Below are 67,435 nucleotides of genomic sequence, written 5' to 3'. Positions count from 1 at the left end.
GGCTTCAGTTAGCAGCAGTAGCGAAGGAATCGCTCGATCGGGTTCAGTTAACAGCCATCGATCGATCGCTCTGGTTCAGTAACGCGTAGCCTGTAGTGCAATCGCTCGGGTTCAGTTAGAGCCCAACGCCTCGCTCGGGTTCAGTTAGAGCCAACGCCTTGCACACACGCGCGTACGTGTACGAGAGAAACGCGCATCGCTCGGCCCCCAACCTCCCACCGTAACCGGGAACTCGCCGAAATTTTCCTCGCCCTCGCTTCTACCACGGTTTTTTCCGTCATGAACGGCCCAAAGAATGTCATGCAGCTGCGTCTCCGGCCCGCCCAGGATGAAAAGCCCATTTTCTGTCATGATTTTTTGTCATAGAAGTAGGAGCCCACCACATCTATGATGATACCGGGTTTTGTCACAATTATCGTCATAGAAGTGTCATATGTATGACAGAAAAAAAAATTCGTTTGGCCCAAGATGTCACGGATGTGTCTTTTTTTGTAGTGAGTTCTTAAGTAATATGATTAATTGAACTTTAATTTATCATGAACTTAGTACCTGATAGTTTTTGCATATCTATGTTGTAGATCAATAGCTCGCGTTTAGCTCCCTGTTTTATTTTTGATACGTTCCTAGAGAAAACTAAGTTGAAAGATGATCGTAGCAATGATGCGGACTGGGTCCGTGATCTGAGGATTATCCTCATTGCTGCACAGAAGAATTATGTCCTTGATGCACCGCTAGGTGACAGACCTATTGCAGGAGCATATGCCAACATTGTGAACGTTTCACAAGCTCGGCATGATGACTACTTGATAGTTTAGTGCACCATGCTTTACGGCTTAGAACCGGGACTTCAAAAATGTTTTAAATGCCACGGAGCATATAAGATGTTCCAAGAGCTGAAATTGGTATTTCAGACTCATACCCTAGTCGAGAGGTATGAGACCTCTGACAAGTACTTTGCCCATAAGATGGAGGAGAATAGCTCAACCAGTGAGCATGTGCTCAGAATGTGTGAGTACTACAATCGCTTGAATCAAGTGGGAGTTAATCTTCCAGATAAGATAGTGATTGATAGAGTTCCCTAGTCACTATCACCAAGTTACTGGAACTCCGTGATGAACTATAATATGCAAGGGATGACGAAAATGATTTCCGAGCTCTTCGCGATGCTAAAATCGGCGAAGGTAGAAATCAAGAAAGAGCATCAAGTGTTGGTGGTTAATAAGACCACTAGTTTCAAGAAAAGGGGCAAAGGAAAAAAAAAAGGAACTTCAAGAAAGAATGGCAAGCAAGTTGCCACTCCCGTGAAGAAACCCAAAGCTAGACCTAAGCCTGAAACTGAGTGCTTCTACTACAAAGGGAATGGTCACTGGAAGCGTAACTACCCCAAATACTTGGTGGATAAGAAGGATGGCAAAGTGAACAAAGGTATATTTGATATACATGTTATTGATGTGTACTTTACTAGTGTTCATAGTAACCCCAGGGTATTTGATACCAGTTTAGTTGCTATGATTAGTAACTCGAAACATGAGTTGCAAAATGAATAGAGACTAGTTAAGGGCGAGGTGACGATGTGTATTGGAAGTGATTCCAAGGTTGATAAGATCACCATCGCACACTCCCTCTACCTTCGGGATTAGTGTTGGACCTAAATAAATGTTATTTGGTGTTTGCGTTGAGCATGAATATGATTGGATCATGTTTATTGCGATACGGTTATTCATTTAAGTCAGAGAATAATTGTTGTTCTGTTTACATGAATAAAACCTTCTATGGTCTTACATCCAATGTAAATGGTTTATTGAATCTCAGTGATACACATATTCATAATATTGAAGCCAAAATATGCAAAGTTAATAATGATAGTGCAACTTATTTGTGGCACTGCCGTTTAGGTCATATTGGTGTAAAGCGCATGAAGAAACTCCATGCTGATGGACTTTTGGAATCACTTGATTATGAATCATTTGATGCTTGCGAACCATGCCTCATGGGCAAGATGACTAAGACTCCATTCTCCGGAACAATGGAGCAAGCAGCTGACTTATTGGAAATAATACATATTGATGTATGCGGTCCGATGAGTGTTGAGGCTCGCGGCGGGTATCGTTATTATCTGACCTTCACAGATGATTTGAGCAGATATGGGTATATCTACTTGATGAAACATAAGTCTGAAACATTTGAAAAGTTCAAAGAATTTCAGAGTGAAGTGGAAAATCATCGTAACAAGAAAATAAAGTTTCTACGATCTGATGATGGAGGTGAATATTTGAGTTATGAGTTTGCTCTTCATTTGAAACAATGTGGAATAGTTTCACAACTCACGCCATCCGGAACACCACAGTGTAATGGTGTGTCCGAATGTCATAACCGTACATTACTAGATATGGTGCGATCTATGATGTCTCTTACCGATTTACCACTATCGTTTTGGGGTTATGCATTAGAGACAGTTGCATTCACGTTAAATAGGGCACCATCTAAATCCATTGAGATGACACCGTATGAACTATGGTTTTGCAAGAAACCTAAGTTGTCGTTTCTTATAAGTTTGGGGTTGCAATGCTTATGTGAAAAAGTTTCAAACCGATAAGCTCGAATCTAAATTGGAGAAGTGCATCTTCATAGGATACCCAAAAGGAAACTGTTGGGTACACCTTCTATCACAGATCCGAAGGCAAGAGTGGATCCTTTCTAGAGAAGGAGTTTCTCTCGAAAGAAGTGAGTGGGGGGAAAGTAGAACTTGATGAGGTAGTTGTACCTTCTCTCGAGTTGGAGAGTAGTTCATCACAGAAATCAGTTCCAGTGATGCCTACACCAATGAGTGAGGAAGTTAATGATGATGATCATGAAACTTCAGATCAAGTTACTACCGAAACTCGTAGGTCAACCAGAGTACGTTCCACACCAGAGTGGTACGGTAATCCTGTTCTGGAAGTCATGTTACTAGACCATGACGAACCTGCGAACTATGAGGAAGCGATGATGAGCCCAGATTCCGCAAAATGGCTTGAGGCCATGAAATCTGAGATGGGATCCATGTATGAAGAACAAAGTGTGGACTTTGGTTGACTTGCCCGATGATCGGCAAGCCATTGAGAATAAATGGATCTTCAAGAGGAAGAAGGACGCTGATAGTAGTGTTACTATCTACAAAGCTCGAATTGTCGCAAAAAGGTTTTCGACAAGTTCAAGGTGTTGACTACGATGAGATTTTCTCACTCGTAGCGATGCTTAGGTTTGTCTGAATCATGTTAGCAATTGCCACATTTTATGAAATCTGGCAAATGGATGTGAAAACTGCATTCCTTAATGGATTTCTTAAAGAAGAGTTGTATATGATGCAACAAGAAGGTTTTGTCAATCCTAAAGGTGCTAACAAAGTGTGCAAACTCCAGCGATCCATCTATGGACTGGTGCAAGCATCTCAGAGTTGGAATATACACTTTGATGAATTGATCAAAGCATATAGTTTTATGCAGACTTGCGGCGAAGCCTGTATTTACAAGACAGTGAGTGGGAGTGATAATCCCCAAGTGCAAGGAATCATCGTAGCAATTCCCAATGGTGGAAGTGATAAGTATGGAGTGTCAAACCCACAAGGAGCTAAAGGTAAGATCAATATTCCTCAAGTCCTATCTGCCACTGATACGACTCTACGTACACCGAACGTTTGCTTCCAACTAGGAACGAGAAATAAAACTACGTTGTGGGTATGAAGAGGATAACTTTGCATGATATCGGAGAGCTAAAACACAAAAGTAGGTGTTGTTATCATAAATTTGGAATATATTACTAAATATTATAAATAGCGAGTGTGGAATAATGATGGGTTGGTGTGCGGAATTGTCCTAGGCAATTGTTAACAAGACCGGTAGTCATCATTGCAATTTCATATGAGGGAGAGGCATAAGCTAACATACTTTCTCTTCTTGGATCATATGCACTTATGATTGGAACTCTAGCAAGCATCCGCAACTACTAAAGATCATTAAGGTAAAACCTAACCATAGCATTAAAGCATCAAGTCCCCTTTATCCCATACGCAACAACCCCCTTAGTCGGGTTTATGCTTCTGTCACTCAAGCAACCCACTATAAGCGAATCATGAATGTATTGCAACACCCTACAGCAGAATCCCTCACGCTTGCGAGACACGGAGGGCACAATAGGACAGCACCAAAATAAAACATACAACTCGTACCAATCTAGATCACCAATCAACCCAAAGACAAAGGATATCTACTCCAAACATCATAGGATGGCAACATATCATTGGATCATAATATGTGGCATAAAGCACCATGTTCAAGTAGGGATTACAGTGGGGTGCGGGAGAGTGGACCGCGTAAAATAGATGAGGATGGTGATGATGATGGTGATGTTGATGAAGACGATCACTGCGGCGATCATTCCCCTCCCGATGGCACTCCGGCACACCGAGAGAGAGGAGGAGAGGTTCTCCCCCTTGTGCTTCCTCCTCCATGGCCTCCCCCCTAGATGGGGAGAGGTTCTCCCTCTGGTCCTTGGCCTTCATGGCGATGATGGCCCCTCCAGGATCCTCCTCCATGGCCTCCGGTGATGATGGCCCCCTCCGGCAAGGTGCCAGATAGGGCCTAGATTGATTTCTCGTGGCTACAGAGGCTTGCGGCGGCGGAACTTCCGATCTAGGTTATTTTCTGGAGGTTTCTGTATTTATAGGAGAGGATGGCGTCGAGAACAAGTCAGGGGGGTCCCCGAGGCGGCCACGAGATAGGGGGCGCGCCCCAGGGGGGTGGGCCCCCCCCCCACCCTCGTGGGGCCCACGGGACTCCCCTCCGGTAGATTTTTGTTCCAGTATTTTTTATATTTTCCAGAAAAATTCTCCGTTGATTTTTATCGCATTCCAAGAACTTTTATTTCTGCACAAAAACAACACCACGGCAGTTCTGCTGAAAACAACGTCAGTCCGGGTTAGTTCTAATCAAATCATACCAAAATCATATAAAACTATTGTAAACATGGCATGAATACTTCATAAATTATAGATACGTTGGAGACGTATCAGGAGCACTACAGCCTTTCTGATAAGTATATGTGAATGACATATTATTGATTGGAAATGATGTAGAATTTTCTGGAAAGCATAAAGGAGTGTTTGAAAGGAGTTTTTCAAAGAAAGACCTCGGTAAAGCTACTTACATTTTGAGCATCAAGATCTATAGAGATAGATCAAGACGCTTGATAAGTTATTTTTTCAATGAGTACATACCTTGACAAGATTTTGAAGTAGTTCGAAATGGACAGTCAAAGAAGGAGTTCTTACCTGTGTTGCAAGGTGTGAAGTTGAGAGACTCAAAACCCGACCACGGCAGAAAATAGAAAGAGAATGAAAAGTCATTCACTATGCCTCAGTCATAGGTTCTATAAAATATGCTATGCTGTGTACCAGACCTATTGTGTACCCACCATGAGTTTGGCAAGAGGGTACAATAGTGATCCAGGAGTGGATCACTGGACATCGGTCAAAATTATCCTTAGTGAAATAAGGATATGTTTCTCAGTTATGGAGGTGACAAAAATTTCGTCGTAAAGGGTTACATCGATGCAAGCTTTGACACTGATCCGGATGACTCTAAGTCTCAATCTAGATACATATTGGAAGTGGGAGCAATTAGCTAGGGTAGCTCCATGCAGAGCATTGTAGACATAGAAATTTGCAAAATACATACGGATCTGAATGTGGCAGACCCGCTGACTAAACTTCTCTCACAAGCAAAACATGATCACACCTTAGTACTCTTTGGGTGTTAATCACATGGCGATGTGAACTAGATTATTGACTCTAGTAAACCCTTTGGGTATTGGTCACATGGCGATGTGAACTATAGACTGCTAAATCACATGACGATGTGAACTATTGGTGTTAAATCACATGGCGATGTGAACTAGATTATTGACTCTAGTGCAAGTGGGAGACTGAAGGAAATATGCCCTAGAGGCAATAATAAAGTTTTATTTATATTTCCTTATATCATGATAAATTTTTATTATTTAACCAGAAACTTAGTACATGTGTGAATACATAGACAAACAAAGTGTCCCTAGTATGCCTCTACTTGACTAGCTCGTTAATCAAAGATGGTTAAGTTTCCTGACCATGGACATGTGTTGTCATTTGATGAACGGGATCACATCATTAGAGAATGATGTGATGGACAAGACCCATCTGTTAGCTTAGCATTATGATCGTATAGTTTTATTGCTATTGCTTTCTTCATGACTTATACATATTTCTCTCACTATGAGATTATGCAACTCCCGAATACCGGAGTTACACTTTGTGTGCTATCAAACGTCAAAACGTAACTGGGTGATTATAAAGATGCTCTACAGGTGTCTCCGATGGTGTTTGTTGAGTTGGCATAGATAGAGATTAGGATTTGTCACTCCGAGTACCGGAGAGGTATCTCTGGGCCCTCTCGGTAATGCACATCACTATAAGCCTTGCAAGCAATGTGACTAATGAGTTAGTTACGGGATGATGCATTACAGAACGAGTAAAGAGACTTGCCGGTAACGAGATTGAACTAGGTATGAGGATACCGACGATCGAATCTCGGGCAAGTAACATACCGATGACAAAGGGAATAACGTATATTGTTATGTTGTTTAACGGATAAAGATCTTCATAGAATATGTAGGAGCCAATATGAGCATCCAGGTTCCGCTATTGGTTATTAACCGGAGATGTGTCTCGATCATGTCTACATAGTTCTCGAACCCGTAGGGTCCGCGCGCTTAACGTTCGATGACGATTTGTATTATGAGTTATGTGATTTGATGACCGAAGTTTGTTCGGAGTCCCGGATGAGGTAAAGATTCATATATTGGAAGGCTATATTCGGACATCGGAATGGTTCCGAGTAATTCGGGTATTTTTTGAAGTACCGGAGAGTTACGGGGATTCGCCGGGGGAAGTTAATGGGCCTTATTGGGCTTTAGTAGAGAGAGGGAAGAAGGGCCACGAGGTGGCGCGCGCCTCCCCCTGCCCAAACCGAATTGGACAAGGGGTGGGGGGCGGCCCCCCCTTTCCTTCTCCCTCTCCCTCCTTTCCTTCTTTCCCACTCCGAAAAGGAAAGGGAATCCTACTAGGACTTGGGAGTGGATACGGCGGGGAAGGTGGGTGTAAGAAAGAGGAAGAAGATGAACTGCAGGAGGTTGAAGAAAGGACGGGAGCTACCCATCTGATTTTGATCCAACTAATGCAAATCCACGAATTCAACTAATGCAAAAAAAGTTTCATGCACCAGGATAGGTGCTCCCTTCATAAATATGCACATGACCACTCAGACTGAAAGCAATGGAGTAAAATCCAATAATACTACACCTACGTGATCCTTGGACACCTACATAACCTTCCAACAAATTCTCTTGCCCCACCCCCCCTGAATTTCATCGTGGTGGGGCCCATCCTCTCCCCCATCCCCAATCACAGCACGCACATCATCATTTACATAAATTCCTTACCTAACCTTTCGTAGGTGTAGCATTGCTCAATAAAATCTGCCATTATTGATCTAAGATTGCAGTATTTGGTGCCACAGCAAGACGTGAATGACCAATCTAGAGGTGGTGAGGCACACGTGGCACAAGAAGCAGCCTCTCCTTGCGGTGCACATCAAACCCGAATTCCTCCGTCATATCGACGCTAGAGGATCCCTCCGGTAGCTCCCAGTTGAAGTGGTAGACAAGGTTGGCCAGAATGATCTCGAAAGTGACGGCAGCGAAGCTTATACCCGGGCACATCCTTCGCCCAGACCCAAAAGGCAAGAAACGAAAGTCGTTTCCCTGCAAGTCGCAAGTGGCATCCATGGCTTCTTCCATGAACCGCTCGGGCACGAACTCCTCCGCGTCCTTCCAGCTGGCGGCGTCCCTGCCTATCGCCCACACGTTGATGATCACACGCGTCCCGGAGGGTATGGTATGGCCCTCTACACCGCAGTCCGCCACGGAGAGGTGGGGTATCATGAGAGGCCCTGACGGGTGCAGCCGCATCGCTTCCCTCATCGCGGCCTTGAGGTAGCTCATGCTTCCTAGGTCGTCCTCGGTCACCATCTCTTTTCCCTTGGTGGCGCACCCTCTCACCTCGGCTTGCAGCTTGGCCATTGCCTGTGGTTTCCGCATCAGCTCAGCCATGGCGTAGTCGAGTGCTATGTAAGTTGTGTCTGTCCCGGCTTCAAACATGTCCTGCAAAGATTTGAGCAATCAATTAGTTATTCGGAAAGACTAAAAATCTGACATCGGATTCTTAGACATGGCATCATGGCAAATTTAACGTTATCATGGCAATTTATATTGACGCGGGATGGTAATTTTAGCGTGCAAGCATGACAATTTTTATGGCAACAAATGAACTGGGGAGGATTTGCCATGCTCGCCAAATAAATTTACCATCCTCGACCAACACAATTTGCTATGAAAAAACCTTTGATTTGTCATAGCTAAAAATCTCACGTTCCCTGGATATCTGGGTCCTAGTTCTTTGGGAGTGAAACGTGTGCAATTTGCAAACCAATTAACGGAACTACTAGTACGTACCACTAGTATTGCCTTGATGTTATCTCTGGTCAGGCTGTACTCCTGTTGAACGGAGAGCAACACGTCGATGAAGTCCTCCTCCTCATCGTCATTCGCCATCTTGCTCGCGTGCTTGTCGATGAGGTCGTCCAGTACGTCGTCCCATCTTCTCTTCAGCTTCACGGCCTTGGCGGTCACCATGTCCAGCCTCGCCAAGATCGGAAAGTAGTCCGGCAGGTTGAACCCCCCTAAGAGCTTGCAGTGGATCTCCAACAGCTCCCGGAACATCTGGTTCCGGCCGGCCTCCCGGGGGAGCCTGCCCAGCACGGCCTGGCACACCACGTCGTTGGCGAAGTAGATGAAGAGCTCGCTCACGTCCACCGCCGTGCGCGCGGTATCGGCGGCCGCGGCCCGTAGCCTGGCCAGGACCAGCCGCACCTCCTGCTCGCGGGCGGCGCGGTTGGAGCGGACCTTCCTGGCGGCGAGGAGGTGGGTGGTGACGAGCTTCTTGGTCCGCCGCCAGTAGTCGCCGTAGGGGGCCAAGGCCACGTTGGTGGAGCCGTTGGAGAGGATGTCGCCCACGGCGGAGTGCGGCCGGGACGCGAAGAGGTGGTCGTGCGTGCGCAGGACGGCCTTGGCAGCGCGAGGGGACGACACGACGAGCGTGGGGACGGCGCCGAGGCGGAGGAGCATCACGTCGGGGCCGTGCTTCCTGGCGAGGTCGCGGAGGGAGACGTGGGGGAGGGACCCGACGAGGTGGAGGTGCCCGATCACGGGGAGCTTGAACGGAGGCGATGGGAGCTTGCTGCGCAGCTTCTCTGCTCCCGAACTCGACGCCGCCAGGTGCAGGGCGACGAGGAAGAAGAGTAGGAGGAGCCCTAGAGCCTGTGGTGTCGCGCTAGCACTTACAAGATCCATGGCTCTGCCTTGAACTGCATGTGTGCTTGTGTGCCAACTTCGTGTACTTGTATACACATAAAGTGCATGTGTGCCAACTGCCCACTCATGCTGGATCTTAATCCTACATGACTATGAGAACCACATTTGAGTACTAATCAAATCAAATTGAATCCGGCTTGTGTACGTCCCTTCGTCCCATCTTAATCTATCCGGACATGCTAGGTTGAAACTCATATCCGAGATGACTGTTTTTCGTTGCCAAATCCAAATCCATAATAAGTCCTCACCGCCGGAACGAAAGCAATGAAGCGTACAAACCAGTGCAAAAGTATGCCAAGGTACATAAGTTGCACTGTAGCGAACAGTACAAGAGCACCGTAGGTGTTGCGATGAGCTGCCCACTGCCCACCCACACAGTGCAGCGTACTACTCCCCCCTCCATAGTTACATGTCACCCTCATTAAACGTGATTAAACTTTGGCCCACCATTTCACTAATAACATATTAATTATATATTATGAAAAATATAGCATTTGTGATTGTATTTGAAGACAAATGATATATTCATTTTGTAACTTACCCCCGCCGTACCATAATATAAGAACATCTTATATTATGGGACAAAGGGAGTATAACACATGTTTTATTGATCAAATTGATGATCAAAGTCGAACTTTGGAATAAGTGAGCGCTATGTAAACAAAGACATATGAAATATTTTTCCTAAAGTCGGCACTCTAGCATACTATCAATAATCTATTTATAGTAGAAGTTGCACAGAGTATGCTACCGAGACACACATACCGACGGACAATGCACAAAGCCAAAATCACACATCACACACGTTTGGAGAAACATGTGCAAGATAAGGTCACTGGTGCTATCACATACCATACGAAAATCACGTGTTGTGTAACTTGTCAGGCACACAATTCGGCCTACCTAACCGTGTGATATCTAGGTGTGGAATAGTGTCGTCGTTGTTGTGAGCTGCCTACCCACGGTGCAATGTCCTATGCTACCCAAAGAAGACGTTGACATTACGATCGCCATTCTCGTAAGACTTGGCTTTTTAGATTCAATCTAATTCTTGTACTCCATAAACATCATATTAATAGAGACTCGTAGCAGGACTAGGGCTATTTTCCATCTCAAGGTCTTGAACCTCGGTAAAGACTGCGGCTTTGTAGTTTTTAGTGAAATCCCTCTGGGATCCTACATCCATCTCTATTGTCTTCCATGACTCGCAGCACGGCCATAAGATCGATGATAATTTCATCACAATATGATGGTAGTGTTGACAAGTTATCAGTGTAAACTTTGTGGGTCACAAGTGCTATGATTGGGCCACAACAACAATGTTACATGGAAAAAACGAGGTGAGATCACGGCTCAACGATACACCACACTGGGTTGAGCTTTATTTGTTGTATTAATTAATTGTGGTATGAACTATTTGTTGTCGGAACTAATTTTTGTTACGCAATATTGTGGTACATGAAAGGGTGCACAATATACATTGAAAACACTTCATCACTCCATATTTGAAACACAACATGATAGGAATCAACCACATTATTGCAATCGCTTGCAAAATTAAAAACATTACATCACTGCATAAAATAAAATTACATTGCTTATAGGCTACTGTTGCACATCAATTTATTGAGGCCTAGATGCAGTTTTTACTTCCATGAACCAAACTATTGCATATTGTAGTTTTTTCATTTGATGTTCATGTGTTCCAAGAGTTGTTTTTCAAACAAGGCAAAATACTTGCATTTTCACTGATTAAGGAAGAAGGTTTAGACAAACCCGTCAAACGGGGAAACAAAACAAGTACTCTCGCAGCATTACAGTACTCAAGTGTGTAGGCCCTGCCAAGGCCCAAAACATGGCGTCCTCCTTGATCTTTGAGATAATCACCATCGTTGGGGCACTGAGGTTGCGAAGGACTCTGGCATTCTGCTCTTTCCAAACTTCGCACATAACAAGCATCATCTAGGAGGAGATGGCCTTCCTGTGTTGGCCCCTGATCGTAACCATATCGACCCACCGGTCCTTCACCGAGGCCAGCAGGCGCCAATCCAAACTAATGATGTGTTAGAGCCCAAGCCAAGTAGTGACCTCCGACCAAATCTGTCGCGTGTATCTTCAGTGACAAACGAGGTGCACCGCAGACTCCTATACTTGCTTACATAGGGATCACAACCCGTAGTTTGGCCATTCCACCGGGAAGCAACCTATCGATCGTCCATACCCTATCCTAGATGACAAGCCAGGCGAGGAACTTGCACTTGGGGGGAGCCTCCACACCGTGGGAACCATGGTCGTGGAGGTCAGCCCAAAAAGTTGTGCCTTGTCCGTCGAGTACTCCCCATTGGTAGTGAATATCCATGTAATGGTGTCCTGAATTCCTTGGGTGAGATTAATATGAGTAAGCTTTTCCCAAAGGGTGACAAAGTCCTGGATGTGATCCATTGACAAGCCATGATGAGTCTCGATCTGGTGGACCCATGAGTTATCCAACATAGCCATGCTAACCGAGCGGTTCTTCTTGCGAGATCTTGGAGGCGATGTCTCTCGGCTTAATGCCCTATAGACAAGGAAAATCCCGAAATTTAGCATTGTTCCCATCTCCCACAGTAACTTTGGTAGTCGCCGCGAAAATATCACGATCATTGTTATTACAAGGTGATCCAAGACCAAAGCTAAGTCTTAGGGGGGTCACCCATTCATACCAGAACCAACGGATAGGAAGCGCAATGGCAAACTTCTCTGGGTTAAGAATACCCAGTCCACCGCAAGATTTTTGGCTTACAAACTAGCTCCCAATTGACTTTGCACTTGCCTTCAGACACCTTTTCACAACCTGCCCAAAGATAGGTGTGTCGCAAAGAATTTGTCTTCAGTTTAACCTTGACAAGCACGAGCGGCTTAAAATGATAAATTGCAATGGCTGTCAACGCCGCCTTGACAAGGACAATCCGGTCGGGGTGGCCACATGCTTGCCACACCAAGGTGCAAGCTTACCCGCAGCCTTGTCCTCAAGGTGCTAGAAATGAATGTGCTTCTATCTTTTAATCGACAGAGACACTACTAGAAAAAGGCTTACTAGTGGCGCACCAGTTTTGCCTACTAATGGCGCACTACTGGTGCGCCACTAGCACCACGCCACTAGTATTTTTTACTAATGGTGCACCGCTGGTGCGTCATTAGTATCTGGTATACTAATGGCGCACCAGGCAGTGCGCCATTAGTATAGGCCACGGTGCGCCATTAGTATGCCTCCCAGGGGGCCATATATACTCATGTGCTTTGCCATACTAATGGCGCACTGCGGGGTGATGCGCCATTAGTATCCTTTGGCATACTAATGGCGCACTGCTGGGTGATGCGCCATTAGTATCCTCTGGCATACTAATGGCGCATTGCGGTGTGATGCGCCATTAGTATCCTTTGGCATACTAATGGCGCACGTTGGTGTGATGCGCCATTAGTATGTATATTAGGGATTATTATTATTTTCTTTTCTGATTTTTGCACAGATTACAAAATATATTATTGGACAGAATATAAGCAGCACCACACAGCAACAGCAGATTCATCGAATACAATAGAAGATTAGTCTCCGGATACAATTCATCATATTAGTCTCCGAATTCAAAAGACCGAACAAAGATAGAACATTACAAGTCTCGAGACCGCGAGTAGCGAGTTTGTCTTCACATTACAAGTCGATATCGATCATCTAAACTACCATCACATAGAAGAGAGCTGCGGTCATCACGATGAGCATCATCGCGATGAAACTGGTCTTCATCCGGTTCCTCCAACGCTCCCTCCTCTCTCCCGCTAGATAGCGCGCGTATCTAGATTCCGCCTCCGCCCTAGTGGTGTACCCTTTGTAACTGTTACCGCTGAAACGGTGAACCTATCTCCGACACTCCTCCCAGTCGTCGTAGACTCCGGGAACCTTACCCTTGTACACGACATACGACGGCATCTCTATGCACTAGCCAAACAACAGACAATACATAAGCAATATATAAGTATGCAACAAAAGGATCGGAAGAGAAAAGCAAGACATTAATAGCACGATTCATGGTCCTACTAATAAATAGCATCGATTACATCTAAGTTGAACGACTGTCCAAACCAAAGAGGCATACAAGTTCATTAAAGTTTAATTACAACATGAGCTAATCAATGTTTCAGAACTACACATAGCATCACTACTTTCGACTCGACTCATGGGACCGGAGCGTGGATGAAGCCGCCGTCTGTCGTGATGGTCATGAAGTCGCGGGCGTTGTCAGCCTGCATTTGTAGCGTTGTGTCTATCTCACTGTTGGACGGTTGAAATTTGAGGTAGAACTGCCCCGAGGTACGAAGGACATCTTGATGGATGATTTCTGCAAACTCTGACTGGATGCGAAAGAATTATTGTCGGATGTCCGCGTCCTGGATTGCCGCCAAGCTTGAGGCCCAATCTTTGAGATTATTTGGTAGCAGAAGGTGATTATGGTCCCGTACGATCGCCCGCATGTGATGGAGGGCGTAGTAGGCATCCTTCTGACCGCCAGGCGGCTGCTTGACGCAGGGGAACGTCGTATTGTGGGTGAACACGTGTCTGCCGTACCTACGAGATGGCCTTTTAAAGGTGCCTCCAGATGCGGTGTAGCCGGGGAGAGCATCATCAAGAACTTTCTTGATATTTGTGTAGTCTATCTTGGAGTCACGGTCCGGGTCGAAATACGTGGCCATGGAATATTTCGGGCTTAAGAGGATGAGTGTGCAATGTGTGTCACTGCACAGAACACAGAATGTTAGAAAAAAAAGAACGATCAAAATCTAAGAAATCATATGTTACGGGGCGGTTAGGAGATGACTTACTCGGGAAAGTAAGGCACGAGGAAGTTATCCTTATCTGGGTTTGCCAGAATGACGCCTTCGAGGTGTGAACTCGCGACTTGCCGGTCCCCAGCGCTGCCCAAGATCTTGGCACGCATGTAGAAGGGGTCGACTATCACAATGTCCGGGGTCTTGTCTCTAATGATCCGCATCTCCATACTCAGCGAAAACAGCCGAACGAAGGTGTAGTGCAGCGGATGAAGGTTAAGCATAGCAAAGATGTCATCAAACCGCAGGACGATCGTACCCCCGACGGCGCTATCCACAAAGCCCTTGCCCTCTGGCACCTTGGCCACGAAAACCGGGTATGCCACATCATTCTCTCTGAGACGCCGCTTCTCCAAAGAAAGAACACTGTCATGGAGACTCCGCATAGCACTGGTTGCAGCATTGAGCATATTTGTCGGTAGTATCGGCCTACCCGCCACATGCACCCTCCTCGAGATATCCTTAGGTGAAGGTGGCCCGTCCTGAGCACGGATCGTACTCGGTGCCGGCTGGCTCGCACTGGCGCCCTTGTTAGTCTTTCGTTTCCGTCCCTTCTTCCTGATCTGCTGTAATGGGATTGAGTTCTGCTCACAGACCGCCTTCTTGAGGGTGTTGGGGCTGATAATATTTGACACCTCAGCTATCTGAGGCTCGATGAAGGCGGCAGCTGGAGGCGTCTCCTGAGAACTGAACGCCAGACGACGCCTGTTGCAATTGGGTTTCTCCGCCGTACCAGCTAGATCGCGGTCATCTTTTTCAGGGTTGGGTTCTTGAGAAGGAGGCCCGCAGAACTCGTCACCGTACCCATGTTCGGCAAAGTACTTATCGACGTTGGAAAATGTACCGCCGTCGTTGTCGTCGTCGTCCGGATCCTGTGCCATATGCATGTCCGGATCCTGTGCCATAGGGATGTCCGGCATGTCCGGTAGCATTGCGGCGTTCTTGCCATGGCTTGGCGCTGGCACGACTGGCGGTCTTGTCTGTGGGGTGGTGTCCCCCGCCCCCAAACGAATCTGGCTCTTCGGCCAAAGCAGGGGCCAGCTTACACAGGCGCTGAGGGTCATCACATCATCTTCGTCGGCCCCAGCGGGTCGAATCGGAGGTAACAACTCGTCGCAGCCTGGCAGCACCCGAACCAGTTCAACCCTATACAAGGTGGGTGGCATCGGATTACCGTGGAACACGCGGTTGCCCGGTTGAACGATTCTGCCCTTGGCGACATCGACCAACTCGCCGCCCATGAAGTGCAGGAGAGTGCAAGGAACATCGGTGGCGCCCTGCGAAAACATGTAGGGCGTCAAGGATGCCCAGTCAAAGGCAAGGAGATGAAGTCATCGGCCGAGAGGCTTAGTTACCGTGATGCCGTCGAGCTCGGCTAATGTCGAGGCACCGCCAACGGCGGGCGTGCGCGTGCAACTGACGGAGGGGCCGCTTGCTGGCGAGGTGCCGGCCGGCGTACACCCGGGTGCATTAAGCTCCAATGCCCGTGCCGGCGCCGGAGACACGAATACCGCCTCCGCCGGAGACACCAATGGCGCCGCCTGCGCGTTGTGCGAGTTGCTGGCCGTGAAGCTGGGAACCGGGGAGGCCCCTGTTGGCCGCCCGCAATCCACGTCGTCAGCCCCTGAATCAAGGTAGGCACAATGGCGGTGAGCGTCGTTCCCAGTTGTTGTTGCACTTGCTCTTGGACAATCTCCGGAATCCGCGCCACTTGTGCCTTGAGTTCTTGAACCTCGCGCGACTGGCTTTCCGAGCTGGTCTTTTTCTCCTTTCGCCCACCAGCGGTATAGTATGACGACCATTTTGTGGACAAGCCTTTGCCGGCCACACGACCAGCTGACGACGGCTTACTGAGCTTATCCTTGTTTTTCATTACGTTCAACGCCCTATTTAAAGGGGTGTCAAAAGGGGAGCTCTGAGACGACCCCGCGCTACTGCTTTCAGCCTCCTGCGGAAGGAATGTGAACCATTTAGAAATTTGGCTTCATTAATTAGAATGCAACCATATGGAGCTAATTACGCGGGGGTGTATTCCTTACCAGAACAAGCTCAAGCGCCCTGGTCTTCGGATCCGTGGTAAGCTCCTTTGTTACCGGGTCCTCCTTGTACCGGGCCCTGACAAAGTTCCTGGTCTGCTTGTCACGTAATTTCTCGAAGCGGGGCGGTAGGCCTTGCTCGGCACGCTCCGCGTCCTCCTTGTCCCATATAGGCTCCGCCACTCTGTAACCGCCGGGACCGAGTTGGTGGACCCCTAAGTTCAACTCCCGCATTTCTTTCCCCCACTGACTTGATTCGGAGGTTGCGCTGCTCTCGCACTTGATCTTGAACTCCTTGTAGTCATCTTCGCTCATCAAAGGATATTTCGCCTTGATCTTCTCATAACTATCACCTTTTTCAATCATTGCCTTCACCGTGCTTCTCCATGTAGACAGGGCCGTGCTCATCCTCGTGAGGGCGGCACTGTTCACTTTATTCCCTGAGAGGCGTGTGTTTGCAAACTCAGCGGGGAACTTGTATCGTTCGTGCAGCTTTGTGAAGAGGAGGCTGCGCAAATTCCCTCGGTCCTTATGCCTTAGGTTCTCGGTGTTGATCGAGACGGTGCTCCGGAGAATGCACCCGAGCTGAACCGAGTACCCCTTGACTACATGTTTGGGCGCCGTTGGATGCCCGTCGGAGTTCACTTCAGTAAATTCCTCCTTGACGGTGCCGAGCACGTTCGGGCGCCGGTCCTTCCGTTGCCTCTTCGGTTGGCTGCCATCTGTGCGTGCGCCGCCATCATCAGTGGTGGCATCCTCGGCGGCACCATCAGTGGTGTCATCCCCGACGCCACTAGGGGTTGTGTAGTCAGGATCGGTGTCTTCCGCGGCGGCGTCCTCATAGCAGTGAGGTTCTTCCTCCATCTCCTGGGACAGCTCCCAGAATTGCTTGCCGCCCGAACCGCCGACCTCATCGTTGTGGGCCATGTTTCGCTCTAAATAGGAAAAAAGTTTGGTCAAAAAGTTGGTTATTGTCAAGGAACAAGATCATGGTCTCATCATTTAGGGTTTGTCGACACCGAGGCATCCTAAAAGCTAAGCTTTTATCATTTAGGGTTTGTCGACGCCGAGGCACCCTAAAAGCCTAAGCGTACATCATTTAGGTTCTCATCGACACCGAGGGACCCTAAAAGCTAAGCTGGGAAGGAGAATTCTAAGTTGGGCTTAATCACTTGGCTCTATTGCCACCTATGGTTTAATGCAGCAAGAATAAAGGGGCAGTTGATCCTACTTAATTAAGTACTAAGATACCCCGGCCCATGCATTAGTCGCAAGTACCCCATATGTCCTATTTTTAGCAAAGTCATGCTAAAATTCACGAAAAATTTCAGCATGACCTTTGCTGAAAATAGGACATATGGAGTGCTCGAATTTGCCGGAACGGAAGTTAATCGACATTCCGGCAAACTCAAGGGCCTCTCGGGATACAGTTTTCACATACATGAAGTTCTCAGCATAAGCATAATTGTTCTGGAGATTGCACATATATTTTTTGACAGCAAAAATTCAGAAAATGCATTTTTGTCAGTAACACAGAAAACAAAAACCATCAAAAAAATTGGGCACATATTTGGGTACCTCTATACAAGGTGGTGTATACAAGGTGGTACATATTTGGGTACACAGAAAACAAATACAATTTGGGTACATAAGTGTTATACATTTCTCTGAATAGTATCCAAGGTGGTGTAGATCTCTAAGGAGCTGCATTAAAAGGGAAGGGCGTGCGGCAAGATGCCATCAAGCTCCCAGCAGCAATGGTCACAAGTGACAGGAGCTGTGCCTGCCACTAGAATGAGCACTTTTAATTTTTTGCTTCTTCTTTTTATGAGATAGAAGCACTTTCAGTCTCAGAAACAAAGATCACACATCTTTATAAAATCAACTTTACAGGAAGTATTCGTGTAAGGAAACATTAATAAGTATCTAAGTGTTTTCAGTTCATTTTATACAAAAGACAAACAACAGCCCTTTTCTTTTGCACCGGAAGAAAATGCTAGTACTATGTGATAAGCTTTAGAAAATGGAGTACTTATAGCAACTGTGCAGGCAATCAATCCAGGCTTCTCCTGGTGATCCAAAGCAACAAAGAATAGAAGAAAAGCACCAATATACCAGGGAATTGCAGCCAAGAAGAACCCTAGTAAGAACCTTCAAAACAAAACCAACCTAAAGTCTTTAATATGGATTGATTGTGCTTTCATTTTAAATTTGCAGGTAAGAACAATGAACTTATAGAAACTCCTTAATATGAATATTATACCGATGATAAAAGAAGTGAGACAAGAAGTGTCTGCAGCCTTGAGTAGATTCCCGGGACAAGGTTGTTCACCCTGCTCATATCAAATATTATGTTGTATTAGCAGCAAGTAGACAAGCCTCCATACATCAAGCCCTAGTTATCTTATGCCAGTAAATATAAAATAAACAAACTTAATAGGTGGTTTATTTTTACTCTGCTCTCACCCTTCCTATTGCGTAGTTACTATGTTCCCAATGTCAGTGAATTTGCAGTCTTCAAAGATCAGAAAGTTGATATCGTACGCAAATCACCAAGAGCTCTACTAGTTTCAGACTAGATTTACAGAAACTAACTGCCTTAAGATTGATAACAACAGAACCCACTAGCTGCCTTAAGCATCTCATCAAAAAAAAATAGGAGGGGATCCCGAACTACAAGTATGCTGATAACTAAAATCAAGCAGAAAACCTTGGATGGCTGCGGCGGCGGTTGCGGTCTGGCGGCAGGTGGGAGGAGACGGGGCGAAGGCGAGGGAGGGGGTGGGTGGGTGCGGCGAAGGCGAGGGAGGGGTGGGTGGGGGCGGCGGAGCCCGGGAGCTAGGTCGGCGTCGGTGCAGCGTCGTGCTTGCCGGAGGTAGCCATGGTGGGAGGAGGCAAGAAAACCTAGGGGGAAGGGGGGAGGGGAGGAGAGGGGAGGAATCACCTATGGGAGAACGGCAGGCTGCCGTAGGAGAACACCGACGTCAAGGAGGCTGCGGGTAGCGGCGCGTCGAGGAGGCGGCGCAGTGGGTCGAGGGATGGGGGGCGGCGGCGCGGGGGAGCTGCAGTGGTGGGGGGGCGGGGGTGGAGTCCGGCGGGGGTCGGGGCGGCGGGGTCGTGGGTCGGGGCAGCGCGCGGGTGGATCTTGGCGAGGGAGAGGGACAAAGGGGAACTGGCGAGGGAGAGGGAGGAATTAGCTATAGGGGGGAAACTTACTAATGGCGCACCACGAAGCGGTGCACCATTAGAATGTTTTTTTATATAGCAATGGCGCACCCACGATGGGTGCGCCATTAGTAAACTTTTTTTTATATAGCAATAGTGCACCAGCCAGAGGTGCGCCATTAGTAAACCTTTTTTATTATTATTTTTTATGAATATGAAACAGTAATAATTTTTTATAAAAACAGTAATAATATTTATGAATATGAAAAAATCATCAAATTTATTATTTGAAAATATAATCAAATATTTGGGGAGGGTGCGGGGGGTCGGCGGCGGCGGTGGAGCGGGGGGAGGGTGCGGGGGTCGGCGACGGCGGCCGGTGGAGCGGGGTAGAGGGTGCGGGGGGTGCTCGGCGGCGAGGGGGACCGGATCTGGCGAGGTGGGATAGCGATCGAGATGGAGGGGGATCGAGATCGAGTGTCCATGAAATTTAAAAATATTCATGAGTTCAAAAAGTGCCCATGAAATACAATCGAGAAATGAAGGCTACAATTTAAATACAATCGATCTTAGCTAGCTATCTGTTCACAATCTTCTTGCCCTTATTTTTCGTAAATGGAGTTCTTCTCTTGAACGGGCGTCCTTTAGGTAGGGTGGTCCTGCTTCTTCTTGTGGTGTATGCTGATACTTCATCGTCGTCGTCATGTTCCATCTTCGGGTCGCCGTACTTGTCGAAGTCTTGCTCATTGGCGACTCCATCCATTCCGATGATCTTTCTTTTGCCTCTCCTCACGACAACACGACTGGGCTTTGACGGGTCGGTAATGAAGAAGCATTGGTCCACTTGGGAAGCCAGTACCCATGGCTCATTTTTCGCGGTGACGTTCGCGCCTGCGGTCTTGGATTTGGCTTCGGGTATAACCATGGTGGTGAAATGCCGGTCTTCTTTTATGACGCTCTTGGCCCATCTGACACGGAACATCAGGACCTTCTCTCCAGCGTAGCTCAGCTCCCAGATCTCCTCGATCCTTCCGTAGTATCTGTCCTTGTCGATACCGGTGTAGGATTCCATCGTTACCCCGGAGTTCTGATAACCATCGCTCTTCATGTCCTTGTCCTCGGTGTAGAATGTGTAGCCGTTGATATCGTACGCCTCATACGTCATCAGGTTGTGCTCGGCGCCCTATGACAAGGCGAATATGAGTTGTTCTTCCGCAGAAGAATCCTCATGTAAAGGGTACGACAGAAGCTTCTGCTTGAACCAATGCGTGAAACATGAGTTGTGCTCTTTGATTATATCTCCGTCCGTCCTCTGTTGGCCTCGGTCATTGTACGTCTTCTCAATAAACGTTTTGTGCTCTACCACCCAAGGATCGACCACGTCTATGTGTTGTAGCGCGACTAGGTTTGCTCTTTCAAAGTCGGCGAGTCGACCATCGAAGTCGACATGCATTTCGCGGCGACCCTCACGGTGACCCCATCCAGCGAGCCTGCCGAGGTACCTGTTGATGGGCAGACCAACGGGGTTCTCGATGCCTAGATAATTCGTGCAGTAGGAGATGCACTCTTCGGTCAGAAAGCCCCTGGCTATGCTTTCCTCTGGACGTGACATGTTGCGAACGTATCCTTTGATGACACCATTCATCCTTTAGAACGGCATCATGCTGTGCAGGAACGTCGGCCCGAGTTGGATGATATCCTCCACGATATGGACCAGCAGATGCACCATAACGTCGAAGAATGCGGGCGGGAAGTACATCTCAAGCTCGCATAGTATCACCACGATCTCTTCCTGTAGCCTTCTGAGTTGCCTCACGCCAACCGACTTCCGAGAGATGACGTCGAAAAAGTTGCATAGGCCAAATAGCGTTTCACGGACGTGCGCGTCCATGATCCCACGGATTGCAACTGGAAGTATCTGCGTCATCAGCACGTGACAGTCGTGAGACTTCATCCCGCTGAACTTCTGCTTCGCTGAGTCTAGGTATCTGCTTAACTTCCCCGCGTAACCGTAAGGAAGTTTTACTCCTACGAGGCAGGTGAAAAACTGATCGATCTCCTCCTGACTTAGAGTGAATCACGCGGGAGGGAAGTCATTTCCGGTCTTCTTCGCCTTTTTGCCTTTGCGACGACTTTCCGTGTCCTGCTTCGCCTCATCATCATCATCATCATTAGCGTGAAGCTCCTCCCTGATGCCCATTTATTTCAAGTCTGCCCTTGCTTTCAGCCCATCTTTGGTCCTCTCTGGCATGTTGAGCAGGGTACCAAGCAGACTCTCGCACACGTTCTTCGTGATATGCATGACATCAAGGCTGTGAGGCACACGGTGGATCTTCCAGTACGGCAAGTCCCAGAAAACAGACCTTGTTTTCCATACCTTCAGCAGTGGCTCTGGCGCCTTAAGCTTTCGCTTCTTTCCCGGCTCTGGCGCCTTTTGCTTCTTTCCCGGCACTGGGCAATCTTTCCAATTTTTCAACAGCTCGTCTATTTCCTCGCCGCTCCTCGTACGCGGGCGTCTTCGGGGTTCGATTTCACCATCGAACAGATCCTTGCGTTTCCTCCACGGGTCATCGTCGCGAAGCCACCTTCGATGTCCCATGAACACGGTTTTCGAAGACCCGGGATCTCTATCTAGCTGGCGATACGTTGTGTCATCCATGCACCTGACGCATCCAGAAAATCTGTGGACCACCTGCCCCGCGAGATATCCGTAACCGAGATAGTCGTGCACCGTCGTGAGCAGTGCGGCTCTCATAGGGAAATATTCTTTCTCTGCGGCGTCCCACGTATTGGCTGGCGTTTTCCACAGCGTGTCTAGCTCCTCTTTCAGCAGCCCCAGATACAGATTGATGTCGTTCCCTGGTTGTTTCGGCCCTTCAATTAGCATACTCATGTGAATGTACTTCCTCTTCATGCACAACCAGGGGGGAAGGTTGTACATCCACACAAACACAGGCCAGGTGCTATGTGTGCTTCTCTGGCTGCCAAACGGATTGACTCCATCGGTGCTCGCGCCCAGCACGATGTTCCTTGGATCGTTCCCAAATTCTGGGTGTTCGAAGTTCAACGCTTGCCACTGGCTCCCATCCTTAGGGTGACTCAGCATCTTGTCCTTTTTAATTATCTCCGGATCATTTGCGTCATCTTCTCACTTCTTCTCCTCCCTATCCGCGTGCCAACGCAGGAGCTTTGCTACCTTAGGGTCCGCGAAATACCGCTGCAGACGAGGAGTGATCGGAAAGTACCACACCACTTTTCGAGGAGCTTTCTTCCTCTTCTTGTATCGAGTGACGCCGCACACCGGACATATGGTAGACTCCGCGTGCTCGTCCTGATAAATGATGCAATTGTTCATGCACACATGGTATTTCACGTGCGGTAAATCCAGAGGACACACGATTTTCTTCGCCTCCTCGAAACTGGTCGGGCACTTGTTCCCCTTGGGAAGACGTTCGTGCCAGAATGACATGTTCTCGTCGAAGCAGGCGTCGGTCATTTTGTGTTTTACCTTCATCTCCAGAGCCATGAGCGTTACTTTCAGGCGGGTATCCTCGGGCCTGCATCCTTCATACAATGGAGTAACCGCGTCTATCTCCAGTTGATCCAGCTTGGCTTTCTCTCGGGCGGCAGCTCTTGCGTTATCCGTCTGCTTGAGAAGCAGCTCTTGAATATGAGGGTCCTGCACCCAGCCCATCGATGGTCCATCGTCGTCTGCTTCGCCGGTGGATCATGCCCTTCGTCTGCTCCCGCATCTTCCTCATCATCATGTCCGGCATCTTCTACATGATGACTGTGTACAGCATCACCGTCGTGATCATGTCCTGGAGATTCTTCGTCTTCTCGCCCGCCCGAGCCGCGGTGGTTGTCTTGCTGCCCATCCTCATTTCTTGCCCGACCCCCATGGACGACTTCATAGTCATCTTCATCACCTTGCCACCGATAGCCATCCATGAAACCACGCAAGAGCAGGTGGTCCCGCACCTGCCCGGAATCCGGGTCCGTAATAAGGCTCTTCAGATTGCATCTTCGACACGGACATCTTATCTCCGTCTCGTTCTTTTCAAGCATCTCGGCCTTCGCGGAGCTCAAAAACCTATTCACGATGCCTTCGGTCATCGTGCGGACCATGGTCGCCTGCGGGGTAGAGCAAAACGATATTTTAGAACCAAGAAAAAATTTGGCATGACTTTCCCTAAAAATAGGACCAAAAAGAATACATAGTGCCAAAATTCTCGCCGAAACGGAAATGAATCAACATTCCGGCAAAATATTGGCAACTATCGCATTTCAAATACCGGTACCTGCAAACACAAACATATATGCAACACCACTAACATACATAGATCTAGCTAGGCCATAAAAAGTGCATATGCACGTTGTTCGAGAGGGAGAACAACATAAAGATAGCTTCCCCCTTACTTATCTATCAAAAAAAGGTAATTTAACCACTTAATTTGGATGAATTTATGGTGCAAATGAGGTGAGGAGGAGGAGGCAGCCGAGACAAGCTTGGAGGAGGAGGAGGAGAGAATGAAGTGGGGAAAGTGAGTGGGTAGGTGTGGCTGTCCAAAATATCTAGCTCGTCCCAGGTTACTAATGGCGCACCACCACCTAATGCGCCATTAGTAACCAGGGTTACTAATGGCGCACCTGCTGGTGGTGCGCCATTAGTAGTTTTGCAAAAAAAAACAAAAAAAGACAATAATGGCGCACTGTCCCAGGTGCGCCATTAGTAGTTTTGCAAAAAAGTAAAAAATAAAAAAAATATTGTAGTGGCGCACTATGTGGCTGGTGCGCCATTAGTATGTCTGGAAAAATAAAAAATAAAAATTTGTTACTAATGGCGCACCAGCACATGGTGCGCCACTGCTACATAGCAATGGCGCACCACATGTCTGGTGCGCCATTAGTGGCCATTCCATCTATAGCCCTTTTCCTAGTAGTGAGAGAAACCAAGGTAGCGCGTCAGGAAGGAGGAGCGGACTGCCACGAAGGCCCGAAGAATGTCCCCGAGGTCAATGTTTGCGCATCGAATAGGTGCAATAAGGCTTTTGGTGCAGTTTATGACCAGCCCAATGACATCACCGAAGTCAGCCAAAGTTGAAGTCTGAATATCCTCTTTAGTTGGTGCAACAAAAATGGTTGCATCGTCCGCATATAGTGACACCCTAGTAGGAGGGGGCTTCCCACTCTTAGAGGGTGGAGCAGACCCTGGGAAGTAGTCTTTTCTAGGATATGGTGTAATGGCGAGCACAAAGATTCAAAAGTCTTTTGGCCCTCGGTAATTCTAAATCGCATGACATTTTCATCCATCTATTCATTGTGCAGTCAACACACATGACAACGCATCCCGTCTCGTCATGGTAATGGCACCTAGCACGTGACCCAACTCATGGAAACGAGCGAACCAATTTGTGGTTGGATGGTTAGAAGGACAATGATATTTACAGCCCATCAGAGTTCAAGTCAGACTTGACACTGGTGCTCGCATTTGCCTAGATTTATCCCAAGCCTTTCAGCGATGTGCGTTCGGTGGGAGAAGACATTACCATCGACCATGAAAGCGTCTGTGATGACTTCATCAATCTTTAAAATGATGTGCCGGGTCACTCTCTTGGAGATGCTCATAAGATAAGGTGTGTGCACGTATATTTATAGGGGTGAGTGTATGTTTGTATATATTAGCGTCTGCGTATGTACCGTGTTAAAAAACTCGTGAAAACGGTTAGATCACTTGAAGGTGATCGGAGAGTAGGCGGCTACGGCGGCTCGAGTGGATGGAAACGGAGTATGTAGCCTCTGCCTGTCATGCTCACCCTCGCTTGGCTCAGTTGATGCGAACGGAAAAGCACAAACGGCCTACCATGCCCGGTGCCACTAGTCTTAACAGCCGGAGTTGCCGCCACTTTTTTTGTACAAATATTCTGGATTTTCTATTTCTCAGTCAACGAAGTTTGCACATCAAAGTAGAGTTTCATTTCCAAAATATACAACTACTTAGCCAAATACCGACGATCTAAAAGTAACAATTTCTCACTCCATGATAAGTCCGCCGGAAACAGAATCAACAGCAGGCGCGACTGACAAAGGGATGGTTATTTTCTATTGCATGCTATGAGACGGTCACGTCAAAAAAAAACTCAGCCGTGCGAACAAAACCGGAGCAGCGCTGTTACAGATAGATAGCGAGGTGAAGGATATCAATTATGGCATATGGAAAAGTAAACTTAAAAAAGGATATCAATTACGAAATGCACGCGTGTTCAGGACCAAGGCGGCGCCTGTGGCGGTCATAGTGCGAACTATTAAGGAGAAGGCGTCTATCTGGGCTATGGCGGGCGCCAAACATTTGTGTAATTTGATGCCGCGAGAGCAGGCCTTTGCCCTTTCCGCTTTGGCGGGGTTGTGATGTACTCTTCTCCTTATTCAATGAAAATGGCAAATCTTTTGCCTCGTTTCAAAAAAAACACTTAAAAAGGTGTTCATTTCTTCCAAAAGAGACGTGTACAAATCGTAGGAGGCCCAAAACCACCTCACAATCGATTTGTATATATAAGCATTACAAGAGACGTGTTGTTAGCTACACTCAAGTAAACCTATACAACAGCGAAATCCAGAAAGGCTCTGATGAGCATGGGAGCATGCTTGATTTTGAATATCTGGATTCCTGGGAGCTGAGTTCCACAAAAGCAGATCTGCTAGTCCGCGGAAGAATTAGACCTTCGCTAGATGCCCAAGGGAGACCTCCTGATCAAACCCAAGGTAGCAATCTGACACAACAATCAGCTTTGCCTCCTGAAAAGAGTATCCTCTCGTCAAAATATTTAAAAGTGCAAGAAAAAAGGACCATGTAATTATCTAAGCACAACGCCAGCACATGGAAATCATACGAGTCTTCATTGGAAGAAAAAACATGTCGTGCATTTGCCTAGATCCCAAGTTTATACAGCAATCTGACAGAATCCACCAAGAACTATGGATGGACATATTAGGTCTGCATATTGTTCAGATTCAACATTTATACAACAAACTGAAGCACTGAATAACACAGATGCATAGTGAATGGCCAAACATGGCAAGGGTAAAAAGGTATATGGCAGAGCTAATATATTGGCAATTTGGTGTCGGCTCTAGCATAGTAAGGCTCATCATTTAGATTGCTGCTCAATAATTATTGTTTATTAAGTAAAAAAAAATCGACGATTCTTGGGCACAAACGTCAAGTCACTCAAGCAGAACAATATATTCGCAGTGAGCTTTGCTTAGTCTAGCAATTCACATGTGGAGGAATTATTACCTGCATATTCAACATCGGTGGCAATTCCATGCGAGTGTTAAGCACACGATCTGCAAAACTAATTCTTTTCAGACCATATAGCTCCGAGCTTGTAATATTCCCCAGGACCAGCCACCAGGCTTCTTGTTTCGCCTACAGAAAACAGCATGGAAAGTTAAATGCAAAGGCATTTATTGAACTTCAGGAATGAACATTGATAAAAAGTCCAAAAGGCAATAATATTGAAGCTAAAGAGGATTTACGAGTACCACATTGGAGCTAATATAGTAACAGTCAGTTACAAGTATAACAGGCAATTATTAGCACAAGATATCATGAGTATACAAACAGTTTCTTAGAACACCGGAAAGCTCTGTAAAAACGTCAAACTCGCAACTACACAAATAGTTGTTTTCTGCTATTTGCTTTGCCGAATCTATCACCCGTTTTTTCATTGCACAGGGTAATAATTCTAGGGAGACTTCGTGATTGTTGACACATGGCAAGTTTGATATGCCAGTAGCAAATCAGAGTTGTGAGGTAATGTATGGTTATTTCATTATTTGCCACCTACCACATTTGTTTCTGGCTGAGAAATGGGGCTTTACCTGAGATAGCTTAAGTTACTTGTTGGTACACTGAAACTTTCAACAAACCTATCAAGTTCTTGTATAATATTTCAAATGTTTCAAAATTACTGAAAAAGTTCCATGTGGATTTGTTTATCCAATCTTTTAAATCAAACACCAACTTGGAGGCTATATTTATCATGTTGGATTACTCATTACTACTCCCTCCATCCCATAATATAAGAGCCTTTTACTAGTGTAAAAAACGCTCTTATATTATGGGACGAAGGGAGTAGTATAATACCGCTGAAGCATACATTACAGTTCTCGAAAGTACCACTATCATGTCAAAGGGTTTTGTAAAATTACTCCATCCACCTGTAAGTATATGTTCGGTAATCCACCGGCTCCACAAAATCCTACGCTCCGGCTCCTCCAAGCGAGCTCCGGCTCCTCCATCAATCGTGAGACCGAGGAAACTGCTCGGCTTGATCGCTCCGCTCTGGTTCATGAGATGGGCCGAAAGCCCAATCTGGCCTGGGGCCCATACGGAGGGGAGGTGGTCGGATAGAAAAGGCACGAGAGACATATCACGAACGAATCGGTATGCCACTTATCGGTGGCAGTCTGCCGTAAATTTGACAAACTCTTTCGTTTCCAGGATCTGCGGAGCGCCTCATTCCTCGCTCTATGATTTTTATCTGCAGATCGCTCCGCTCTCTCGACCCCAGGGAGTTGCAGCGTTCGGGTCGGCTCCTCCCGCTCCCAGAGCAGAGTTGTGGAGTGGAGTGGATCCGAACAGGCCCTATATTAAGTCCCTCTGTCCCACAATATAAGATGTTTTTTGACAGTGTAGTGCCAAAAAACGTCTTATATTATAGGACAGAGGGAGTAGATAATACCATAGATACGACTTGCAGGTCGTGAAACTTCCGTGAAACTTCCGCTAGTATATTATTAGAAAGCACTAGAATCTTGCATTTGAGGCCATAAATGGACAAAAGTTTAGCTTATGTAACAGCAGTCTGATCCAATGATACAATGCCATATGTTTGACAATGAGATGCAAGCAGTACTTATAAATCATAGCAATTTTACATAGTCACTAACCTTAGGGAATTTAGAGGAAAATACTCTTGGCGAACGACGCGTATTTTTAATTTGCATTCTAATGTTCAGCATTTGAGGTTTTGACTGCTCCTTATCTTCATTCTGTAGCTTAACTTTAACATCAAGGCGAGGGAAATGTTGCAGATCCTGCATAATACAAACATAATATTCACAATATGATTTTCATTTCCATCTGGCGGTACGAGGAATCGAGGATATTACCAAATGACCTTTATTGCATGGATGACATAACTATCCAGTGATACAAGTTGTAAAGGTACCTCTCAAAAAATACAAGCCGTAAAAGAGAACTGGATAAAAGAAAAGTGTGGACTTGCACCACACTACGTGAAAACCCAAGGTTTCAAAACATTTTTGTTCCAAACAGAATATGCTTATTGCTACTATGAGGCTAGAAACTCTTGGGCACAACACAAAAGCATAAGTGGCTGAGCCTAACACAAATTATACTATTTCTCAGTAATTTTCAATAGCAGATTTGGTAGCACTTCTGTTCCATGCTAAAGATGGGAATACAGATATGTAACTGCCAATCATATATGGGTTAATTTGATAAATGCCACTCCAAATTTGGCGATTCCGAGAAATGCACTGCAATTTCCAAACTTTGAAAAATGCCATTGCATGCCATTTCCAGTGGCATTTTTTCAAAGTTTGCAAAATTGCAGTGGCATTTTTTAAAGTTTGGAAATTGCAGTGGCATTTTTATGGATCGCCATAATTGGAGTGGCATTTATCTAATTAACCCATCATATATTTCAGCAGATATCTAAGATCGCTAGGGAAACAAATGTTCTTCCATAGGAGTGTTCTTCCAAAGGCAGTGCAATGGAAGTCCAAAGTAGTACCTGATACAACTCTGCAGCAGAAAACGGTTGAAGCAACTTGTGTAATTCTTCACGAGAACGATCTAGCAAGCTCAGAACTGTTGAAACTCCTCTGCCTTTAAGATGATCTAGAAGGTTATCATTCATGGATGGTAACATCAAGAGTGATGAATCTCTCTCAAACCAGAGACCCTGATAAAACAAAATTGAAGTTCAGTTGATAAAGAAAACCCTATTTGGAATTCTGACACTAGTACAATGTTATCCTTCCGTACAGAACCTAGCTGCCAGCCTACCACAGATCATCAAAATGAAAGAAAATCTGAATCAACAGCATTCACCTGTATGATCATTTGTAAGAGATGCATACATGTCAATGCACTTGAAAGCCATCCACTGTTGGCACATACATCAATCATAGCCTGTATAATACGTATGCTCTGATCAAGAATTGACTTCAAGTCAGTGATATAGTCACTAATTGGTAATTCTGCTCTGGAGAAGTGTGCCTGCAAGGCAAACATGGAAAGAAGAAGGTATTTAACACCTCACGGTACATTGTAAAGTATGTATTAGCCTTAACATCAGTTGAACTCCGCTTACCTGGAAGAGTAAATTAGCCTTGACATGTGGGTCATCAAGGTGGTGCTGGTCAACTGAATAAGGGACCTTTTCGCAGAGTGTTCGATTCAAGGTATCCTGAATAGGAGAAAAACATAAGTGCAATCACAGAGATAACATTGTCACAAAATCAAGTTCAGGGTATTATACTAAGATTATAATGTTTTGATGGACTGGATGTATGGTATTTTTCCACCTCCAAACAAATAGATAATTGCCTTGAATAAAAAGAAAACCAGAGCACTCTATTCTTCTAAGAGAAAAGTATGTTTTTGGTCCCTCAAGTTCACACAAAGTATAGAATTGGTCCCTCAAGATTTTTTCGTATACATTTGGTCCCTCAAGTCTCAAAACCAGATAAGTTTGGTCCTAAACCAGATTTTGAGCACGTTGACCGGTTTTGACCGCCACAAAACCGCCCGATGAACAGTAAATTTGGAGGAAAAAAACTTCAAAAAAATCTGATTTTTTTGGGATCCAATATGCTTACATGCGCAAGGTGCGACCAACTTTTCATGCTCTTTCGACACTCTAGGAGCTGGTGAAAAATAAAACAAAATTTTGCTCACAAAAAAATAGCCAAAATTGTTTCTTTTTGCTAGAGCCCGTCCGATGTCATTTCATGACAAAATTTTGGTCGGACCTTGCGCATGTAAGCATATTGGACCCCAAACAATTTCAGATTTTTTTTATTTTGTTTTGATTTTTTTCAATTTACTATTCATCAGGCAGATATTTTTGTTTTTTTACCACGAGCTCCTTGAGTGCCGAAAGAGAACGAAATTTTGTTCACATCTTGCGTACGCAAGCATATTCGACCCCAAAAAATTTCAGATTTTCTTGAATTTTTTTTTTGTTGAATTTACTGTTCATCGGGCGGTTTTGTTGCGGTCAAAACCGGTCAACGTGCTCAAAATCTGGTTTAGGACCAAACTTATCCGGTTTTGAGACTTGAGGGACCAGATGTATACCAAAAAAATTTGAGGGACCAAGTCTATACTTTGTGGGAACTTGAGGGACCAAAAACATACTTTTCTCTTCTTCTAATGTGGCAAAAGTGGGACAAGACATTTCACGCCGTTGCTCACACTCTAAATTTGTGGCTTTCCTGAAATGCATTCGCAAGAACGAGCTGCACAAATTACTATGATATTGTTTGTCTTAGGAGGGATCACGTGAAAGTTCTGTTTTCCATTGTGCATGCGTACTTGTGAACCTATACCTATGGACTGACCGACGGATGCATGCTACAGTACACAGTTGTGCTTTTTATGCCTTGTCTATTCTACAAAAAGATCTGCTGTGAATTGCTAACAATTTAGGTATATCTAGTGCTACGATGCACAATTTGTGTTCTGTTTTCTGGCCTTTTTCCTAGGCTGTGGCAGAATATTTGCATCATAAGAATTTCCTTTTTTAGACAATTGGAAGCAATGGTAAAGATGATGCAACCGAATCAGTTGGGGCTACTGTAACATGGTGTGATTGCCTGGTACACACAAGGGCAAAAGAGACATTTCAGCCACCTCCTCCCTATTGCATATGCTACACCAACCCCATGCTCTTCAAAATGCAAAGCCAAAGTGTGCACATGGGTGTGATGCATCATTCCATTGAGAATCTACCTATATGGTACATATGTGCAGATACACGCCTCTAGTCTCCCAGTCTATCTCTCTTGTTTGTTCGCTTCCCAGGAGCAAAGCCAAAAATTAGGGTGACAAAGAGCAAATGCCATGGACTTGAGTGTCCTTAGCAATTTTTCCTTTAAAACTTTCATGTCAAGGACTGACAGGATTTGTCGAAGGAACTATAATCCTTTATCATTGTATAGAAAAAATGGAGGAATGCTTGGTTTTTGGAAAAGAAGGGTTGATAGGGAAACTCACCTCATTATGACGTACAGGAAGCTCGTCGAATTCTGCAGCAGCTGACAGTATGTGCACAAAGGCCTGCAGAAAATAGTCTGAGCTATTAATCCTCTAGCTATTCCAAATCAACTGGTGCTACAACAGCCAAATAAAGAACTACCGAATAAGTAAGGCATCAATTGTACTTACTTCCAATGATGTATTGGGACCAATATTTGACCCAAACATTGAGACGGTAAGGTAACTAAGGTAATATTGTGAAGCTATTTTCCCCAAAATTAAAGACTGCACAGAATGGTCATCCACTTTTATGCATCCACTGTCTTCAAGATCTTCAAGTGTAGTTTCCACTAACCTGTTTATACAAAGCAGGATAGACAGACTGTCATGTGATGTTAAAGCTAGTGGCAGGTCTAAGCTAAATGAGGTCCTTGTTTATCACCTCGAGAGATAAGCATTCAAGGTATATGTTTCAGTATCTTCCAATCCGTAGTAAGATGGATTAACAACCTGCCGAACAGACATTGCAATAGATGCATATAGCCACATCAGAATTTCATAACGATATAATGAAGGACTTCTATCAATAGCTTAAGGGTAACAGGTTTAAACCAACAGGAAAACACAACAGTTGTATATATTCAACGTATGTACATCAATTGTAAAGTATTTAGTATCCATGTTAATTATGGTTTTGACCAGAGAAAATTACAGCCTGAAACAGTGAACATGAAAAATTGTCCAATTAAGTATAAGTTAAAAGAACATAGTTAGGAAAGAGAACAAGATAAATACCAGTCTGCGATATAGGTAAGTCCAAGTAAGATAGATAATTGCCTCCTCTTTATTACCAATTGTGCTCGAAACAATCTCTGCATTTATGTGATCGTGCAAGTGCTCCCTCAGATTACTTTCAACAGGGAACGGTTCATACAAGAACTGAAACAATTACAATAACGAGTGTTAAACTCAAGATGAATAAGCATCGGACCGTTCGTTAGGTAAACAAAGTAACATGCTACCTTCTTATAAAAGCTCTTTTTTGGTTCATGAACAAGAATAACAGCTTTGCCATGTTGGTCATATTGTGGCCGGCCTGCACGACCCATCATTTGCAGAATATCTGTGATAACATAATCAACATATCTTTTTGTTTTCCCATCATAGTATTCAGTACCCTACAAAAGAATGGAGTGAGTGCTCAGATAAACGTCGTCAAAGATGAAGAAAATGTGAAGCATCATGTCACCTTGATTATGACCAGGTGAGCTGGAAGATTGACACCCCAAGCCAGTGTGCTAGTGCATACTAGTACCTGCCAAAACAATAAATTATGTTTACATTTTGCTCAACTATGTGACCAAGTTCATATAAAATAGACTGCAATAACCATACTGAAGTGTAACAAAGAACCTGTTAGCAAGAAATTCAGTTATCAAACAAGACACACCTGAATCTTGTTGTTTGAAAAGAGTTCCTCAACCAAGGATCTATCTCTATCATTTAGACCTGCATGATGCAGACCTATTCCAAACTGAAGTGTATGTCTCAAATTGCTATCAGTGACTTGTGAAAGAATCATGTCTAGAGAGTTATCTGCCATGCTGAGGAACTGCGTTGGTTTCTCATCAGATGCTGCAAGCTGCAATATAGAGTACAACACATATAAGATAGTAGCCAGCTATATACTTTCTTAGTGACAGAAAAACAGAGCAGCATTCTACCTGAATGAGATCAAGAGCTGTAAGTCTCGTCTGTCGACGTGATGACACAAAAATGAGAACTGGTTTATCAGGTGAATGAGTACATATGGCTGCATATGCTGGTTTGTTCATGCTATTCATTCTCGGGCAGTAGAACTTCCCAGGATATCCCTGTTTGTGGAAAAAAGGCAATACAAATTTATGATGTAAACTGTGAAGCCTCTTTTAAGCTGTGATATATCAAAACATGTAACGATCAAATAAATAATTGACTATCCACAGATGGGGAACCGGAAATATTTTTCTCTCCTCGAGGTAACACAAAACTAACGATTACCTTGCCTAAATATCTGCTTGCGGGTTAAAAAAAGGGTCATCCAAGAATGCAGAAGAATTAATAAATGAATATGTTTCTTAAAATACAACTTTAAAAAGCAATGGTTGTGTGTATCTTCATGCCTAAAGCCAGCATCATGAGGAAAGTGACTCTACTGGAGAATATGGGCAGTTGTTATTGAACCAAACAAGGATCTTACAGAACAACTGAAATCCTCCTTACCTGAATATGCACTTCAAGAGGTACAGGCCTCACGCTGGGCTTGAAATTAAACAGACCATCATCTCTGACGCCCAACCAATCGGCCAAGTCACTGAAGTATTATGGTAGATGCAAGTGGTCAGCCCACACAGAAAAGTGATCCGGTGATCATATACACATTACGAAAATAAATACAGGTACATGACAAGCCTATCCTGGGCCCACATGCTCGAAGGTGAAGAAAAGAATATACATGCATAACATGCTCGAAGGTGGAAAAATAACATAGATGTACATACCATAGAAGTAGGTGTACTAGCAAAATCTATGCAACAATATGATTTTTTGTGTTTTCTAACTGTATTAGTCATTCATCGTGTAGAGCTCGTAAATGGACATGCTTTTGTACGATTTTTTTGCTAATACACTTGTTTTTGCATGATACATATCAGTAAAAAGATGAGAAACAACACTTTCAAGTTGTTGAGAGCACCAAATCCGTGCCCTACATGATAATAACACCTATGGTTCTCAAATACACTGAGAGTACTCCTAGCACTCATGTCATAGGATTTATTTTTAAAATATGTGTACCCTTAATTGAATCCATTGATCAGGACCCCCCCCCACCCCAACCAGGGGAGCCACTGGTTAAATACGATTTAACACTGGTGCATGTATGATGACATGGCATTGTTTCTGCAGTTCATACGCGGGCAGAACTCATAAAGCACATAGATAGCTCTATAAAATTACAGAGTAGATAAGGATATTCTGATGTAATAGCGGATAGAGAGAAATGCAAGCCAAAGTATCCCTTTGAAACATACCGAGCATTGGCTAATGCTGTTGATAAACCAACAAACCGAATTGAACGTTCCGTTTGTGATGATATGTATCGCATTCTTGATACGATGACCTGAAATAAGAAGTTTCACCATTGTAAACAATTGTAAGTACACCTTCAAAGAAGGATAAACACAGCAGAACATATGGTATTGAGGTGAATCAATGTAAAAGACGATAAGTTGTACAATGTTGAGATATAGTAGTACAAAGTAAATGAAGTTACTTGAGAGGCCATATAATATGTTAACATCAACAAGAGTCTGAGTTCATAGGCAGGCTACAGTGTAATTTACTAAAAGCATTTATCAAGTTGTGCGTATGGAAGGGTTACCTCAAGAATAGGCCCACGGTCAGCTCCAAGAAGATGTATCTCGTCTAATATCATGAGTCCAACCTATCATCAGCAAGCTAACAAGTCAGTGCAACTTAAAATAAAATTATATACTCCGTATAATTTACAGAAACAGAGCAAAACATAAAATAGCCAACGCAGAAATAAAAAAAATTAGACCTTCATAACATAACTTCTACTGTGCCAACTGCGACTAATCCCATCCCACTTTTCGGGGGTCGAAATTATGATATCAGCTGATAATAGGGCCACCATGTCTGGTGTAAAATCACCAGTCATTTCAACCTGCCAAAAGCATCACTTCAATTACATTAAGCACGATGATGTATTGGTGGCAGAAAAGATGGAATGCTACAAACCATCTTCTTCCCAAGCTGAGTAACAAGCCGATGTCTCCAATCATTCATTCTTTCTCGCACTATAGCCTTTAGAGGAGCAATGTAAACTACCTGAAAAGGTGTCAAAACATATCAATGCCAAAAAATATCTCGGCTTTATACAGGAATTCAATCAACAAACCTTCATGTCCGGCTGGGTATTGAAAAGATGAAGCATTGCTAGTTCTGCAGAAATTGTCTTGCCACTCCCAGTTGGTGCTCCCAAGAGCACATTAGTTTCAGTGTGATAAAGAACATGGAAAGCCTGGAAAACAAAATCATCAGGTCAGAAAGTATATGCATTAAAGGAAAAGGTACATTAAGCTGGAATCAGCCGGCACAAACAGTGTATGCACCAGGCATCATACAGCAAAAGGAATACTCCCTCCGTTTCTAAATATGAGTCTTTAGAGATTTCAATAGAAACTACATACGGATGTATATAGACGTATTTTAGAGTGTAGATTCACTCATTTTGCTCCGTATGTAGTCTATATTGGAATCTCTAAAAAGACTTATATTCAGGAACGGAGGAAGAATTTGATAACTTCCACTAATAGGAACAGATTGGTAAATTGCTATAGGAATACTGAACTGAAGTATCGAAAACGTTTAACTAGAAAGTTATGTGGTGCAAATACACTAGCATTAGCATGCTGAAACATAGCATGAAACAACCAAGACAAAAGATAAATGGAATCCAAAGTGCACCTGTGTTTGTATGGGATTGAAATGGGTAAATCTATACAAATCTTCGTATGCTTTGTTGCCAAGAGCGCTCAGTGGAAGAGGCTTCAAGTCCAAAAGTTCAGTGTGTGTTATTTGTGTCTGCAGGAAACACATGCAGAATTCAAGATTTGACAGTGGAATGTAAACACTGTGGAACTGACATAAGATATTGCTAAATTCACCTGAGGCAAGGTAAGATTATGAAAAGAGACGGTAAAGATTGACTCCGCATGCAACCAGGAGTCTGATACAGCTCGGATATAGTACTGCGGCGGATGAGGCTCGAAGATCGGTATATTAAAAGACATTTTTGTAGGTGTACCTCTTGCCATCTTCTTTGTCAGTGTGAAGAGCTCCGAATGATAAATAGTATCATTTTCAGAATCCTGTAAACAAATATTATTGTTACTCCCTCCGTTTCAAAATATAAGGTGTATTAAAATTTTCAAAAGTCAAACATGTGCATGTTTGACCAAGTTCTTAGAAAAAGAATACCAATATCTACAGTACCAAATTTGTATCAATAGATCCATCATGAAAAGTATTTTCATAATTTATTTATTTTGTAAGTAGATGTTGATATTTTATTCTATAATCTTGGTCAAACATACACAAGTTTGACTTGCACAAAAATCGATACACCTTATATTCTGGAAAGAAGGGAGTATAAGCTAATTCTTTGGCCCTTATCAGTTGCTGGTACACACGCATCCAATAGTAACTAACTTAACACTGAATGAGACAAATTTAGGTTGGCACCCATAAATGGAAGTTACAGAATTTGATTCACTGTACAGTTCTTAATACAACTGCATACACAATGAGCTGATGTCTTAAGTCCCAGAATGATGACGATGTATATAGATGTATGTCCGTATCTGCAGTTACTAGTCTCTAAGCACACTCATATCAGTGGCATCTTCAAATAATCACACCAAACTGTAAGTACACTAACCATAGTCCAGTACTATACATTAGATAAGTTTTTTCAACTCTGCTACAATTCTAAAACGATTTAGTGTCAGGTGCAAAAACATAACATGTGTAGATTAACACACCTCCACAATAATCAACCATCGTTGTGACATGCCATGGTGACGATCCTTCCACACAAATTCAGGAGTTATAAGCAGGTCCACCTATAAATTATCATAGTAATCGCGTAAGTGGTAAATAATGAACTAATTTAAGAAAAAACATCAGAATAATTGAGTTGACACCAGCTCTTACTTTCAGAACAGTCCTGGTGATTGGACTAACGGAAGCAGATAAGTTGACATGTGGGAAGTATCCAACATACTGCTTAACCAACTTCAGTAGGAAAAAAAAGTGTTAACTTCATCAGGTATAGTCACTAGCTCAAACTAATAGAATCAACCATATATGCATGACTTGTAAGTCTACACATACCCTTCCCTGATGAGAAAAACGAATGAGGGCTCCAATGTCATTTTCCTCCATTTCATAAAGACGGTCCAGGTCCACATTTCTTTCCTCAAGTTTCCACAATATCTAGTTCAGAGAGCATTAATTATATTTGGGAGACGAGAGAAAGACGAGATGGTAAAAAAAAAGTGATGACCAATAGCAACCTCAGGAGAAATGTCCCTATCGAACTGCCTAAGTGGATGGAGATGTGGCCATATTTTGCGATCTACAGCCTTGCAATATTCCAATAATAAGGATGTCATCTCAGACCACCCCCTTCGCAGACAAATCTCAAACAACGCCCTCATAATGCGACCCAAGCTTTGACTAATGTATTGGGCATCAGAGTGTAAGGAGGAGCTGTCAACTGAGGCACGGGAAATAAAAACCTGAAAATAGATCAAATTCCTCAACTTAGGAATGTTCCTGGACTCAAACTAAATGAAAAAAGTGACAGTTCTTCAACAGTAACCTGTATGAGAATTGAAATTTTCCCATGCTTGTCAGTCGGCCCACCCTTAACTTCCAATGGGCATGCTTTCCTGGCAAGTGTTTCTAATTCATCTTGTTCTTCTTCTCTAACTACGATATTTTCGAATTCAGAGGAATGGGCCACCATGTTAATCACCTGAGGTAGGTATCAAGAAACGTCAATAAAACTTCACGAGCATCACGAGCTGTAACAAAGAAACCACAAAAGGAGATAAACCAACTGCCTACCTCACTTTCACTCATGTGACGACGAAGCATCTCGTTGTATGTCTCAACACTGGAGTACTGAAGGTAAAAGTGACTTGCAATTCGACCGAGCTCTGTGCAGTAGAAGTTGCCACTCTTTTCATCATAGCGCATCATCTTAGCCTTGTCTAGCGAACGTGCAGCATCAATAATAAATGACCGTTGCTTGGCACCCATGGAAGGATCTCCGATCACCTTAATGGTTAGACAAGTTAAAATGTTGTCACAATCAAAGAAGTGTTGGGTACCAATATGTTCAGTGAAACACCTCAAAGAGTAATAAATTATCTAGTTTCTGACATGATACAAAATGGTTGTTCTTAAGAATACAGGGACCATGACTTATTTCTGAAAGAATTAATGCGTTAAAAAGAACTATGACAGTGTAACAGATGTTAAAAGAATTTATGTACAAGGACTGCTTTTCAGTTATTTTACTCGGATGATATCAAAAACCACACTAGAAAATTTGCCATCCACTGAAAAGAGTGATATTGATTTTATACATAAAAAAAAGTGTGAACAGTGGGAGAAATATCACCTCTTCCCAAGTTATCCCATACACCAGAGGATTAGTCTTCATCCTTCTAAATAAGTATGTATAGCCAAGCCAGGCACAGGCCTCCCTGACATTTGTTACAGTTCCCAAGGCAACCTCAGCATTCAAGTTATCTTTCAATGATCCAAGGAACTGCAAAATAATTGTGGTCACGAAAAAACTTACAGCAATCAACCAACTTGCCAAGGCTACATTTCAAAAAGAAAAAACTTGCGACTTTGCAAATTAGCAATGTTTAAGGTATTAGTAACTATTAACTAGTCCTAAGAAACTACCCTGCTAAGGAAATTAATTAGTATTAGATCATCCACAGTGGTCCGTGTACTTATCTAATGCCATGACAAACCAAGATTTTGTTGAGGTGGGGATGAGGAGATGCAACTTGGAAGAGATGCAAGGTAGCACAAAAAACAAGGTATAAAACAAAATGTGCAGTGAAAAGCTCACCATAGACTTAGAGAGATAGAGAGGGAAGAAAAATTCTATGAAAAAGAATAGCAGATGTAGGGGAGGGTCCTCTGTGTATTTTCAAGGGCAAAATCGATCGAATATACAGGACAAATACTAGTCAACAAAGTGTGACACTATTCCAGCAAGTACTCCTCTTCATGTCCCACCTATTTGATTGAGTTTGACCATGATATTTGCAGAGCTCTAGAATATATCCCCCACTACACTGTCATTTTTCAAGAAAATTAGAACTTCTAAGGTTTATTTTTCAGAATTTCCACCAAACCGCACAGTTTCACCGGATACACCGCCTCTACAACTCAATCTTCTAACCTATAACTGGACACAGAAGAATATTTGATTGATATCGTTCACAGCTTGTTCTAATATCCTCCATTGTAAAAGATCACATGTTTGCTGACCTGGCTTTCTATTGGAAGCTGACTAGTCAATAATCTCAAATAATAAGCCAATTTGTCATGCGTCGTAATAATAATTCCTTCACCACTTTTATCAAACTGTGGCCTCCCAGCACGTCCAAAGATCTAATAAGGAAATGAAAGAGCATTAGAATATAATATTTGAGTAATAGAAATGAAGGAATGCAAAATCACGACAAGTTCAGGGAGGTACCTGCATCACATCGAGCATCCCCAGATCTCGCCATCCGCCAGCTTTAGCATCATATAATTGTGTGCCCTGTTTGTTGGTAATATATTACTTTATGCAGCAGGCCAGCAGTACAGTACATTGGGGGAAAAACGATTGTAGACAACTGGAAACATATGTTGGCATTCTTGGATTGGCCAAAAAATGTATTTAAGATAGCACAATCATAAGAAGGGTATTGATTTGCATCCATCTAAACCAACTAAACTAAGTTTTTTTACTATCACCTTTGCAGAGATAATTTGAGTATGACCTTTCCAAAGAACACTGTTATCTATTAATAGTATCTATATTTACTGAGTTTACTACCTCTAAACAAGTCACTAAACTGTTTGAGTTTTTTTTAGTATGACCTTTCCAAATAACACTTTTATCTATTAACAGTATCTATAATTAATTACTTTACTACCCCTAAAGAAGTTACTAGATGGAATTAAATAAAATAACATATGCTGACAGTAATTTATTTTACCAATATTTAGTTAAGAAATAAGTCATGTAGATTCCAAGGAAAATGTTTCTATGGCATGGAAAAAAAAACAAATAGACACTAACCTTTATAACAACTGTATGAGCTGGTAAGTTCACTCCCCAAGCCAATGTTGCTGTACAAACAAGGACCTAATCGAAATAAGTTAGCACATGACTGAAACTACTGAAGGTTGCACAGAAACTTACTTTCAAGAGACCATCAACTTACTTTCAAGAGACCATCAGCAAACAAGCGCTCCATCAAATTTCGGTCAGAACGCATCATTCCAGCATTATGTATGCCAAATCCAGAATCAAAAAATTCTATAACTTCACGACTTTTAGCTTTACTGACATCTTTCTGCAAACACAAGACTAGGTAAATAAAAATTACTAGATTTAAGGCTAATAATAAAACCAGAATGGTAAAGTATACCTTGATCAATCCGTATTGGGGATGGTCTGCATTTGAAAATAACTCCACTTCCCCTGCTTTTGCAGCTAGGTCAATCTGCAAGGCATGACATAAGAATGTGCAACTGAAATCGACTGAAAAATGAATACAGATATCAGAAAAAAAGAAACAAGAGGACCTGAAGAGTGTCTTATGAATAGAAAACATAAATAACACTGTGGAAGCATAATTTTATTACATTCAAAGAACTTATGGAGTAAGGCTTGCTGGAAGTTAGCATGGCACGGGACGATACATAGCTTGGCATATTGGTAAACCATGAGTACAACAGATAATTTAAGATAAATAAAAGCTTAAGGATGCGCAGACATTGAAGATATAGAAGTATGGCAATGCCAGGATACTTGATAAACAGTAACATTTACCCCACGCAAAAATCCTCTTATTAGAAACTATTACTTACTAGGGTTCTAGCGGTTTTCCCTGTATCCTTGCGGGTATGTACAAAAACCAATGCTTGATGACCTTGTTTAATGGACTCCACAACCTAACAAGTTGATATAGTGTTAAAAAGATCTGTATGAATGACAAAATCCAGATGGAACTACGATACAAAAGAAAAGAGACCTTGTCATAGCAAATACTATTGAATAGATCATTTCTCTTGGCGTAATCCCTTTCAGTGATTCCAATGTACTGTTGAGCAAGAGGAACTGGACGGTAACTCGAGTCAAAGTAGAAAAGGCCAGTATCTGCATTAACCCGCAAAAATTCTGCAACCTGAAAATGAGAAACCCCATGGTTTAATTAATTGCATGGACTCAGGTAGAGGACATGATATTGAAGGTAACAAACCTCTTTGTAAGTAGGCAGTGTAGCAGATAGGCCAACAATGCGAATCATTGATTGCATGGACTCAACCTGTCAAATTCAGATCACTCATAAATATGGATCAGACATAACAAGAAACAATATCTAGAGAAGAACAGGCATATGATATGGTCCTATGAGAATGTAGTCAATTTAAGTCTGTCCATTTATTATTTTTTATAGTTTTTACAAAGATTTATAGTTTACTTTTTGAAATCGTTAAATATAAGCACCCCTTTGATCATAACAAGCGAATAGATGGGCTCCTATTTTTCTCTCCAAAACTGACCTGGCGAAGAGTTCGAGCAACTAGTGTCTCAATTACTGACCCTCTATCATCATTTAGCAGGTGCACTTCATCAATGATTATCAGCTTGACCAGCATTGACAGTGCCATATCACTGCTTTTGCGTGTAATGACATCCCACTTCTCAGGAGTAGTCACTATCATCTGGGTAATGCACAAATAAGTACAGTTCACAAGGTTAAAAAAAGTACAGCTCAGAAACACAAGTTTAAATAATGAAACAAATAAAGATAATACCTGTGTTTCCTCAATCTCACTTCTGGTCAACTGCATGTCGCCTGTAAGTTCTTTAACAACCAGGTTCAATGGAGATAGTCGACGACCAAATGTTGCCGTTACCTCTGCAGCCAAGGCCTACATAACACAATTTTGATAAATATAGTGATCATAAGAACCATAGTTACCTGATCCGCAATTCAAATTTGTGGTTCGCAATTTTCTACCTAATACGAATCGGCTTCGCTTAGAGGGTGCACATCTCCGATTCGCGAACCAAATATGAGGTTCGCTAATCAGTAAAATTTGATAAGCAATGTGTAGGAATCAATGGATTTTGTACACACATAGCAACACAGAGGGAGGCCTGGGCAGTTGCCAGCCCAGCCCAACAAAAAATTTGTCTTCTGTACATTCTCAGTGGCTGTTAACCCAAAGCCACCCGCTGTCACTGCTCTGTTATGCCTCTCACCCTGCACTACAGAAGTCACAGCCCTCCTCCAAACTTGATTTTGCAACCAAGTGGTCAGCTTGGTAAGCTATCAACAAAAATTTGCAAACTTGATTTTGCAGCCACTGCTCTGCTGTACTTCTACTGATTAATTTCCTCCAGAACTGCAGTTGCAGCCACTACTCTACTTCTCCCGATTCATTCCTCAACCATCTTGTCCATGGCGACGCGAGGACGGCTGTAGTCAAAGGTGCATGGTAGAGCAAGCACATTGGAACGGTTGAGCAGCCACCGTAATAGCATGGTCGGCTAGTGGCGGAGACAGCATGGGTTGAGCAGACACAGTGTGGTTCCATCTTTTCAAAGAATTGGATGGCGAACCATCTTCTATCTGGAGCGGTTCGGACCCTGATCTAGATCAGGGTTCCATGCCTTGTCTAACGAATCCAGTGACTATGATAAGAGCATCCAACAAGAACAGAGTATGTAGGAAGAAGAATACCTTCATTGGTGCAACATACACTATCTTGAACTCATTTTTATGCAAAATGCCTTCCCTGAAGTGCTGTTTAACCTGTAGAATTTATCAATAAGCAGAACCCGTCAACAAGATTCGGGAAAAAAATCGCTGATAAGGTTCAGAAAGTCAAGACTTCATAACAACTATGCAAGTTTTACCAAGGTATATACCTCATGAAGAACTGCAATCATTGCAATATTTGTTTTGCCAGCACCCGTCGGAGCACAAACCTGAACATTTATGCAAGTTAGCTATGACAACAGTGGTACACATAAACTTAATGGCACAAGCTCTCTTCTTGAACATGGAAAGTGCAACTGCACATATAGTAGATTTAGTTACGCACTAGAATGTTCTCATTGGTGTTGTATGTGGCTTGAAAAATACGGCTCTGAACACGGTTGAGTGATTTGTATCCCTGGAAAGCAGCTTGGGCAATATCATCCAACTCTCTTATTTCAATCTGGAAAAAAAAAAGTAAGTTGTGTTGTAATCAACAAAAAAACAGTAACGGTGTGCAGTCAGCAATTTGTTCAAACCTGCTAATGCTCAAGGCTAATTAACTCGGTGCAGGCTAAGCCATTTCGCTACAGAAATAAAATATAGATAAAAAAAGAAGGAAGATTGCATGCGTTCAAATATGACTATTTCAATCAATTGGATTAATGCAGTAAATTAATACAAGGAAAATGTGAGCAAATTGATCCTTGTAGGTACTTGGCATTCACCATTTCATGAGATCATAAAATCACCTCAAACTAAATGTAATGTAGGACTTGTCCTCTTTCACTAAATCTTTTCGAAAAAATATGGCAGGATCCACGAAGCAATACAAAAGTATGTACCATGACATAAAGAGGCTATAGGAATACCAGTTTCTCATTGGGTCCCAACGGTGCTGTAGGAGTTGGTGGAATTTTCACTTCTTCATACCCCTTCATATGTTTCCGTGTTGTTCCTTGAGGAAGAGAGGTTACTTGGAAACTACTCTCCCCTTCTCCAGTCCCAATCATGTCATCAAATGGCTGCTTTCTTTCACTTGCTTGAAGAAGGGATGAGAAATCATCGGCACCAAAATCATTCATTCCATTTTCTGCACCACGTTTGGCACGTCTTCCCTCTTTCCTCTTAATCTTATCAAGCTGACGCTCATACTCTGTTTGTATTGTTACCTGCAGGCATAGTGGATGTGAGAAGTCATTTAACACTGGATTACCCACCTCATCAGAAAATTCATAGAAGAAAGTAGTCTTACTTGTGTGCCATATGTTGGCATCTTTGGTTGATTATTTGAAGACACCTTTTCTGATTTCAGTATCGTCAATCCATGCTGAATTGCATCCCCTAGCTCTTTTCTATGCTGCAGACCATGATGACATAACCAATCAGTTCCATTGCATTAGACAGGCAAAACAAGTGAAGTTGCTCGTTAACACAAACAAATGAAAGCCTCCTGTTATTGACCAACGCAACGATAAACTAGGAGCTTGCTATCGTGGCCAGAAATCTTGAACTTCTAACTTGAAAAATGAAAGCAGGAAGGCCCACAGGAATATTTGCAGCAACATCTATCAGTCCACAATCACTACCAGTGTCACATTTTCAAATGGTAAATCTAACATCAGGTGCTGGTTACACAAAATCTGAGACGAATGTATAACTGACATCCAATACCTTAAGGTCCAAATTTTGAGCAGGACAAGTCTACATGTGCATAGCTACTCACTGGGGCTCTCATTCTCACTTTTCACCTCAAGCAACATATGGCAGATGGTCTCTCATAGCCTCATATGCTCATGTTCATATATATACTGCTACAACAGTTTATCATCATAACTGCATAGCGTATCAGGGCAACATAGCCTTCGGGGTCTTGCAAAGATCTGTTTAAGGTTCAGATTTTAACAAGTTAATGCAAGGACTGGCAGTAACAGCAGTCATTACGTTGTAAACTGTTACAGATTTTCTGGAAGGGGAATGTCATGACTCATCATGATTGACCTATCTCATGGTTAAGTTGGGAACCTCAAATTTAAGAACTCTTCTGGGTTAACTATAGCTGCTCGATTCTTGCCACAGTGAAAGCACAAATTATGTGTCAAACTGATTAAAGAGATAAACAAGGGATAGACTATAAATCTTTCTCTTATGAATGAGAATTATCAAGATGAACAGAACAAGGCCACATAATGCACTGGGTCATAAAAAAGAGTAGCCAACAATCATAGTAATAACTTAATTAATGTCTAATGAACTTCTGGTTCCTCCCCTGGCCAGTTTGCTGCCTGAATTTTAGCCGGATATTAGCCTTTGGACATGTAGCCCAGCCAGGGTTCTGAATGTTTATAAAGTGATTTGCTAGTAACTGAATCCTCGGGCATGTTTTGTTTATATCACATTAATAAGTTGCAAGGATGCAGGACTACGAGGTATAATGTCCTGTTGAATATCAGTAGAAGTCGTAGTAGTTGCAGAAATACAGCTAATTATTATTTTAATTACTTGATCCAGGTATCATGTATGAAGAACCATGCAAAATAAACTGCACACAGATAATGACAGGGTATTAGTCTCTTACTGAAAGAAGATCCTGAACTATTTCAAAGGCACCATCCCCAACCATGTCCAGCAGTTCACCAGCTATCTGCAATGTTGGAAGGTTGTAATGTTAAATGATTGTGAGTCAATAAACAAAGGGAATACCGGAAGCAAATTATAGCAGCACCTCATCGCCTGCTTTATTGGAACGTAGCACTCTGCACAGAGCCATTGCAAGTTCATCTCCCGAGAGCATCGAGCCACCACTTCTAGTTATCAGATCACACTGATCTTTTAGCCACCTCAAATTCACAGGACCCGCAAAAGCAGTTGAATTACAAGATGTAGTGCTGGCATCATGCTGCTCCTCTTGAAATGAACTCAGTACACCACTTCCCAATGGTAGGTCATCATCAAGCGTAACATCAATAATGAAACGAGAAGGTGCTTTGAAGTCAAAGCTTGCCCCAAATTCACTTGTATCATCTCCATCTACGGCCTTCGTGTCTTCCTGTACAAATTCCTGAATGCTCCCCCGTTGAAGGGAACAGAGCTTCTGAGCTAACTGAGCTAGCTTTTTCAAAACTGAGTCTTGCACGGTGTAGCCCACAAGTCGTTCCAGTTCATTCCTACGGAGATAGATAAAATCATGAGTAAAGGATCCACGGCATTTGCAACGTGCTATGTCATATGTTCTTTCTAAAATTAACCGTGTTTAAAATATGGAAACATGGTGGGCAGCATTCAGAGCAAAGCAGCTAATGTGAGGGCTCTCCACTTAAAAAACCAATAGCATATACCTTCTCTGGAGGGGCTTCTGGGTGGTGTCAGACTCCGTGCCGAACAACCTATAGACAGCCTGAGCAACCTGCTGGAGTTCCTCAGACACCACCTCCCCGTTCAACAACTCCACCACGGCTCCGATAAACTGCTTGTACGCCTGGCGCACATCGCTGGGAGCTGCAACAATGGGTGGCAATTTCAGAAAGTAAAACGCAGGGAGACACGCACACACCCACGCAAATCCGTCGCGTCGGCTCTAGCAGCCGAGCGCAGGCGGGGAGGGTTTTGGGGGAGTTACCGTCGTCCCAGTTGGGCACGAACCTCCGGGCGAGCGCCCACTCGTCATGCGGCCTGCGAAGACAGCACGAGAGCGTCAGGGATACCATCGGATTCGGGCCGGGTGACTGAAATTGGGGTTGGGGAGGGGATAAGCGCGGTGATACCTTGGGAGGGCGCGGGCTTGGAGGGCGGCCTTGCGGAGGAGGTAGGCCTGGTCGGCGTCGAAGTGGGGGCGGAGGGAGCCCGTCAGGCGAGGGAGCGGCGCCAGCATCTCGGAGTCGGATCGCCTCGGCGAGTCGGCGGCGGAGAGGGGGGCGCGGGCGGACGGAGGGAGGCGGCGGGGGCAGTGGAGAGGCGACGGATGCGAGTTTGGGAGTGGTTGACTTGGGTTGGACTCTGGATCCCGTCCTGGTGGTGACGGAGGGAGACGCCCCGCGCCGAACTTGCGCCGCACGGAAGCGCCTGCGCCGGTGGACGGTGGTGGACTGGTGCTGCTTCGTTTCCGTGCGGCTCGCACTCCCCTCTCTTCTGCCTCGCTGCCTCCCTGCGGCTACGGGCTGGGTGGGCCCACTCTATTGGCTAGACACAAGCCCAGCTGACCAAACAGAACAGAGCAGGGCTGAGGCCGGGGATGGAAGCCCAAAAATCATGTGCCGGACGGATGAGATGCGCTCGCGTCGAGCGAGCCCCATACGGGCCGCCCAGCCGGGTGGGAGCCACAGCCTGTTCTTTCTTGTTTCTGTTCTATGTTCTCATCTTTTGTTATATTTGTACTTTTCTTTAAAATTTCAAATATTCTATATATATATATGTATCTATCACAAAAAAACTCTCCATAAACACATTTGAAAAAATGTTGAATAAATATTAAAAAAATTAACAAGAATTTGAAAAATGTTGAACAAGTATTTGAAAAAAAATTAATAATAACTAAAAATGTTGAAAAAGTATTTCAAAATGTTAAATAGGTATTAAAAATGTTGAATAAGTATTTCAAAAATGTTGAACAAGAATTTAGAAAATGTTGAACAAGAATTTAGAAAATGTTGAACAGGTAATTGAAATTGTTAAATAAGTATTAAAAATGTTGAACAAGTATTTAAGAATTTAAAAATGTTGAACGAGTATTTGAAAAATATTGAATAATTATTAAAATGTTAAACAAGTATTTGAAAAATGTTGACATCGCGTTCGCACGATATTGAATGTGTATACAAAAAATGTTGATCACTTGTTACAAAAAATGTTTTTGACATGTACAAACATGTAGAGTGAAAATGAAACAAACATAAGAAAACAAAAGAGAAAATGGAGAAGAAAAAAGAAAACCAAACAAAAAATGGAGAAAAAAAAACAAAGAATGAAACAAATCTGAGAAGAAAGAAAAAAGAATGAAAAAACAAAGAAGAAAAATAAAACAAAAGAAAACAAAAAAGGAAAAAGAGAAAATGGAGAAGACCGAATCGGTCGCCTCTAGAAGATCTCGATCCTTCTACTAACCAGTAACACGAAGTGGGCGGAGTAGTTAGCTGCACTAGTGAGAACCCTGGAGGCCAGGGTTTGATCCCAAAGGGCGCCCCGTTTATTCCTTTTTTTTAATCTGCGTGCGCTTAATGGGCCGGCCTGGCACTGTACACGTCGGCACAAGAGATCCTTGTGGACTCACTTATGCAACAAAACGTCGTTGCGCCAACATACAGGGAAATCCTAAATGGCACCCTTTACTTCAGTGTACAACAAACGGGCGCACACCGATATGTTTTAAACGGGCGCATACACGCAAACCCTAAACAGCCCATTTTCCCTTTTTTCTGTTTTAAACTCATGCAAAAAGAATGACGGACATGTTTTGAACCCTCGACCTCCTTGTGCAAGCTAGCTATGATAGCCAACTAGACCAATCACACCGATCTGATTATCTACAACCTTTTCATTCATTTCTTCTTCTTTCTATTCCCGTTTCTTTTTTCTTTTGTTTTTCTTTTTCATATTTCTTTTTTCTTCTCAGAATTTTATGAACGTTTTTTCAAATTTAGTGAACATTTCTTCAAAATCAATGAACTTTTCTTCTAATTCGATGAACATTTCTCAGAACCGATGAACTTACCTAAAAATCTCTAGACTTTTCTTCAAATTGTTGAACTATTTTAAAATTCTCTGAATATTTGTTCAAATTCGATGAAAATTTTAAAAATCATGAACTTTTCTTAAATTTTGTGATTTTTTTTCAAAATCAGTGAATTTTTTTTAATTTGACGAACTGTTTTAGAATTTAATGTATTTTTTTAAAATCCATTAAATTTTTCCAAATTTGATGAACTTTATTAAAATCGATAATTTTTCCGAAATTCATGAACAATTTTTAAAGTTTGTGAACTTTCTTTTTAAAATTCGTGAGGATTTCTAAATTCAATTTTTTTATATTTTTTTATTATTTTCGGATTTTTAAATTGTTTTCCTTATTATTTCGGAAGCCAATGGATGACCAGTCAATTGTCGGTCAGTCAACCGCGATCGAGCGGACAAGGTGACGTGCGGGACGAGGGAACGAGGCGGCATGGGCCAGCCCATTTTGCGGACGCGTATGCTGAAGGGGCTCCCCCAAATACCGCAGCGCTATGTCTCAGCCCAGTACTGTAGCTACCTCTCCGTGAGTTTTTTTCTCTGCGTTTTTGTTTTTGGTTTTTACTGTTTGCACGGGTTTTCTTTGATTTTTTTATTTAATATTTCTGTCTACGAGTTTATTTGGTTTTTTTGTTTCTTTCTTATTTTATCAACAAATGTCTAGTTTTTCATACGTGTCGTAAATTTTTACTATCATTAGAAATATATTTTTATATACTTGCTTAACATTTTCTGAATACATGATTAATATTCTATAAAATATATGTATTTATATAATTTTATCATACACATTGTATATTTTTTATAAATGTTGAGCATTTTTCAAATACATGATTAATATTTATCAAATGCATGTTAAAATATTTTGAATATGTGTTAAACAAATTTTATGTACACATTGAAAAATATTCAAACTATATGAAACATTTTTTTAAACTATGCAGGCATTCTTTTACATTGTATAAACATTTCTAAAAATGCCACAAACATCTTTTTGTAATGCATGCACAATTTTTATGTAATTATTTTTTGAAACACGTGTACATTCCTAAATGTCACAAACTTTTTTATGTACTTTACCTTTTTAAAATTACACTAAGAAAGAAATTATATTGCGCTAATATTTTTCAAATATGTGGTGAACATTTTAAAAAATTTGAGTATTTTAGAATATATGTATTTATAATATTTTTCAAAAATACAAACAAAATGAAGGAGCGAACAACAATGGATATATGTGTGCATATGTGATTGTGTTGGCCCATTTAAGATAGCACATAGGCGAGCGGGACGCTTTGGCTCGCTATAAGCGAGAGAAAGCAGCACCCATCAAATACCTCTGACTTCACCAAGTCTCTATTAAATTCATACTCCAGCCAACTTATCCAAAAGTCCAAACTGATGGAGGGAGGTGGACAATATATTTCAACAGCCTCCCTTTCTTTGGTCGAAGGCTTTAGGTCAAGATCATTTTTCCTATCTACTCCCTCCATTCCTTTATAGAAGGTGTATTTGTTTTTTGATAAAATTCCACAATGTAAGGTGCATTTCTTCTAATTCCTCATAATTCCCTTATTAGCCCTCTAGAAAATAGGAAAGTATCTCTCTCCTGATTGTCCGTGTATCTATTTATAGCAAAAGATGGAAAGTATATCTCTCTTGATTGCATGCAGCTCTTACTTTTCTGGACTAATTGATTTACTTGCCACTAATCACCAGACTTTTCAAGGGTAATTTTGTCCTAACTCCTCTATAATTGTGTGCCTTGGTCACTGTGCCAAAAATAATACACCTTACATAAGGAACGGAGGGAGTATTGAATATGCAAATGGAGATGCTTCTTCCTCATCAAGTTGGAAGTTGATAGAGTCCCTCAACTAGAGTCGTCAGATTCGTTGGACGAAAATCGGTAACCTAACCTACAAGAGTTAAAAATTAAGTGAGAATTTCCATGTCTTTCAATTCTCGCACACATCGTCGTAATTCGAAAAGTTACGGAAGGAGACCCATCAAGAGTTGTAGGAAGCTATGTTGCTGGTTGACGCGGGGGTGCACCGATAATACCGCTTCGATCTTGCGAGCAGGAATTCTTTATTAGAACTTCAGCAGGCAAAGCCCGAAGGAAGACTCTATCCCCTTGACCTTCTTCCTTTTCGATGAAGAACAAATCGACATCTCAATATCTGAAAGTGTTTTCCTTGCCCATCTAATATGGCCACTCTACAAGATGTAGCATTGTCTCGCCTCTGCACCCATCTTAGTGGATCGGCCCAATAAAACTGGGTTGGGAAGGTTCTATAAATCGATACAGGCCGGTTTCAGAGCCTTTAGTGTGTTTTTCTGTTTTTCTATGTTTTGTTTATCGTTTTTTTCTTTGGTATGTGTGTTTTCTCTATTGATTTCATCGTTTTTCTTTCAGTTTTCTCTGGTTTTTATTTATTAATTAATTTCGAAATGCAAGCCGGTTTTCTTTAAATGCACGTTGAGCATTTTCCAGACATGTTAAGCATTTTTTAGTTATAGTTTAATATGCATTTAAATACAAGTTGAAGATTTTTAAAATACAAAATAAAAAAAAATTAATTAGACGGCGAACATTTTTAAACACAGATTTTGAACATTTTTATTAAATGTCATATATATTTTTAAATGTCGATTTGTGAATCTATTTTAAAAAATGTTATGAAATTTTATTTAATAGTTGGAATTTTTTCCCAAAACTACAGGAGCAAAATTTTAGATTGTAGGAATATATTTTTTAAATATCCCAAACATATTAAGACATGAATATTTTTTCCATTTGAAGAATAATTTATTTAATGGTACAAATATTTCTAAAAATCTCTCGAGAATTTTTTACATTACATGAACTTTTTTTAATGTGCGGTGAACCTTTAAAAATTGAGTAAAGTAATTTAAAATATATACATGATTCAAAAAAGGAACAGAAACTTGTTTCAAAAAAAGGAACAGAAACAAATGAGCAAAACAAAGCAACTAGCTCCTACTGGGCCAGCCCACCATAGTGTCCTTGAGGCTAGGCGAGCTACCATCTCAAAGCAAGCGAGACATAGATACTCTCATCCTATTGGAGGCTCATTAGCGTCAAATAGGCGAGGCCACACCGGCGGTTCGTGCATTGCGTCTCGTTCATTGTTTACTGGACATTCTTTTTTTCTATTTTTCTGTTGTGCTATTTTCTTTCTTTTTTCTTCTTTTTTTTTCTTTGGTTTGGTTTTTCCTTTGTTTTTAGTTAGGCTTTTCCTTTTGCACTCTTTCCTTTGTTTTATAGTTTTCTATACTATGTAATTTTTTAATATACTATGATATATTTTAGATACACATTGATTTTTTAATATACAATGAAAATTGTTAGAACGCAATGATTTTCTTTAATACTAGAGGATACTCATGTGTTGCTGTGGAAAATGGTGGATGAAAATTTTAGATTGATAACATGAACCAAAATTCAACATATGTATGACTTATTATACTATTTGACTAGCAAAGATGCAGTGTGTTGCAAATGGGAGAAATAATCCCCACACGCCCCTAGCAACCCATCCATGTTGCAACTTCTCTTCGCCACCATCGTTGATGGTGTAGGGGGGCATAGTCCTGTGCCCGACAATGCCGACACGATGCCTTCTTGTGCACACTTGTTGACCGGGAAGGAGCGGGTGGATCGGGAAGGAGGGAGAGGGGGGCGGGTGGAATGATGTTAACACATAAAGAAATAACAAAATATGAAAATGAAACAGATATATATATATATATATATATATATATATATATATATATATATATATATATATATATATATATTGTATCATTTTTCTGCTATACCAAAACTAATGTTGAAACAACTTATTTGTATCAGAGTTACTAATGTTGTTGGAAATTAGACGTTTCAAACATGTCTATCAAAGTTTCAACACTCACCTCGTTTACTAGGGAACAATTGCTAACACGTTTTTTTTCTACTAGCAAGTTGAATACTAGAGAGTACCTAAAATCCAAAGAAGAGAAGGATACACTGCTACTGGAAAGTACCTACAAAACTGAAAGAAGAAAAGGAGCAAGGATGTACACACATGTTCCCTAAGCAGCATCTCCACCTTACACTAGAAAAAAAACACTTTCATGATGATACGCGTTGTCATAGTAGGTCACGTTTCCTGTCACGCATGTACGTCCGTGACGATTTTATGAAAGAATCAATATAGTCATATTTGTAATGTCGCGGAAGTGTACCATGGCAATACTCCATTTATTATCACAAAAGTGTCCACTTTCGTAATGATAAATCGCGCGTCATGGAAGTGATTTCGTCAAGGGTAACCTACACGTGGCACCCACCGTAATGGGTCGCTGTTAAGCTATCGGGTGCCAATTTTGGATCCGATGCCCATTAACAACCCCGACCAATGATGATTTTTCACGTGTCAATTTCTCATTCGCCACTGGAATCACATGTCAGCCCTGCATTGCGGCAGATGTCATCTATCCAATGGACGAGAGGCGCTTATGATGTTCGGCACGTAGCACGGTCCAACAGTGATCCATTTAGTATAAATAGGCTGACCCCATAATGTCCTGCTTGCACATGGCCCATTTACAGCCACACCCCATAAGGAGGGTGATGACCCACAAGTATAGGGGATCAATCATAGTTCTTTCGATAAGTAAGAGTGTCGAACCCAACGAGGAGCACAAGGAAATGACAAGTGATTTTCAGCAATGTATTTTCTGCAAGCATCGAAATAGTTGGTAACGAGTAGTTTGATAGCAAGATAATTTGTAACGAGCAAGTAACGGTAACAGTAAATAAAGTGCAGCAAGGTAGCCCAATCCTTTTGTGGCAAATGACGGGCCAAAACGGTCTCTTTATGATAAGCAAAGCGTTCTTGAGGGTACACGAGAATTTCACCATATCACTTTCATCATGTTGGTTTGATTTGTGTTCGCTACTTTGATAATTTGATATGTGGGTGGACCGGTGCTTAGGTGTTGTTCTTACTTGAACAAACCTCCTACTTATGATTAACCCCCTCGCAAGCATCCGCAACTACGAGAAAAATATTAAGATAAAATATAACCATAGCATTAAACTTTTGGATCCAAACCGCTCCCTTACGAAGTAGCGATAAAGCAGGGTTTAAGCTTCCTTAGAAAGTGTTGGTATGGAGGGCAACCGTGGATACGGCTAGCCATGGAAAGTGAAAGTATGGTGAAAAAAGGAATAAACTTTATTTTCTGTTTGGGAACCGCCTATGATATATCTAGCATGGAAAGTGTTGGGAACTCTAAGTCGTTTTCGTTGGTGGGATGGATACACCTCCCAAAATGTTTTTATCTCTATTTTTTCGCTTTGAGCTCTAGCACCTCTACAAATCCCTACTTCCCTCTGCGAAGGGCCTTTCTTTTACTTTATGCATTTTTTATTTTTGAATTTGAGTCTCCATCTTCTCTTACAAAAGCACCAACTAGAAGGCAATATGATCGTACTTATGTATTGGGTGTAGCTAATATTCGAGTGTGTTTCATGAATGGATCAATGGTTGAGCATGATGTGCTAGGGATAACTTATTTTAGCATTGATATTTTGAAAGACATGGTTGCTTGTTGATATGCTTGAGTATCTAAATTATTATGTTAAAACTAGACTATTGCTTTGAATCACATAAAAGTCCAATTCTCCATGCTATAAAGAAAAGAATATGATATGACATGTTAGGCAGCATTCCACATCAAAAATTATGTTTTTATCACTTACCTACTCGAGGACGAGTAGGAGTTAAGCTTGGGGATGCTGATACGTCTCCAACGTATCTATAATTTTTTATTGTTCCATGTTGTTACATTATCAATATTGGATGTTTTGTAATCATTTTATAGTCATTTTATATCATTTTTTGGTACTAACCTATTGACATAGTGCCAAGTGCCAGTTGTTGTTTTCTGCATGCTTTTCATCACAAGAAATCAATATCAAACGGAGTCCAAATGCCCCGAAACTTTACAGAGAATTTTTTATGGGCCAGAAGGAACACAACGGGCCCTGGCCGCGCCTGGGGGTGCCCTGAGGGAGGCACAACCCACCAGGGCGCGCCAGGAGGCCCAGGCGCGCCCTGGTGGGTTGTGCCCACCTCGGGTGCCCCCCGGACCGCCTCTTTGCTCTATAAATACCCCAATATTCCAGAAACCCTAGGGGAGTCGACGAAATATTTATCCAGCCGCTGCAGAGTCCAGAACCACCAGATCCAATCTAGACACCATCTCGGATGGGGTTCACCACCTCCATTGGTGCCTCTCCGATGATGCGTGAGTAGTTCTTTGTAGACCTTCGGGTCCGTAGTTAGTAGCTAGATGGCTTCCTCTCTCTCTCTCTCTCTCTCTCTCTCTCTCTCTAGATTATCAATACAATGGTCTCTTGGAGATCCATATGATGTAACTCTTTTGCGGTGTGTTTGTTGGGATCTGATGAACTTTGAGTTTATGATCAGTTATATCTTTTTATATCCATGAAAGTTATTTGAGTTTCTTTGATCTCTTATATGCATGATTGCTTATAGCCTCGTATTTCTTCTCTGATATTTGGGTTTTGTTTCGCCAACTTGATCTATTTATCTTGCAATGGGAAGAGGTGCTTTGTAGTGGATTCGATCTTACGGTGCGTGATCCCAGTGGCAGAAAGGGAACCGACACGTATGTATCGTTGCTACTAAGGATAAAACGATGGGGGTCTATCTCTACATAGATAGATCTTGTCTACATCATGTCATCGTTCTTATTGCATTACTCTGTTTCTCCATGACCTTAATACACTAGATGCATGCTGGATAGCGGTCGATGTGTGGAGTAATAGTAGTAGATGCAGGCAGGAGTCGGTCTAATAATCTTGGACGTGATGCCTATATAATGATCATTGCCTGAATATCATCATGATTATTTGAAGTTCTATCAGTTGTCCAACAATAATTTGTTTACCCACCATTTGCTATTTTTCTCGAGAGAAGCCACTAGTGAAACCTACGGCCCCCGGGTCTTCTTTCTCACATATTTGCCTTTGCGATCTACTTTTCTCTTGCATTTATTTTCAGATCTATTAAACTAAAAATACAAAAATACCTTGATGTGTTTTATTTCTTTTTATTTTATTTGGCGTTCGATCTATCATTCTACTACAATTTATCTCACGTTCGTTTGCCTATCTTGAGGCGTCGTACCCCGGAAGGGATTGACAACCCCTTTAACACGTCGGGTTGCGAGGATTTGTTATCTGTGTGCAGGGGTTGTTTACGTTGTGTTGCTTGGTTCTCCTACTGGTTCGATAACCTTGGTTTCATATCTGAGGGAAATACCTACCGCCGCTGTGCTGCATCATCCCTTCCTCTTTGGGGAAATACCGACGTAGCTTCAAGCGACATCAAAAGGAATTTCTGGCGCTGTTGCCAGGGTGGATCTTCAACATATACCAGGTTCCTAATCACAAATCTCATCTCCTGCAATTTACATTATTTGCCATTTGCCTCTCGTTTTCCTCTCCCCCACTTCACAAAAATTTGCTGTTTTAATCGCCCTCTTTTTCGTTCACCGTTTTCTTGTCGGATCTCTTGTTTGCTTGTGTGACCATGTGTCTTCTATTTGCTTGCATCTTCGCTTGCTAAAAATCTATTGTTATGGATCCTCGTCCACTAGCTAATCTTTTTAAGAGGTCTAATTATGTTGAACTAGTTGCTAGTGATTTGAGTGCACTTGATTATCTCTATGAAGTTTTGCTTGAAATTCGTGAATTTGAAAATTGTGATGAAGTGTTAGATGAAGAAAGTTATGAAGTGATTCATGATATCACCTTGAATGAAAAGCATGATTGCAATGATGTTATTATAAATTCTATTAATGTCAATTGTGCTAATAATATGCAAAGCCCAAAGCTTGGGGATGCTAGTTTTGCTATGACCTCTACTTATTGTAATGATCATGATTGGGGTGGTGCTTCTTATGATCTTGAAAATTTATTTGAGCCTCATGATGAATATGCTATTAATGTTTGCAATAATATTGAAAGTGGGTTTGGAAGAGTGTCAACTCTAGGTAAAAATAATCCTACATATTTGGAGAGTGTTCAATCTTGTGAAATTTTTGATAAAAGTGGGCTTGGAGAGGTCATGACTTTATTTGATGATAATCCCACTATTTTGATAGAGTGTCAATTTTGCATGCATGTGGACCATGAAAAGAATAATTTATATGAAAGTTATATTTTTGAATTTGATTATGATCCTACATGTAATTATTATGAGAGAGGAAAATATGGTTGTAGAAATTTTCATGTTATTAAATTTCCTCTTGTTATGTTGAGATTGCTATTGTTTCTTTCCTCTTCTTTGCATATGCTAGAAATTGCTTGTCTTGATAATTTGTTTTCCTATAAAATGGCTATGCATAGGAAGTATGTTAGACTTAGAGAGTTTGTCACATGTTTTATGATGCTCTCTTTGTGTTTCAATTATTATCTTTCTTATGAGCATAAAATTATGCCTAGCTAAGGGCGTAAAACTATAGCGCTTGTCGGGAGGCAACCTAATGAATAAAATTTACTTTTGCTTTTTGCTTTCTGTTCTTGTGTGTTTGCACAATTATGCTACTGTTATGATTGTGTTTTTTGTGTTTCAATTAGTGTTTGTGCCAAGTAAAGCCTTTAGAATCTTCTTGTGTGATAGTTGTTTGATCTTGCTGAAAAACAAAAACTTATGCACTCACTAAAATAATTTTCATAAATCACTGAAAAGTGCTTTTGCCCTGATTCTTTTTGCAGAAGATTAATATACAAATTACCCTGGTCGTCCTAATTTTTCAGAATTTTTGGATTTACAGAAGTATTCGAAATAGTCAGATTGCTACAGACTGTTCTGTTTTGACAGATTCTGTTTTCTTTGTGTTGTGTGCTTATTTTGATGGCTCTATGGTTTTCTTTGATGAGTTTTTTCCATAGAAAAGTTGGAATACAGTAGATATAATGCAAAAATAAAATATGAATTGGTTTGATACAGTACTTATAGTAGCGGTTTGCTTTCTTATACTAACGGATCTCACGAAGGTTTTGTTGAGTTTTGTGTGATTGAAGTTTTCAAGTTTTGGGTTATCTTACGATGGATGCAGGAAGGATAGAATAGCCTAAGCTTGGGGATGCCCCGGCATCCCAAGCTATTATCCAAGAATGAACAATCAACTAAGCTTGGGGATGCCCCCGAGTGGCATCCCCTCTTTCTTATAACGACCATCGCTATTTTACTCGAAGTTATATTTTTATTCGTCACATGATATGTGTTTTGGTTGGAGCATCTTGTATGATATGAGTCTTTGCTTGTTTTATTTTGTGTTTTAAGTCTTGATCCCTTGCTGGACACACCTATTTGAGGGAGCCAAAATTATGTCATGACTTGTTAGAATTGCTCTCTATGCTTCACTTAAATTTTTATGAGCTATGGACTTGCTCTAGTGCCTCACTTATATCTTTTTGAGCATAGTGTGCTTTAGTATTTTTGAAGAAAATGCTCTCTTGCTTCACTTAGATTTATTTGAGAGTTAGTAAAAAATTTCAAGAAATTCTCTCTTGCTTCACTTAAATTATTTTGAGAGAAAGAAGAAAAATTATGCTCTTGATCTTCACTTATATTTGTTGGAGCTTATGAAAAGCAACACATAAAAATTAGTCCCAAAGTGATAGATATCCAAGAAGGATATAATAAAAACTTTCATGAAGATCATTGGACAAAATAAACTTGATTCTTAGTAATAGTTTTGAGATATGATGATGTGATATGTGAGTTATGTTGATGAGTAATTATGCTTTAGTTAGAATATTGGTGTTAAGGTTTGTGATTCCCTATGCAAGTACGAAAGTCAATAGTCATGCAATGAAGTTATATCCTACTTATGGTGCATTATTCGGTGTTAATTATGCTTAATGCTTGCTTATGAGATTATTCGTTTCTTGGTTGGTCGCTTCTCAATCTTTTGCTAGCCTTCATTTTGCACCAAGTATGATTTCTACTTGTGCATCCAAAATCCTTTAAACCAGTTTTGCCACATGAGTCCACTATATCTACCAATATGCGGTATTCTTTTGCCGTTCTAAGCAAATTTGCAAGTGCCATCTCTAATTTTCAAAATAAACTTCTCTTTTGTGTGTTTGTTTCGCTCGCGGAGCGGTGAGGGGTGGCTAATATTTTCCATGCTGGATGTGTTATTCTCATGATGAGTATTTATTCACTTGTCATTGCACGAGAGTAAAGCAAAGGTTTTAGGGATACCCAGTCCCGAAATGCAAAAATGAATTTACTTTATGTTGTCAAATAATAAATTCCTTGGAAAGTGTTGGTATGGAGGGCAACCGTGGATACAGCTAGCCATGGAAAGTGAAAGTATGGTGGAAAAAGGGATAAACTTTATTTTCTGTTTGGGAACCGCCTATGATATATCTAGCATGGAAAGTGTTGGGAACACTAAGTCATTTTCATCGGTGGGATGGATACACCTCCCAAAATGTTTTTATCTCTAATTTTTCGCTTTGAGCTCTGGCACCTCTACAAATCCCTACTTCCCTCTGCGAAGGGCCTTTCTTTTACTTTATGCATTTTTTATTTTTTAATTTGAGTCTCCATCTTCTCTTACAAAAGCACCAACTAGGAGGCAATATGATCGTACTTAAGTATTGGGTTTAGCTAATATTCGAGTGTGTTTCATGAATGGATCAATGGTTGAGCATGATGGGCTAGGGATAACTTATTTTAGCGTTGATATTTTGAAAGACATGGTTGCTTGTTGATATGCTTGAGTATCTAAATTATTATGTCAAAACTAGACTATTGCTTTGAATCACATAAAAGTCCAATTGTCCATGCTATAAAGAAAAGAATATGATATGACATGTTAGGCAACATTCCACATCAAAAATTATGTTATTACCACTTACCTACTCGAGGACGAGTAGGAGTTAAGCTTGGGGATGCTGATACGTCTCCAACGTATCTATAATTTTTGATTGTTCCATGTTGTTATATTATCAATCTTGGATGTTTTATAATCATTTTATAGTCATTTTATATCATTTTTTGGTACTAACCTATTGACACAGTGCCAAGTGCCAGTTGTTGTTTTCTGCATCTTTTTTACATAGCAGGAAATCAATATCAGACGGAGTTCAATTGCCCCGAAACTTTACGGAGAATTTTTATGGGCCAGAAGGAACACAACGGGCCCTGGCTGCGCCTGGGGGTGCCCCGAGGGAGGCACAACCCACCACGGCGCGCCAGGAGGCCCAGGCGCGCCCTGGTGGGTTGTGCCCACCTCGGGTGCCCCCCGGACCGCCTCTTTGCTCTATAAATACCCCAATATTCCACAAACCCTAGGGGAGTTGATGAAATATTCATCCAGCCGCTGCAGAGTCCAGAACCACCAGATCCAATCTAGACACCATCTCGGGTGGGGTTCACCACCTCCATTGGTGCCTCTCCGATGATGCGTCAGTAGTTCTTTGTAGACCTTCGGGTCCGTAGTTCGTAGCTAGATGGCTTCCTCTCTCTCTCTGAATTCTCAATACAATGGTCTCTTGGAGATCCATATGATGTAACTCTTTTGTGGTGTGTTTGTTGGGATCTGATGAACTTTGAGTTTATGATCAGTTATATCTTTTTATATCCATGAAAGTTATTTGAGTTTATTTGATCTCATATATGCATGATTGCTTATAGCCTCATATTTCTTCTCTGATATTTGGCTTTTGTTTGGCCAACTTGATCTCTTTATCTTGCAATGGGAAAAGGTGCTTTGTAGTGGGTTCGATCTTATGGTGCTTGATCCCAGTGGCAGAAAGGGAACCGACACGTATGTATCGTTGCTACTAAGGATAAAACGATGGGGTCTATCTCTACATAGATAGATCTTGTCTACATCATGTCATCATTCTTATTGCATTACTCCGTTTCTCCATGAACTTAATACACTAGATGCATGCTGGATAGTGGTCGATGTGTGGAGTAATAGTAGTAGATGCAGGCAGGAGTCCGTCTACTAATCTTGGACGTGATGCCTATATAATGATCATTGCCTGGATATCGTCATGATTATTTGAAGTTCTATCAATTGCCCAACAGTAATTTGTTTACCCACCGTTTGCTATTTTTCTCGAGAGAAGCCACTAGTGAAACCTACGGCCCCCGGGTCTTCTTTCTCATATATTTGCCTTTGCGATCTACTTTTCTCTTGCATTTATTTTCAGATCTATTAAACTAAAAAATACAAAAATACCTTGCTGTGTTTTATTTCTATTTATTTTAATAGGCGTTCGATCTATCAATCTACTACAATTTATCTCACGTCTGTTTGCCTATCTTGAGGCGTCGTACCCCGAAAGGGATTGACAACCCCTTTAACACGTCGGGTTGCGAGGATTTGTTATCTATGTGCAGGGGCTGTTTACGTTGTGTTGCTTGGTTCTCGTACTAGTTCAATAACCTTGGTTTCATATCTGAGGGAAATACTTACCGCCGATGTGCAGCATCATCCCTTCCTCTTTGGGGAAATACCGACGTAGCTTCAAGCGACATCACCCGCTGCCACGGGAGGGTAGGACAAAAGATGTCATGCAAGTTCTTTCCATAAGCATGTATGACTATTTATGAAATACATGCCTACATTATATTTATGAACTGGAGCTAGTGCCGTATCGCCCTAGGTTATGGCTGTTATATGATGAATATCATCCAACGAATTCACCGGTCCAATGCCTACGAATTTCTCTCATATTGTTCCTGCTAAGTTACTACTGTTATTGTTACTGTTACACCTGCTAGAAAATCATTGCTATCATTGTTACTGTTACTATTGATGTTGCTACTACTATCAAAACTATCATACTACTTTGCTACTGATCTATTTGCTGCAGATAATTAATCTCTAGGTGTGGTTGAATTGACAACTCAACTGCTAATACTTACAAATATTCTTTGGCTCCCCTTGCGTCGAATCAATAAATTTGGGTTGAATACTCTACCCTCAAAAACTGTTGCAATCCCCTATACTTGTGGGTTATCACACTGATGTTCGCATTTTTCTAGATTTATTTCAGTCTTTCTGACGATGTTCATTCAGTTGGAGGAGATGTCCTTGTCGACTACGAGGCATCTATGGTGACTTCGTCAATCTCAAGATGTGATACCGGGGATGTGTGTATATCAAATTATTAGTATGAAGAATCTAAAGGATGCTAAGACTAAGATTTTTCCCTCCAAGACGAGGGGAGGTAAGGAACTGCCATCTAGCTCTGCACTTGATTCACCTTCTGTTATAAGTAGACTTGCAACACCACCACATGTTATTAACCTAATATATCGCAAGTTATTGATGATGCTACTTCTGCTATGAATGATACTCATGATGATGCTAGTACCTTGTGTTGGGTTCTTCAGTAGGGTGCGTCGACTGCAAATAAAATTTTCCTATGCACAGAACAACCAAGAACATGCTACGGGAGATGGATCACAGATCATTACCACTAGATGCGCAGTACCGTGCAGCGGAAGAAGAGTTGGGGCAGCGTGTCCACGTGGATCGTCTCCTCCTCATTCGATCTGCCTCGAACAGCCGGTCGTCGGATCCCACATACAAGTTCGCCGGAGCGGCGCAGGTGCACCGCCTCTAACAGTATCCATGCGTGCAGGAGGAACACCGTGCAGCGGACTGCTAGGTCCGATCACACAGTCGGTAGCGAGTGGTGGTGGCTATTCGCAACACATGCAAACCCTAGTGACAGCGCCGAAGCGATCCCCCGAATGAGTATGTCGTACCCCACTTTATATAGGCATCCGTCGTGGCCTCAACACTTGGGCCTCACACGGATCCTAAAGCCCAAAGTCTATTCGGCCTGGATCCGAGTCCGAGTAGGATCACATCCAACTCGTGGAGTTGTGTCCAGCCTCATAGGTTCCTCCCCTTAAGCGCGCGACCCCTTAGGTTCTCGTTCACTTGGTAGCGACTCAGATCACATCCGCCTCGTCTAGTCGGTAGCGGCTAATACGTCTCCAACGTATCTATAATTTTTTATTGTTCCATGCTGTTATATTATCATTCTTGGATGTTTTACAATCATTTTATAATCATTTTATATCATTTTTTGGTACTAACCTATTGACATAGTGACCAGTGCCAATTGTTGTTTTCTGCATGTTTTTTACATCGCAGGAAATCAATACCAAACAGAGTCCAAACGCAGCAAAACTTTTTGTGGATTTTTTTGGACCAGAAGACATCCAGTGGGCCAAAGAAGTACCGAAGAGGGAGCCCTGGTGGGTTGTGCCCACCTCGGTGGCCTCCCGCACCGCCTCTTTGCTCTACAAATACCCCAATATTCGATAAACCCTAGGGGAGGCGATGTAAATCAATTCCAGCCGTCGCAACTTCCAGAACCACCAGATCCAATCTAGACACCATCACGGAGGGGTTCATCATCCTCATTGATGCCTCTTCGATGATGTGTGAGTAGTTCTTTGTAGACCTACGGGTCCGTAGTTAGTAGCTAGATGGCTTCCCCTCTCTCTTTTGATTCTCAATACAATGGTCTCTTGGAGATCCATATGATGTAACTCTTTTTGCGGTGTGTTTGTTGGGATCCGATGAACTTTAGTTTATGATCAGATCTATGTTTTTATCCATGAAAGTTATTTGAGTCTTCTTTGATCTCTTATATGCATGATTGCTCATAGCCTCGTATTTCTTCTCTGATATTTGGGTTTTGTCTGGCCAACTTGATCTATTTATCTTGCAATGTGAAGAGGTGCTTTGTGATGGGTTCGATCTTACGGTGCTTGATCCCAGTGACAGAAGGGGAACCGATACGTATGTATCGTTGCTATTAAGGATAACAAGATGGGGTCTATTTCTACATAGATAGATCTTGTCTACGTCATGTCATCGTTCTTATTGCATTACTCCGTTTCTCCATGAACTTAATACACTAGATGCATGCTGGATAGCGGTCGATGTGTGGAGTAATAGTAGTAGATGCAGGCAGGAGTCGGTCTACTAATCTTGGACGTGATGCCTATATAATGATCATTGCCTAGATATCGTCATGATTATTTGAAGTTTTATCAATTGCCCAACAGTAATTTGTTCACCCACCGTTTGCTATTTTTCTTGAGAGAAGCCACTAGTGAAATCTACGGCCCCCGGGTCTCTCCTTTATTATATTTGCCTTTGCGATCTATTTTTATTTGATTTTATTTTCAGATCTATTAAACCAATATACAAAAATACCTTGTTGCACTTTATTTGATTTGGCGATCTATCTATCAATTATTACAACTTTCTCCCATCCACTTGCCAATTTCCGGCGCCGTTACCCGAAAGGGATTGACAACCCCTTTAACACGTCAGGTTGCGAGTATTTGTTATTTGTGTGTAGGTGCTGTTTACATAGTGTTTCTTGGTTCTCCAACTCGTTCGGTAACCTTGGTCTCATCGCTGAGGGAAATACCTACCGTTGTTGTGTTGCATCATCCCTTCCTCTTTGGGGAAATACCGACGTAGTTCTGGCAGACATCAACGGCCTCTAGCAAAGCGTGCCAACTCCAAGTGTCCGATGAAGCTGGTTAGGCGAACCTGTACAACGTGTCACACTTCTATTCCCTTTGCCACACGATATATGTTTTCGGGCTCAAGGCGGGTCTGTCATCCTTGTGCTAGCCCGACCTCTTTCTCCTCCTAGCGATGCCAACCACAAATCAGATTATCTCATAATCCATGTCGCATGGCCATGCTTATCTTGGTCAGATCACACGAGGGGCCCAGAGTATATCTCTCCTGATCAGAGGGGCAAATCCATCTTGCTCGACCATGTCTCGCAGCATGGGTCTGGACAAGCCTGAAACCTACCTTTGTAACTACCCGGTCACGGAGTAGCGTTTGGTTGGCCCAAAGCAAGTCTGTCACCATCCCGAGTACACGCGCCAGCTCAGGTCTTAGGACATAGAACGTATGTTGTACTAGAGACTCACAGATGACATATCGTTGCAGCTCATAGTTGGGTCTATCCGACCCGGACCCGACTACGTCGAATCTGACCAGATCCTTTCGAGTCCATATTATCCGGTTAGCATCCAATGCTCCATGGCTAGTGAGACCAAGCCATCGACTGTGTTATATGCAAGTCTAGTCGGCTGCGGGTCCACACAGCCCTTTCGACTAGGGACCTTTTAGGACAGTCATCATACAATGCATAGTCCCACAAAAAAGTCACGTACTTGTTGATACACATCATTGATAATGTCCAAGGACTATCTTTATTCATAAACACATAGGAAATATCATCATACATGATTGCCTCTAGGGCATATCTCCAACACCTTGCTTGATGATAATGTGACACTAGGTGAAGTTCTTGATGAACAACTTGCTAGAACTAAAGCTTTTGAGGATGCGAAAATTGATGAAATTGTTGAAACTGATGAAGAGCTTGAAACTGAAAATCTTGAAACACCTATTAGATCTAGTTCTCCTAGATATGAATTGCCTAAGATACCGGAAGGTTATGTTATGGATGAGGAGACAACTAGAGACTTTCTTGCTTGCAATGATAGGGATGATCTTAAGAAATTATTATGCAAACTGAAAGAAAAATCTTTGAATGCTAGAATGAAATGTGATCCTAAGTTTGCTACTTCACCTATCTTTGTTGATCATAAGGATTATGAATTCTCTGTCGACACAGAGTTGATTACTTTGGTTGAATCTGATCCTTTCCATGGTTATGAAACTGAAACTGTTGTGGCACACCTTACTAAGTTGAATGACATAGCCACCCTTTTTGCTCATGATGAGAAAATTTGCTATTATTATATTCTCAAATTAGCGGTGATGCTAAGACTTGGTATAATACTCTTGCTCCTGGTTGTGTGCGTAGTCCCCATGATATGATTTACTACTTCTCTGAAAAATATTTTCCTGCTTATAAGAAACAAGCTGCCTTATAGGAAATATTTAACTTCATGCAAATTGAAGAAGAGAGTCTCCCACAAGCTTGGGGGAGGCTTCTCCAATTGCTTAATGCTTTGCCTGATCATCCTCTTAAGAAAAATTAAATACTTGATATCTTCTATAATGGACTAACCGATGCTTCTAGGGATTTCCTAGATAGTTGTGTTGGTTGTGTTTTCAGGGAACGAACTATTGAACAAGCTGAAGAACTATTGAATAACATATTGAAAAATTATGATGATTGGACTCTTCCCGAACCACCGCTTAAACTTACTCCGAAGAAGAGGGGTATCTTATATCTCAATCCTGAAGATATGCAAGAGGTAAAGAAATCTATGAAGGAAAAAGGTATTAAAGCTGAGGATGTCAAAAATTTACCTCCTATTGAAGAAATACATGGGCTTGAAACACCACCACCACCTAAGGTGGTAGAGGTAAATTCTTTATTGAAATTCAATGACAATGACAATCCTTATAATATGCATCCTAGTCAATGCCTTTATGAGTTTAATAATTACATTAGAAAGCAAGATCGCTTCAATGCAAATGTTATGAAACAATTGAAAAAAAAATCTGATATGATTGCTCGCTTGAGTGACTTGTTATTTAGAATTACTAATGATGTTAGAGGAGTAGGAAAATATGCCTCTATGGTTCAAACTCAACTAGAACAAGTTGCTAGATCTCAAAGAGAATGCTTGATGAAATGAACAATAATATTAATGATCATGTTGTTAGAGTAATGACTAGAGGGGGTAGAATGACTCAGGAACCTCTTTACCCTGAGGGACACCCTAAAAGAATTGAACAAGACTCTCAAAGAGTTAACACTGATGCACCTAGTCCTTATAAAAAGAGAAAGAAGAAGAAAAATGATAGGACTTTGCATACCTCTAGTGAACCTGAAATAGAAAAACCTTCTAAAGCTAATAACGATGTTTCTATTTCTGATGCTGAAACTCAATCTGGTAATGAACACTCACCTTCTGATAATGAAAAAGATAATGATTAGGTTCATGAAGACACTCAAACAAATAATAAAGAAACATACAATGATGTTGAAATAGAACTAGCTATTGATCTTGATAACCCACAACCCAAGAATAAAAGATATGATAAAAGAGACTTTGTTGCTAGAAAACATGGTAAGGAAAGAGAACCATGGGTTC

The 67,435-nt window shown here is 42.2% G+C and overlaps 2 protein-coding genes across 2 annotated transcripts; both read right to left on the bottom strand.

Annotated features, from left to right (window-relative positions):
* Nucleotides 1-7,336: 7,336 nt before the first annotated feature.
* Nucleotides 7,337-9,505, bottom strand: LOC123100150 (indole-2-monooxygenase). Its single transcript, XM_044522122.1, has 2 exons — nt 8,584-9,505; nt 7,337-8,232 (listed from the first exon to the last, which is right to left on the bottom strand). The coding sequence occupies exons 1-2, from the start codon at nt 9,478-9,480 to the stop codon at nt 7,609-7,611; spliced, it is 1,521 nt and encodes a 506-aa protein (XP_044378057.1). The 5' UTR covers nt 9,481-9,505; the 3' UTR covers nt 7,337-7,608.
* A 16,515-nt stretch (nt 9,506-26,020) lies between these two features.
* Nucleotides 26,021-47,606, bottom strand: LOC123098258 (DExH-box ATP-dependent RNA helicase DExH14). The gene is made up of 49 exons (XM_044520201.1): nt 47,267-47,606; nt 47,122-47,174; nt 46,841-47,000; nt 46,228-46,669; nt 46,081-46,146; nt 44,758-44,862; nt 44,375-44,674; nt 43,849-43,965; nt 43,673-43,732; nt 43,485-43,556; nt 42,553-42,669; nt 42,298-42,459; nt 41,994-42,059; nt 41,766-41,918; nt 41,602-41,685; nt 41,160-41,234; nt 40,953-41,084; nt 40,808-40,873; nt 40,217-40,282; nt 40,006-40,128; nt 39,116-39,265; nt 38,557-38,769; nt 38,309-38,464; nt 38,001-38,225; nt 37,819-37,920; nt 37,639-37,719; nt 37,467-37,547; nt 36,591-36,794; nt 36,391-36,507; nt 35,822-35,944; nt 35,662-35,751; nt 35,462-35,587; nt 35,282-35,344; nt 34,932-35,020; nt 34,123-34,213; nt 33,585-33,734; nt 33,311-33,502; nt 33,110-33,175; nt 32,883-33,038; nt 32,656-32,799; nt 32,303-32,370; nt 32,050-32,215; nt 31,879-31,941; nt 29,972-30,067; nt 29,710-29,877; nt 29,390-29,560; nt 28,521-28,667; nt 26,863-26,994; nt 26,021-26,360 (listed from the first exon to the last, which is right to left on the bottom strand). The coding sequence occupies exons 1-49, from the start codon at nt 47,371-47,373 to the stop codon at nt 26,280-26,282; spliced, it is 6,237 nt and encodes a 2,078-aa protein (XP_044376136.1). The 5' UTR covers nt 47,374-47,606; the 3' UTR covers nt 26,021-26,279.
* Nucleotides 47,607-67,435: the final 19,829 nt, after the last annotated feature.

This window comes from Triticum aestivum, chromosome 4D, assembly GCF_018294505.1.
Source record: "Triticum aestivum cultivar Chinese Spring chromosome 4D, IWGSC CS RefSeq v2.1, whole genome shotgun sequence".
NCBI lineage: Eukaryota > Viridiplantae > Streptophyta > Magnoliopsida > Poales > Poaceae > Triticum > Triticum aestivum.
Note: the sequence above shows the minus strand (reverse complement) of the source record. Positions and strands in the feature narration are given on the sequence as shown.

Coding starts and splice junctions, on each gene's coding strand:
- LOC123100150 (XM_044522122.1), bottom strand. CDS start 9,480: ATGGATCTTGTAAGTGCTAGCGCGACACCACAGGCTCTAGGGCTCCTC. Junction 8,233..8,583: donor ACATCAAGGCAATACTAGTG/GTACGTACTAGT, acceptor AAATCTTTGCAG/GACATGTTTGAAGCCGGGAC.
- LOC123098258 (XM_044520201.1), bottom strand. CDS start 47,373: ATGCTGGCGCCGCTCCCTCGCCTGACGGGCTCCCTCCGCCCCCACTTC. Junction 32,216..32,302: donor TTGAATGCTTATCTCTCGAG/GTGATAAACAAG, acceptor TTGTATAAACAG/GTTAGTGGAAACTACACTTG. Junction 26,361..26,862: donor CACCGATGTTGAATATGCAG/GTAATAATTCCT, acceptor TACTCTTTTCAG/GAGGCAAAGCTGATTGTTGT.